Source organism: Capsicum annuum, chromosome 8, assembly GCF_002878395.1.
Source record: "Capsicum annuum cultivar UCD-10X-F1 chromosome 8, UCD10Xv1.1, whole genome shotgun sequence".
In the NCBI taxonomy this organism is placed as follows: Eukaryota; Viridiplantae; Streptophyta; class Magnoliopsida; order Solanales; family Solanaceae; genus Capsicum; species Capsicum annuum.
In genome coordinates, this window is record NC_061118.1 from 172,736,320 (window position 1) to 172,808,408 (window position 72,089).

The 72,089-nt window shown below is 32.3% G+C and overlaps 5 protein-coding genes and 1 pseudogene across 5 annotated transcripts; 1 reads left to right on the forward strand and 5 right to left on the reverse strand.

The window, feature by feature from the left end:
- Positions 1-6,803: 6,803 nt before the first annotated feature.
- On the reverse strand, positions 6,804-17,044 carry LOC124886721 (annotated as a pseudogene).
- Positions 17,045-21,213: 4,169 nt separating this feature from the next.
- On the reverse strand, positions 21,214-23,753 carry LOC107880045 (acetylserotonin O-methyltransferase-like). Its single transcript, XM_016726964.2, has 3 exons — positions 23,283-23,753; positions 21,936-22,288; positions 21,214-21,648 (listed from the first exon to the last, which is right to left on the reverse strand). Exons 1-3 carry the CDS (start codon positions 23,716-23,718, stop codon positions 21,346-21,348), a joined length of 1,092 nt encoding a protein of 363 aa, XP_016582450.1. The 5' UTR covers positions 23,719-23,753; the 3' UTR covers positions 21,214-21,345.
- A 641-nt stretch (positions 23,754-24,394) lies between these two features.
- Positions 24,395-26,552, reverse strand: LOC107880046 (acetylserotonin O-methyltransferase-like). Its single transcript, XM_016726965.2, has 3 exons — positions 26,003-26,552; positions 25,006-25,358; positions 24,395-24,864 (listed from the first exon to the last, which is right to left on the reverse strand). Exons 1-3 carry the CDS (start codon positions 26,424-26,426, stop codon positions 24,562-24,564), a joined length of 1,080 nt encoding a protein of 359 aa, XP_016582451.2. The 5' UTR covers positions 26,427-26,552; the 3' UTR covers positions 24,395-24,561.
- A 1,389-nt stretch (positions 26,553-27,941) lies between these two features.
- Positions 27,942-40,157, reverse strand: LOC107840602 (transcriptional elongation regulator MINIYO). Its single transcript, XM_016684514.2, has 10 exons — positions 39,668-40,157; positions 36,048-37,029; positions 35,266-35,384; positions 34,986-35,170; positions 33,597-33,702; positions 33,260-33,517; positions 32,928-33,116; positions 30,621-32,825; positions 29,407-29,616; positions 27,942-28,269 (listed from the first exon to the last, which is right to left on the reverse strand). Exons 1-10 carry the CDS (start codon positions 39,857-39,859, stop codon positions 28,063-28,065), a joined length of 4,653 nt encoding a protein of 1,550 aa, XP_016540000.2. The 5' UTR covers positions 39,860-40,157; the 3' UTR covers positions 27,942-28,062.
- Positions 40,158-59,427: 19,270 nt separating this feature from the next.
- LOC107840604 (F-box protein SKIP23) lies at positions 59,428-62,089 on the forward strand. Its single transcript, XM_016684516.2, has 2 exons — positions 59,428-60,882; positions 61,730-62,089. The coding sequence occupies exons 1-2, from the start codon at positions 59,671-59,673 to the stop codon at positions 61,754-61,756; spliced, it is 1,239 nt and encodes a 412-aa protein (XP_016540002.2). The 5' UTR covers positions 59,428-59,670; the 3' UTR covers positions 61,757-62,089.
- A 1,681-nt stretch (positions 62,090-63,770) lies between these two features.
- LOC107840603 (rop guanine nucleotide exchange factor 1) lies at positions 63,771-67,698 on the reverse strand. The gene is made up of 5 exons (XM_016684515.2): positions 67,145-67,698; positions 66,837-66,953; positions 66,178-66,716; positions 64,973-65,326; positions 63,771-64,576 (listed from the first exon to the last, which is right to left on the reverse strand). The coding sequence occupies exons 1-5, from the start codon at positions 67,443-67,445 to the stop codon at positions 64,151-64,153; spliced, it is 1,737 nt and encodes a 578-aa protein (XP_016540001.1). The 5' UTR covers positions 67,446-67,698; the 3' UTR covers positions 63,771-64,150.
- Between the last annotated feature and the right edge of the window lie 4,391 nt (positions 67,699-72,089).

Below are 72,089 nucleotides of genomic sequence, written 5' to 3' on the forward strand. Positions count from 1 at the left end.
TTTTTCTTTATTCTATATGTACATTTGGGAGCGTATTTGAGGTCCTATGATTTTACTTCATTTTTATCCAAATCAGAGAAGCGACATAACAGGTGCATTACGTATCTTCGTCTCGCAACCTAGTGCCTCCTTCCTTCCTTTCAAGTTTTACTCTTCTTCCGTAGACACTTATTATTATTATTATTATTATTATTATTATTATTATTATTATTATTATTTTGTTTTGTTTAATATTTCGCAAAGTATTATTTAAAAGTTATGTTTTATATGTTCTTATGTGAATTCTTAAATTTGATAGTGAATTTAATTGTTTCCTTCTTGCCCCTTGATTTTATATTTAGCATAATCAGCAGGTTTAGTGTTTAACTTATATCATTCAAAGTTTTAAAATTTGGTAGGTTAAAAGATACTTTTTTTTTATGATAATTGGCTGAGTTTATTTGGACCCTTTTACGCTTTAATATAAAATGGTGACCTTATCTTTAGAATCAAAATTAATTTCAGGTAATTAGTAACATCGAATTAATAAAATATAGGTTTCTTTTGCGGTAAGCAAGTTTGTTATCTCTAGACTCAAAAACCGGCTTTAATTATTTTAGATATGCTAAATCAACTCATCCCCTTTCTCATTAATTTCAAATAAATGATAAGTATTTTTTTAATTTGATTTCATGAGACCTTTTCATAAGATGTCAATGACGATATAAAGATATTTTCTTTAAACATGAGTTCTTCTCAAAAAAAATAAAAAATATATATATTTATATATATATAATAAAAAATAAAAATAGATTTTTTCGAGACATTATATATCTAAACAATTATATATTTTATCTATTCATTTAGTGTATGATAAATAATAATCTTACTTAATCCTATTTATTATTTTAAAAAAAAAATCTAAAAAAAAGGGGCAAAAGAGTATTTTTTGAGAATAAAAGAATGTGCAGTGTTAAACATAATTTACTTTTTTAATTATAAATTGAAATCTTTTTTAGAAAAATGAATGTAAACAACTTTTTGACAAAAATAAGGTTAGATCAGTTTTAAGATATCTTATAAAATGGTACTTAGATAATTTTAAAAAATAGGTTTTATGACGAGGTTTAATGTTATTCTTATTAGCATATATTATTTTACAAAAGACAATTTTTTTTTTACGCCTATATTCCTTTTCTTAATTCAATAATTGATTTTCTTATCAAATCTAAGTTTGGCCGGTTAATTATAGTTAACGGATCATTTAGGGTACCTAATTCCTTTCCTTTAGGATAATTAGAATCCTTACCTAGAATTTTAGGTTGCGTAGACCTTAAAATGAAGTCTTTAATGGCTTTAATCACGTAGGTTATAATAGGTGTCCTAATTCACCGTAGAACTAATTAGGTGGCGACTTACTTAACTTTATTTAGAAGTTTTTCAATATGTTGTACCTCGATTTGACCCGTGTTAAAATGGGGTATAACATCAATTGTTAAACATACAAAATAATATAAGTTTTTGAAGAATCCCACTTTCCAACTTATAATACCACAAAAAAATAATATCTAGGAAAAAAAAAGATTGAAAATGAATTATGAAGTAAATTAGAGGAATTGAGAATATTTCTACTGTACTTGTTAAGGAGTTTCTCCATTGTTGAAGAGAAACTTGAGAAATAGCATAACGATTGTTTGTGTGGACTGAGTATCAAAAAGATCGATGATTCTAGAGTCAAGAGAAATAATATATTTATTAGTGTGAAATTACTACTTTACCCTTAATTGTTCCTTTGCTTCACATTTCTATATAGTTGTAATTTCACCAACGACCAAATTGAAATACAATGACAATATCATATTTAATTAACTTGATTATGCTCCCTCTATTTAAAAAAGAATGACCTACTTTTCTTTTTAGTCCGTTTAAAAAAGACTGATCTCTTTTTATTTTTAGCAACTTTTTACTTTTAACTTTTCATGTGACATGCTTAAGACCACAGGATTAAAGTATTTTTTATTTAAGACTACAAGATTTAAAAGTCTTTTTTATTTTTTTAAATTTCATGTCAAGTCAAATCAGGTCATTCTTTTTTAAACGGAGGAAGTATCATTTATACATGTGACATATTTTTATCATTAGTATCATTGAAAAAGGCGGCAAGCTATTTGACATGTTGATACAACACCAACTTTAGATTTGACATTCTGATATTTCAAAAGCATTTAGCAAAAGTAAGGCCTAAAGAATAGACAAAAAGTAGCCTGCGGCTGAATTTAAGAGTTAGAAAAATATTAGTCAATCATCACTAATTAGCTAATTAAATTAGGTTATTGGCACTAATTAGACCATTAAAAAAAGACGTTGATACTTTTGAGGAAGGAAAATATTTTTTTTTCCTCAATTAATCCTCTAAGAGATTTGCAGCTAATTTTAAGGAAAGAAAATATTTTTCAACTCTTAATTAATCCATTAAAAAAAACTGTGGCTACTTTTAACTTTTAAGCAATGAATTTTTTTTTATTTGTTAACTAATCTATTAAAAATGGCTGCATGCTAAATCGACTTGTAGACATAACATCAACGTTAAATTGGCATTTCACAAAAACATTTAGCAAAAGTAATGCGTGAAAAAATTGTGCTATAAATTGGCTGTTTGGTTCAAAGTGTCGCTGCAGTAATGATATTTGCAATAAAATGTCATTGTTTTTAGAATGTCTTTAAAATAACGACATTTGATATATGTTTAATTTGTTATGATTTTATTGCAAAAATGACCTTTAAAAAGTGATATTTAATGAAAATATCACTAAAATAATGACATTTGATACAATGTCCAATTATATCATGACATTTGTTGCAAAATATTGTTGTTTATAATGACATTTGGCGAAAATATTATTAAAATATACCATCATCAGTGGCTAATTATCGATATTTACACCTATTGTTGAAAATCTAAATATGTCAAAATTGTTTATCACTCTTTATAGTCGAATGTCCAGATTCCCCCGTATTATATGATTTAAATTAAATTTATATTATGTTAAAAATGTGTCTCATTTTTTTCCTCATTATCCAAATGACTCATTTTTGTTCTTATGGCTAACGAAAGTTGCCGGTCGTTACAATATCCGAAGTGAAAAATTTAAAACTTTTTTTGCTACTTTAGAGAAGTAGAAGAATCCCAAAAAAAATTATTGAACCTCACCTTCAATAACTATCAATTGAAGCTCATATATATATATATATGTTAAAAAAAATAATCATAAATTTTCACCGAAATTTACCTATATATTGCAAAGTAAATGTTGTAAAATTAACTGAATTTGTCCTCATAATTTTGATGAGGCAAATCCAAAGAGTGTGAGTGCATCCGTTTGACATCGGTAATGCCAAAAAATCTGACCTTTTATGTCAAAAGAAGCTCCCATTTTTAGCCTATTTTATTTTTGGATAATGTTAGTAGAATATGATTTAATTGAGATATTTTTAAATACTTGAAGTAATAAACTTTTGTTATATGATTATATATACGTCTAAACTTCTAAATCAAACGAACTATTACTATCGATTACCGTATTGAAAAATATCAAAATCAAATTTTAAAACATCGAACCATTTAATAATATAATAGTTTAAAAAATCAACAAACAAATGTACCAAATTAAAATTACAAAAACGTATAATATCATACTATACATACCCACCCTTAGGGCTTGTTTGGTACAAGGGATAGAGGATAATGATCATGGAATAAATGCATGATTATTTTATTTTGTATTTCATTATAAATTTCAGTTAATCTGAAAACTTTTTATGTTAGCATTTATCCCCCCCCCCCCCCCCCCCCCAGTGATGAGAGAGTTCTCTCATATATATGATGAAATATCTTATCCTATAAAATATCACAATTCATAAAATAACTTTGATTATTCCATCCCGATACCAAATTAACCCTTAAATTGATAGGTAGCTTAGGGCTATGGCAAGTTGATATTTTGTTCCGGCTTCTTTCCTGCCCAATCCTATAGTAATAAATCGGGGTGGGCATATTTTAGTTTTGAACGGAAAAAGACTACCAAGCTGATTTTTTTTTTTTTTTAAATATAAATCACGTTTAAGTTATTTGCTTTGTTTGGCCGGTTTCAGTTTAGTTTTCGATTATTGAATATTTAAATTCGATTAATCAAAAAATTGAATCTAATAGCAAGTCAAATTTTAGGCTATACTTATAAAACGATTCAGAAACTCACAACTCATACGTAATAAGTGAAATGGGACCAAATATTAAATATCCAACCCAATCAGTGAATTCTTATAAAGTTTTGCATGAATGGTCTTTATTTTAAGGTGATCTTTAATTTTTATTCTTAAATATAATAATTTTTATTCTTGTTGCTCATTTAATATAATTTTTTTGACTAAAGTATTCATATATGATCTATTCGAACCTCTGCATAAGTTTAGAGAACTTTGATCTCTCTCGACATAAATTTTATAGGAGTTAGGCTATATTGCGGTACAAGTTATATATATTTCTATGATCTAATTTTGCTAAGTGTAAGTTTAAAGAACTTTTATCTTGCTCGACAAAAGTTCTGTAACAATTAAATTATGTATTTTACAGTATAATTTGTGAGTTTTGAAATTGAAGTTTGTCTCTATCAACATAAGTTTGGCATAAACTAAAGTATGCCTCTTAAATTTCATATAGTCTAAATTATATTTTTTTTACGAATTTAAATCCAATAAAATTAAATAACATGATCAAATAAGAGGTTAGTCTGTAGCTACGTACTTTTAAAAATCAACACACTTAGTATATATAATGTTATAACAATGCCACCTAAAGAATACGATTGGATGGATGAGATTTTTTGGCTCCTAATATATATCAAATTTAATGTTGGTATTGCGATTAGTTCTATACCATATTTAATTGATGGCAATATATATACTTAATCGAACATTATATAAATTTAATACAAACATAACTTCGAGAAATATTTTTAGGAGCAAAAATATCTCACCCATCCAATCGCATTCTTTGCATCGGCATTGTCATAATGTTAACATATACTAAGAGTGAGCTTGATTTTTAGAAGTACGTAGCTATAGATTAAACTCTTATTCGATCATGTTATTTACTTTTCTTGGATTTAAATTCATAAAATGATATAATTTAGACTAAATGAAATTTAAGAGGCATACTTAGTTTCTACGGAACTTATATTGATAGAGATAAAACTTCAATTTCAAAACTCATAAGTTATACTATAAAATACATAATTTAATTGCTAGAAAATTTTTGCCGAGCAAAATAAAAATTCTCTGAAATTATACTTAGCAAAATTAAGTCATAGAAATATTTATAACTTGTGCCGCACTCTAGCTTAACTCCTATAAAATTTATGCCTACCAAGATCAAAGTTTTCTAAACTTAAGCCGAACGAATTAGGTTTGGATAATAGATCATAGGGGATATTAAGTCAACAAATTTTCATTAAATGATGAGCAACAAGAATAAAAATTAATCCTAAGATTATACTTTCTGGATTAACTTATACCATAAAGGAGAATGGTATAAAATAATATCATGTTGAATTAAATATTTATTTTAAACTATAATTTTGAAATAATTTTATCTAAGTATCAAATAGTGGTTTGGGTCAGATACTAGTTCATAATATAGCTAAATCCTCTCTTTTTTGTTTACATAGGTGAGTGTGTTTTGATTCTGATTTCTCAATTTGGATATATAGTAAATGATGCACAAGCATCTTATGAGCATGTAAAGTTGCCTATTATGAAGTAATATAATAATTAAAACCTTTTTATTTTTAAAAGAAGAAAATATTTTCTCATTACTGTCTTCCACTCTCTTTAGATTTTGGGAATGAATGAAAAAACTCATGTAGACTCCAGTTTATATCCAAGCAAATGAATGAAGTAAATACCAATAAATCGATGGTTACTCATACTTTTCATGATTACCTACTCATGAAATCAAACTATGTCATATCATATATTTTAAAATACAATAAAAACAAACCTAATGCTCTTAGTTAGCAATGATATCACACTATATCATGATATCATCATCCAAACCAAGTATGGAAAATAGCGACCTGATTGCATATCATTAATGAATCACAAGCAAATTACTTCATTAGTCTTCTCGTTATAATCTGGTTGTGAAATGTTGAAAAATGTTCTAAATTAATAAAACGTTATCCAATTATCTCAATACAACACATTAGTTTTTATTCTCAAAAATCTTATCGGTAGATGATAACTTTAGTAGTTTAGTCAAAAAGTATAAAATGTCAAACAAAGTTTTGTTTTCTTTAACTGAAAACTTTTAAGTTACCGTTGGGGTCTTTCGAAATGGCATGGAAAAGTGAGGAATTATAAGCCAACTGACAATGTTGATGCTGCTTTAATTATTTGTGGTAGAAAATAATTAGAGTCTAAATTGTCTTAAATATAAATATTAAATATTTAGAGACTTACCTATGATAAGTCTTAAGAATGTCTACTAGCGTAAAATAGTCATTTCACCGACAGTGAATGATATTAGTTAATCTCTTATAGATTTATTTATTTAAAGATTACATGAATCTTTATAGAATTATTATTCAAATGAAAATTAGAATTTAAAATGCTCAAGGTAATTGTGAAAATTATAGGTTTTCGTGAGCTACAAAAAATACAAAGTTCTTACTTGGAAAGACGATAATACATGGTACATTTAACTTTGGTTCGACAAAGATTAGTAGTGAATGGATATATAATGATGAAGTGAATACCATATTCTCCATCTAGATAACCATATCCTTGTCATATGGTGAAACAAGACTCTGTAAATATAAAATTGCTTGATACCAACCATCATTTTGATTCTTGAAGGTTTGACATGTTTTCTTTTCAATATTGTACCTAACCAATTGATATCCCTCATTATCAACTATGAGCTCCCCTTTTTTGGTGAAACAAATTGGATCAACAAATCTAATATGATATCCAAGAAAAATGATTTATAACCTCTTTGGGATTGCTTATTTCCTAAAATAAGTATTTATTTTGAGAAAAAAATATTTCTTTTAAAAAAAAAAGGTGTTTGGTAAACTTGAAAAAATGCGTTTAAAAATAACTAGAAGCAGTTTTTCTGCTTCTGGGAAGAAGCAGAAAATTTCTGTTTTTCAAAATAAGCAGAAGCAGAAAATTATTTTTTTATGACAAAATATCCCTATCACACACACACACATATATATACACACACACGCACACACACCCCTTATTAGTTAATTAACATATCTTACAAGTTTGATTAATGTTTGATTTTTAAAAATTTATATTTTATATTTACGTCATAATTCTTTATGATTTTTATTTTTATTTTCACTCATTTTCTTTAAATAAATTTGAAAATATCATTGATGATGATGACTAAAGAATATATAAATTATTTTATTAGTATTAATGATATCAATTGACAGATGAATCACGTTACAAGATTGTATTTTGATATCACATATAAATTTTTTCTCAAATATTTAATTTTAAATAAATAATTAATGAAAAGTGACATATTTGTTAAAATATATAGTGTGTATACACACACACACACACACATATATATATATATGAATATGATTACTGCTTGTTCGTAGTAAATTTTGACATCGTAAAAATATATTAAAAAAGACTTTAATTATTGTGCTAATGAAGGCATCATCACAGAGATCGAAGAAGCAGACCAGCCTTTTGGTATACCTTCAGAAATACAATACTGATGTTCTACAAGTATGGAGACATTACGTAATAAAATTAGGCATGAAATTGTTGAGAATTTTTGTGATTTATGAAGGTCTAATTATTTTTGTCGTTAATTTTTTCATATATAGTTATTTAATTTATGAAATAATTTCTGTATTTATTTTTGTTTGATGTTTTAAGTAATATTTAAATTATTTAAGTAATATATCACCATTTAATTTTTTTAATGTATTTATGTATATAAATATTGATTGAAAATTTTAGAATACGTACTTTTTAATTAAATTTAAAAAATAATTAAAAATATTATTATAGATATTTAAAATAATTTTTCTCTATAATTTGATTTTAGTAATAAAAGTTTATTTATAGATGTCCTTTTTGGTCATTTGTCTCAAAAAAACACTTCTTAAGAAAAATATTCAAACACAATTTGATTATCAAAAGCACTTTTCAAATAAATTTACTAAACACAAACTGATTTTTTTTATAAACACTTTTCTGAAAAATCATTTTATAAAAGTACTTCTTATAAACACTTTTCTGAAAAATCATTTTATAAAAGTACTTCTTAAATAAGCAGTTTTATAACAGCAATTTCAAACGGGATCTTAGTCCATGATGAGATAACACCATACTCATCATCTAAACTTCACAATAAAGTCCATTACCTTTGTTAAGCAAAGATAAACATCCTTGTAAAACTCCAATATTATGAAAATTGACATTTTTATCATCTTCCAGCATAGGCTGGCTGTGTCATTAATTGAATCATAACCAAAACCATTGAAAATAGGACAATCATCAGGAAAATTACAAGCCAAACTTGGTAAGTCCCTAGACACTCTAGTAGAGGGGTTCCATAGAGAAATTTTATTAGTGTCACATAATAACAAACAAATCAATCCATTACAAGAACCAATAATGTCAACATTATTGGCTTCAAGCTCTCCATCCATGGATGGATACCGCAAATCTACAATGGTGTTGTTATCGTCATCATCGACATGATCTTCAAGTGACGATGCAATGGAGATTCATTGTTCAAGGATTGAAATGGTGACATAGTTAAAATCCTAAAATGGTTTGTTGAACAGGGTCACAAATTGCTTGAGAAAGATGAAGTTTGATAAATTCTTCATTTGAAATTAAAGATAGCCAAGATTTGGACACACATTTGAATTGCAAGAGATGTTTAACAGGTAATCTTGAAATGATGTTTGAAATAACATCTGAAGAAGATTTAGGATTGACCTCTTAATTGGTGAACTCATCTCTAGGTATTTCTTTGCATTTTTAGTATGTAAAATGAATAAACTTATACCAATCTCTCTCTATATATAAAAGAGACATTGGAGGATGCTTACGTGTGGCACCTTGGCCTCTATTTGTATTTTTCTTTTTTTTCCTTTTTTTGAAAATTTCTCTCATATATTTTATATTTATGTGTTATATAAAAAGTCTCTCAAAAATGCTTAATCAATTTCCATAAATCTAAATCGTATTTATTCAATTGATTAACTTTCATTAATTTAACATAATTGTAGAGTGGTTACAAATCTCTTCACATTTTCGTTTCTTCTCATATTCTCATTATAAAGTTTACATGTTTTCATCATTTTTCATTTTTGTAAAACATCAAAGAGTGACAATAAGGAAGAGTAATAGCAATCTATTTATATTATTCATTTCATATGTTGTTTTCACAATATCATTTTGAGAATGCTTCTAAACATATTTGCATATTATTTATATCAAACTTAGATTTGTTCATTGTTTAAGTATGAGTAGTTTTATTTTTTTTTCTAATTGACTTATTTTGTTGTTATTTTTTTGGATTATTCAGGTCTTCAATTTGAAAGAGCATGATAATCTGACGCCCGTTAAAGTTGCCTCAATTTGAATGTAGATTAATGGACAAATTTAAAAGAACATGTATCATATACTCTCATGGATGTGGTATTTGAAATATAGACAAAGTAATGTGATATATGCTTATAAACTTATCCAAATAGACTTTCATAATATAATTTTTATGTTGGTATGTACCACAATTTTTTTTTATTCTTGATAGGTATAATAGTTTCATTCTTTCTCCATGTTGATACTGATTGGTAATCTGAATTTATCATACGTAACATTATAATAAGTGTACTCTGCAACATGTTGTTACCTGTTGTTGTCTCTTCAATTATCAACCAATATATAACAATTTGCTAATTGTAGAGTTTATCTATTTGTTTTTTCTTAAATTTATGTTTGAAACATAAACTAAGGTAATGTGGTATCTCTCTAACAAGTTTTTCTTCTAATAATTTTCATATATTAATTTTGTTAAAAAAATAAATGAAGAGTAATATTGATTACGAAGTATCAATATTTATGTCAAAAAATATCATCCTCATTATTTTTTTTCTTTATCCATTTACATAATGTTTCATTTTTGTATCAATTGAATTTTGCTACTCTTTCTGAAATATATAAAGTATTTGATTGACATTTAAATACAATCATTGGATTGGAATGCATGTCTTCTTTTTTTTTGCGCGTACCGATTTTCAATTTAAAGTCCTATGGGTGTTTATGGTGTGAAAACAAGAGTGGAATTGAACTTAATTTTGCATATGGTGAATGATTGAATGGAATATATTAAAGTAGTGTAAACAAATAAGAATGACGTGATATCTTTTTTTTTATCAGAAACTTTATTTATGTTTTTTTGAAATTTTTCTTATTTTTCATTTATTTTATTGTAAAAAGACATTTTTGTAACTCACACCACTTGATCTTCATAACTTCCAAACTTTTTATGTTTATAGACTCTCAATTATTTAATATGCAAGTTAATGACACCTTAAAATTACATCAATATGATATTACTTAATTTCATTTATGTCTAGCAAAATTTTCTTATGTGAAGTGTCATACAACAACAACAATAACATATCCAATATATTTCAACCAAATGAAATCCGAAGAGAATAAGTATACACAATTCATATCAGTGCCTTTAAAAACTCCAGTAAAGGTTTTAACCATAAATACAAAAATTCAAAATTAAAAAAATTACAAGTTGCATGTTATGAAAAACAGTTTACGATGAAAAATTATTTATTGACACAAGTAATAATCCTTATAAGAGAACAAGTTGAAATTGAAGATTTTATACTAGACACAAAAATATAGTAAAAAGAAAAAAAGATAAAATATTTTAAAAAAGGCAACCAATAAACCAACAAATTTCAATAAAAAGTTTTATATGTGTAATTTATTAATTTAATTAATATTTAATAATAACAATAATACTTTTATGTATCCATCGTGACTAAGTGTAGGAAAAATTATTTATCTATTTACTAATTTTTTATGATCGCATGAAACGCGATTATATTCACTAGTATTATTAAAATAAATTTTGAATTGACGAAATTTTATTATTATTTTTGTGTGTGTATTGATTAATTGCAACTCTTAAAATTCATCACTTATTGTTAGTATATCCGTGGATCACCATTACATTTTGTGTTTTCCAAGATAGAATAAGTTTATCATTACTTTTTGGTGGCAGTCAAAGCAGTTTTAAACTTTTAGGCATCGTTTGGTTTGAAAATTGTTATTCCGAAATAATTAACATTGGGATTAGTTATCTCGGAATTATTCGATGTGGGATAAGTTATCTTGGGTTGGATTAATCCCTCCAACTAAACAAAGAAAAATATGTTTTTTTTATTTTATTCCGAGATAATTAGTTATCCCGGAATAACAATTTTCAAACCAAATGCAGCCTCCCATTAATTACCAACGGCGAACACTTATGCGTGATGACACAAGTTGTCACGCTGCCCGTCAGCGTGAATGAGCTCCAAAAGATTTTTCTTGGGCGATTGCACTCCAAAAGTGTAATCGTCCTTGCACCAAATATTCGAATTTTTCACTATTGTCCAAACTTGATTTCAACAACCAAACTCATTAAATACTCTCTAACACAAATCAAATATGCAAAACACTCTTAAAACATGTTTCAGACCTGTTAGAATCATTAAATCATCAATACATGATTATCATGATCAACTGTTGACCGTGGTCAACTCAATATTTCCAATTGTACTAGAAATCAAACCAATAGCCAAAATCACTGAGCATCTCGGGATTTATATAAAACCTTTGACCAAATAGTAAATCACCCTCAGACTAAATAAAACTATCAATACATATACTCCCTCCATCCCATTTTACTCGTCCCAAATTGGGATGACACATCTATTAAAAAAAATAAAAAATAACATGGTTAATTTATCATAATACCCTTATTAAATGATGTTTACATTTTAATTTAAAGAAAAAGTAATTAATACAAAAGGTAAAATATGGGAAAAAAATTTGTGTTGTCTTGATAAGTAAAAAAAAACAAGTAAAATGGAACACCAGATTAGGAAATTTAGGACGGGTAAAATGGGATGGAGAGAGTATTTGAACTTTTACCCAAAATATTGACTTAGATCAAACTTCACATTTATATTCCAAACATTCAGACGTAGAATTTCTTCTTCAAAACACATTTTGTAACCTCATGAATCGTGTCACCCGTTCCCACAAGCCATAAATAACATAGAAAGCTATGAAGATGGTAAAACTTGGAAGAAAGAGTCTACAACACAAAACGACCTTGCCAGTCATTACAAATGTGTCAAGATACAAGTTTTGATATTACTAGTTTAGCTGCACGTGTCTCGCACGTGTAAGTTTTGATTATTTAAAATTAAATGATTTTATCTATCACGAAGTCTTTTAATGAAATACAAAAAGTTTAAAACAAATATTTTATCGTAAGCACATATATATATGAGAAAAATAATTACGTTGTTAGATTCAAACATACAAGAATATCAAACCTAGAAATCAAAATTCACAAACAAAACAGATGTAATAATGCATGGTGTGTTAAACTTAAAATCACTCTCTAAGCTAAAGAAAAAATAATAAGTCACGACAACCAATAGAAAAGGCAAAACAACTCAAAAAAGAGAGAGAGAATAGCATACTAACCTAGCTGATGACAATTACAATGGTTGGAGAAAACACAAAATACAAGCGTGGGACAGGACAATATATATTAATATAAAAATATGATGAAAATTAAACCTAGTCCTAATTTAAGAAAAAAAAAACTTACGATATTTTAAAGTCCTAATCCATTACCATATTTTAAAATCCTAATCCATATATTCTAGGATTCAAAATTACATATATAATTAAATAATAATTGGAGACAAAAAAGTGAAAAGATGATTTTATCTATTGTAAAATGTTTTAATGAAGGGCAAAAAGTTCAAATCACTTTTCTAAGGGCCTTTACACTTTTAATATATTATAGATTATAGATTAGTAGCAAATGATTAAAAAAAAAAAGATAATCCAGTGCTCTAATTATTTGTATATTTGTAGAATGATATACTCATGTCTTATCTCCAACATTATAACAATCCTTTATTTTTCAATACATGACATCAACCACAATGACGAAAATATGATAATCCTTGATCAGCAGAAGTAGCAGTAGCAAGCGGGACCAAGCCAATCCATGTGACAAGCTCCATGAATAGCATGCTCCCAATTAATGCATTGGTCGTTGCATCCATCTGTATCAAAGCAAGGCCCCGACTATGTCACATTCGACTTTTCATGACCACTATTTGATCTTGGATTCCTTGATTTTGCTACTTGCATATCTACATACAAAAGAAAGTAACAACTCAAAAAGTAGCATTAATCCTTCAAATTAAAGATGTGCTCCTTATGTGTTACTTTATGTGACCCTGTTCTCCTTAGTAAGCTGTTTTAAATAGGCTGACCTTGTTTTCAAGAATTTCATTGAATGAAGAGCACAACGAACAAGAGTTAATCTTGTTTTATTTTAGATAACAATACTTATAGCACTTGATAGTTTGCGTATAATAAAACACTATTAGTCAAACTAGTTTAGGGTAGGTGAATGCGCGCATACTTCGCTTCAATTAATTCAATCTATAAAATCACTATGATTTCTTAGAGAAAATAGGTCTTCATTAATAAATATATACTATGATTCTATTAAATACAAAAGATACTTAAATAGAAAAATTAATATATTCATACAAAATAATATAAAAGCATTAAAATCCACTTGAATTAAATTAAATTATGAAAAACTACCAAGGCTATAGAATGACAAAAAGAAAATGCTTAAAAAACTTTCCCGATATGACATATGAACCACCTAAAATTTTTGAGAAGTACCAATATGAACACTTTATTATGTGTTCAGGTGCTCGATTGAAATAAATCATAATTCGAGTGTTTAAATAAAATTTATCAACAAATTTAATTATTTGTTAGCCTATTTTCATTAATATATCATACTATTGTATTTAACTTGTGAAAGATAGCTTACTTACTACTTAAATTCCAAATAAGTCCTGTGCTTACCTTTTAAGGCTTTAGTTAAAAAGTCGTTTATAAGGAAATTACCTAATAATCAAATTATTGTTATAAATAATATTATCTATAGAATTATATAATCAATAATAAAAAAAGAGAAACAATAGCATAGATGAGCCTACCTTTGTAAATCGCCAATAACTTAATAATATAAGTAAATTTGTTTATAGTTATACAAAGGTCTCTTGTTTCGTTTTGTGCTTCTGTTGTGAATTTTAAAAAGAATCATGGTGATGTTTATGAGAACTATGAACTCAAATTATGAGCATATTATTGCGAATAATACAACATAGGTTCATGCGGATCCTAAGAAAATGTTGGAAAAATTAATACAATATTGATATTGGAATTGAATTAGTAGTAGTAAGAGAATAGTCACAAATGATGTGTTGTGGCAAGCCACTGCCTTGAAAGCGATTTCGGCCCGACTCCAGTGCAAATCCTTCTAGCCAGTCGCTCCCCAAGGTTCCAAACTACTTCCAAACATGTGCACTCGTGGCTGAAAGTTTGGAGGTTGCTCAAAGCTATTGCCCAGAAGTAGAAAACTTAGGAGGAGAATATTTTTCTTTTCTTTTACTTTGTTGGTGGTATTTTTGTTCTCAAATAGTATGGTTTATATAGGTGAAGAACAAATGATGTTACAAGAGTAATTAATGGTGAATTGAATGTTTTAACTCCTCACCAAATGAATTCATCCGCTCAAGGAATGAATTAACTCATCAAATGAATTCTTACGTTCAATGAGAATTGAAAACACGCAGTTACAAAAGAATTAAGAAGTTACTTTATTTTTCTCACAATGTATCTTGTAAATGGTTTTTGATAACAATGTATTTATACTCCTCTTTTTGGATAAGCTTAAAGAAGCTTTAGACTTTGACTTTGCATTCTAACTATTAAAAATGCTTTCAATCCCCCACAAATGCAAAGACAAAAGAATAGAAACACTTTTGGGCAAATAAAAGGAACATGTACTTAAGTATCAATATCTTTCGATTTGAATTGACACGTAGTGATATGAGGCAATGACAAATATCCAAAAAGTGAAGTACTCTTGAACTAGATGGACATAAGTTGAGACCCCCACAACACATACCATATTCTTGATTTTAAGCAACCTCCGCGATACTACAAAGTGCTTTTATGGTCATGCACACAAACCTTGGGTTCATGAGTGCTCTAGAAAGACAACCCAAGTCTTTCATAAAAAGGTGACCAACCTTTTACACTCACATAGGTGATCCATCAAGTCTATCTCATAGACCACCTCAAGGCTATGGATCATTAAAAGCAAAAATAAGCTCAACGTTATAATACACTACCTCACGCCATAGGGATAGGATATGTAGTGTTTATTGACGGCCTATATGGCTTCGTTTGACCACAAATGGGTATCCACCATATTACCTCAATCCATGAGCTTTAGCCCCATCCTCTTCAACGATTCAATGACCATTTTTCTTGTCAAACCCTTGATCATAAGATCCGCCAAATTTCTTTCGGATCTTACATATTCCAAGAAAATAACACATGTTTCAACAATTGTTTAACTGCACCATGTCTGATACAAATATGTCTATTTTTATCATTGTATACACTATTTTTAGCAATCCTAATTGCCGCCTGTGAGTCACAATGTAAAGAGACTGGTGACATTTGTCTTCCCCATAAAGGCACATCTGTCAAAAGATTTCTCAGCGACTCAGCTTCTTGCCCTGCCAACTCGAGAGCAATGAATTCAGATTCCATAACAGAACGTGCTATACAAGTCTGCTTTGAAGACTTTCATGAAATAGCACCTGCACCAAAATAAACACATGGCCACTGGTAGAGCTAACTTCATCATTGTCAGTCACCCAATTTGCATCACAAAAACCTTCTAAAACAGCAGAAAATTTATTAAAATGCAAACACCAATCCATAGTACCTCTCAAGTACCTTAACAAGCGATGAAGAGCATGTCAATGTTCATTACTGGGATTATGAGTATATCTACTCAATCTACTAACAGCTTAAGCTATATCAGGCCGAGTATAGGTCATGAGAAACATTACACTCCCAATTATTTTAGTATATTCAGTTTGAAAAACACTGAAATCTTTATTCCTTTTTAAGTATATGCTAGGATTATAAGGAGTTCTCACTGAAACTACATCAAAACAAATAAACCTTTTCAACATTTTCTCAATATAATGAGACTGACACAAGGAGAAACCATCAACATTTCTTTTGATTTTTATTTCTAAAATCACATCAGCTACTCCAAGGTCTTTCATTTTAAATTTAGAAAATAAAAATTTTTTAGTCTCATTTACAACATTCACATTAGGGCCAAAGATTAACATGTCATCCACATATAAACATATAATCACACAGTCTGATCCTATTATTTTAGAATAAACACAGGTATAGATGAATTAAAAATAAATCCATTATCTATTAATGTGAAATCAAATTTCTCATACCACTGCTTAGGTGCCTGCTTAAGTCCATATAAGGACTTTCTTAATTTGCATACTTTATCCTCTTGTCCTGAGACCACAAAATCCTCAGGTTGAGTCATATAGATCTCTTCCTCTAAATCACCATTTAAAAATGCAGTTTTGACATCCATTTGGTGTACCACTAAATTGTGAATAGCAGCTAGAGCAATAAGAGTTCTAATGGACGCTATTTTAGTCACAGGAGAATAAGTATCAAAATAATCAACACCTTTCTTTTGGTTAAAGCCCCTAATCAAAAGTCTAGCCTTATATTTGTCAATTGTACCATCAGGCCCCTCTTCTGAACGAAACTGCGTCGCCATCCGCTACCACAACGACACCAACAGTCATCAACGATGGGTTCTCGAGAACCCATCCTAGGTTTGTGTTCATATTTTTTAAAATCTCAAAAATCTTTTACTTGATTAATTTGACATATTTTTATGACTTGAAGTTAATTTGAGCAAGCATTTTTGATAAATTTTGCGAGACGCTTAATGTGATTACTAATTCCAACCTGTGTTTGAAATTGTTATGTGAGGGTTACGTCTTGACTTAGTCAGTGTTCTTGATGAAGCATTTGATTGTATATTGGGTAAAAAAGTTAGTATTATTTTGTGTTACTTGTGAAAAAACTATGGGGATAAGTGAAAAGGTTGAAAATTGAAAGTGAATCTTCTAAATTCGTATAAAATATAAAGCAAGAAAATAGGGTTTCTAATTATTTGAATCTTGCCATATGTACAACTTGGTCTTTTATACTATGATATAAAGATAAGGTATATCACATTTTCCGTCGGATTCTTGTTGTTGTTAATGTACTTGTGACTGTCTTGTTGTTGTTATAGTGTTGTTTTTGTCTTGTGTTGATAATCTTGTTTGGATTGTTGACTGGAAAATAGGTGTTAAACACCTCACTACATTGTGTTCTTGTTATTGTGTGTGAATCCGAGAGTGTTCATCCATAGGGTCCTCGGTTCTCTTGAACTTGTGGACTGTTTTGGATGTATGTTTTGGTGTGTTCTTGGTCGCTGGTCGTTCTTGTATCAAAATGTGTAGTACTGACTTGAAAATGGTTGAGTTTAGTTACTTGAAAGTGGATACATATAGAAGTGTAGTTATTTGAAAATGGTTAAGTATAGTGACTTGAAAATGTGAATTAGTTAATTGAAAATAGTTAAGTGTAGTGACTTGAAATGCTAGTACATGACTTGAAAATGGTTAGGTGTAGTTACTTGAAAATGGTTAAGTGTAGGAAATTTAAAGGGGATTTTGTGAAAGTGGTTTGGTTGGTGACTTAGTCACTTGAAAATGGTTAAGTGTAGGGACTTTAAAGGGATTTTTTTTTAAGGTACTTGAAACGTGGACTTGCATTTTGAATTTAGTTAAGTGTGGTCACTTGAGAAGTGAATAAGTACTTGAAAATGTTTAAGTGTAGGTAGTTGAAATGTGGACTTGGGTTTTGAATTTAGTTAAGTGTGGTCACTTGAAAAGTGAGTTAGTGACTTGAAAATGCATAAGTGTAGGTACTTGAAATGTGGACTTGTGTTTCTAATTTAGTTAAGTTTGGTCACTTGTGAAGTGAATTAGTGACTTCGAATGTTTAGATGTAGTTACTTGAATTATGAACTTGTGTTTTGAATATAGTTAAGTGTGGTCACTTGAGAAGTGCATTAGTGAGTCGAAAATGTTTAAGTGTAGTTACTTGAAAATTTTTAATAGTGAATTAATGTTTAGAAGGTGATGTGGTTGGTGACTTTATTAGTTGAAAATGCTTAAGTTTTGGTTTCTTTAAAAGTGAACTTTTGTTTAGAAGGTGATGTTGAGGGTGACTTTATTTGTTGAAAATGATTAAGTGTCGATGACTTTAATAGTGAATTAGTTTCGTTGGTGTCTTTGTTAGTTGAAAAAGCTTAAGTTTTGGTGACTTTAATAGTGAACTAGTGTTTAGAAGGTGATGTTGTTGGTGACTTTATTTGTTGAAAATGCTTAAATTTTGGTGACTTTAATAGTGAATTAGTGTTTAGGAGGTGATGTGGTTGGTGACTTTATTAGTTGAAAATGCTTAAGTGCCGGTGACTTTAATAGTGAATTAGTGTTTAGGAGGTGATATGGTTGGTGACTTTATTAGTTGAAAATGCTTAATTGCCGGTGACTTTAATAGTGAATTAGTTTTGTTGGCGCCTTTGTTAGTTGAAAAACCTTAAGTTTTGGTGACTTTAATAGTGAATTAGTGTTTAGGAGGTGATGTGGTTGGTGACTTTATTAGTTGAAAATGCTTAAGTGCCGGTGACTTTAATAGTGCATTAGTTTCGTTGGTGCCTTTGTTAGTTAAAAAACCTTAAGTTTTGGTGACTTTAATAGTGAACTAGTGTTTAGAAGGTGATGTTGTTGGTGACTTTATTTGTTGAAAATGCTTAAATTTTGGTGACTTTAATAGTGAATTAGTGTTTAGGAGGTGATGTGGTTGGTGACTATTATTAGTTAAAAATGCTCAAGTTTTGGTGACTTTAATAGTGAATGTGTTTAGGGGGTGATGTGGTTGGTGACTTTATTAGTTGAAAATGCTTAAGTGCCAGTGACTTTAAAAGTGAACTTTTTTTAATCAATTTTGCTAGAATTAAAAATCCAATAAATTAAAAATCCATCCTTTACTTTTTTGCATGTGCGTAGTTCTCGATTTTTAAGCATAGTATAAATATGTATATATTTTGTCAATGCGTGCAAATACATTTATGTAGTTGAACTACTTTATTTAACTTTATTTTATCATAACATTCAGAGATTGTGGTGTAATTGAAGCTGGATATGTGGGGAGTACTTGAGCGAAGGAATACCAATTTCTTCAGCAGATGTTGATGTAGCTACGAATCGATTAAGATATGCATCTCTTTTATGAAAATACGGTGTGGTCAAGTCAAAGAAATATTATGTTAGAGATAACAATGATCCTCCAAGACCAAGGCCTAGTTTTGTTCCATCACTTGCTGAATTATGGATTTGTTAGTTTAGAATAGTTCAGAAATTAACTGATGTTTTGAAAATTTTGATTGAAACTTTATTTTTAAAATGAATGATAAAGACATGTTATGTATGTTTATGCTCAAGTTATATGTTTTGATTTCGGGATAAATTGAATTAAATGTCTTATAAATTTCATGCTTAAGACTGCTGTATATTGTTGTTGTTGAATGTTGTATTTGAGATTTGCAATTTTATTTTAAAAAAAAAAATTCAGAAAAACCGACCATAAGTGGTCGATTTTTCGATTTTTATTTATTAATTTTTTAAAAGCCGACCACATGTGGTCGGTTTTTTTTTTCCTATCTAAAGTTAATTTTTTAATTTTAATAATAATATAATAAATTTTAAATATATATATATATATATTTTTAAAAAGACCGACCACTTGTCGTCTTTTTTTTTAAAAGATACCACTACTTTTTCGATCACTTTTTTTGGTCGGTTTTGTGGTCAAAAATTTGAAAAAACCAACTACTTGTGGTCGGTTTTCGTGGTTAGTTTTTTCCTTTTGTTTTAGTAGTGTCTTGTCTCAGTTTCAGACAGTTGTTAGATTTTCATGTAGTAGAGATTTCGCAGATTGAGTCAGATGTTATTTAGATGTTGATTTACAGTTTTCATACTTATGTTGAATTCAGAACTGACCATGTTTTCGTAGCTGATTATGTTTCCGCGATCTTCTTTTATTATTTGAATGTTGTGCATGATTAACAGATAGAGAAGAGCGTTTCGGGCCTTCATGGTTCGGGATATCCGTCACGGCCAGACCCTAGTTCGGGTGGTGACATCCCTCCATTTTATTTTAGTTGACCTTCTTTTTAAAAATATTTGTTTTAATTTATTTGTTCAAGTTGTAAAATCAAGACTATTTTACACATATTTTTTTCATTCTATCCTTGATAGTATTAAATATAATCACATTTTTCAAAATTGTGAAAGGAACAATTTTATATTTTCAATACTAACTTTAAATATGAAACTTTACTTTTTCTTCTCTTTTCAAGAGTAGATTTATGCATGCATGAATTGAAATAATTGCACCAAGTTTTCATGCTTAATTGATTATTGAATTTTACAATGCCACGAAGGGTAAAATTGTAAAATATACTTTTAATTATTGAGTTTCTTAATGGGTGTGTCAAAGCTAAAAGGACCATCTAATTCAAACCGGAGGGAGTATAAAGTCACTTACACAATTCTACAATAACTAGTCTATTAAGATAGCTAAAACTTCAACTTGCAATAATTAATTCAGTGGAAAAAAAAATTGGCAATTGGTTTAAGTGGAAAATTTGTCGAGTCGATATTAGTTTATAAAGATTCTTTAGGTATTTGAACCATATACTAATGATTAATTATTGTAATGTAGTTACTGTCAACTTGACTAGGTCCCATTGTGATATATACGGATCCAATGGAGTAATATTCACTAATCGACTATAAGAGTCCACTCCGAAATAAAATTTCATTCGAAGTGTAATACAACATCCAAAATACAAATTAAATTGTCCCATATTCATCCGAACAATGTTCCCAAAACAGATCAAACAAACTCAAAATAACAATACAAGCAACGAAAACAAGTCATCAGAGATGATTCAACTCAAGGATAAGCCAAAATAATACATTCAATAGCAGGAATATTCACAATAGAGTGCCTACTGAATCCAGCTTCACTCAGAATATGAGCCCATTCCTTTGCACTTCTCTCTTTTCCATTACTTGTGTGAGACATCATTACCATATCCATCATAAAACCAACATCCTTGAGGCTTTTATCATTGCCTATTTTTTCCTCAAGAACTGTCTCCACAATTATCACCTTCCCTGTATCTTTTGAAATAGCTTTTATGCAATTTTTCAAGATTCGAATGCATTCTTCATCACCCCAGTCATGTAAAACCGCCTGATATTCACAAGAAATAAAAAAACAATGTTAGCCAGATATACATGCCTTAGTTTGACAGAAAATGTGTTATATTTGAAAAGAAGCATTTAGCAATCTCAAATTGAGGGTGATCACTTTATGATTATTGATTGATTTTGACATTATTGTTTGAATATTTATCAAACACATAAATGAGTTAATTAAACTGTACTTATGAACCAATTTAATCAAATTACAAACTTATCAAACATCATCTTATTTTATATTTTTAAGTGAATAGAAGATAAATAATTTATCCAACTTACCATGAAGAAAGCAGCATGAGCATTGGGAACAGAATCAAACATATCCCCTTCAACATGTACAACACCATCATAATGAGGAGCAACAGAGACAACATGAGGCAGATCAAAGTTAATCCCTTTGATCCAAGGGAATGCCTTCACCAACATACCAAGAGTTGTTCCATTACCTCCTCCAACATCTACCAATGACTCTATCCCTTTAAATATCTCGGCATAATTATCGATAATGACACGCGTCGTCATCCGGGCGTGGCAAGCCATACCGTCGTTGATTAGCTTGTTATGCTCCGAATTGTTTTTTGCATACTCCCACGCATCCTTTCCATGAACAGCATTGAATGGTGAGGTATTTTCTGTCGAGAAACAATATAATTAAATAATTTATGTGCATTTTTAGTGATGAATCCTTTGAATGAGATATACAATTTAATAATATGGTACCAAAATCTTGAGAGTAAATATAAAATCAGTGCTCCTAGGTTCAAATTTCATTGTCATTCACTTTAACACGAGTACTATTAGAACAATAAAAGAATACAGTACCTATAGTCCAAGATTCTAATCTCACTGCGATTAAGAAGTAGAAAAAGATATATTCATGATAATGATATATGATTACGTGCAGAGGCGGAGCTAGCCTCCTTTTGGGGGTTCGACCGAACCCCTTCGATGGAAAAATATACTATTTAGACATGATTAAAATTATTTTTTATATGGTTATAGTAGGTGTGAAAACCCTTCAACTAAATTTTCTTTGAATATTGAACCCTCTCAGTTGAAATCCTCCTCACTCCGCCTCTGATTTACGTGTGCTTAACACTTTAAACTTTTCTGTGAAACCGCCAAATTTAATAAGATCAAAGGTGGCAAAATCTATAATTTTTTATTAATCAGATATAAATTAAACATTTTGACTTATGACCCCTCTCTAACTTAATCAAAGGAATGAATATGAAATGACCAATCAAATTATTGAGTTAAGGCGGATTAAATAGTGTTATTAGTCCAAATACAACTCAAACCCAAATTTATTATGAAAAAGTAATTTCATTTACTCTATTTCTTAAATAATGTAAAAAATTCAAAGTAAATAAGTGAACTAAGAGAAAATGTAATTAAATTTTGATCAAGTTTATTTAACTTAATTGAACCACCAAAGCATGTGTAGCAGTGGATGAGGTTGCTCCTCTCTCGGATTCGAGACTGGGTATGAAAAAATCCCGCTACCCCGAATGGGCCCTACCGGTGCGAATCATGCGGGTACAGGATATGGAAAAAGAGAAAAACTTAATCGAATCTATTTACCACCCATAGGCCCTAAATAAGATGATGACAAGGTACACTTACCCTTATCTAAAAGGCGGGCAGTGAGGTAGTGCCATGGTGCAAGCATAAATGGACTGTTTTGAAGTAAGAGAAGATGAGCCATGCTATTTTCTCCATCTCTCCTCAGCAGACGAGAAATAGGTGTTTGCACATAACCCAAAACATCACCACCATCTCCAACTGATGACACCTCTTTAAATATTCCCCTGTTAGTCAAGAACCTCAGAATTCGATATAGGGAAGAAGCACAACACCCAAATGCAGTGGACAATTGGTTTAACGAAACAGGTTGTTGTTTATGGGTTTCTAAATAATCAGAAATTCCCAATTCAACAGCACATTTAACTACAGCCGTTTCAGTGAAACCAAATATGCAATTCCATAGATATTCTTGAGCTTGAGACTCTTCCTCTCTTTCATGGATTAATTTTGCAACTCCACTTGTTTCTTCCGCCATGCATATAATACTGTATGTGTGTTGGAAAAATTATTTCAAAAGAATAAGAATTGAATAAATGACTTTTATGATCTTTTTTTTTTCTGAAAGATCGAATTAAATTTTGACACATATTTGGCAAGTGTCAAAGCATGAAATGAGGTGGCAAAACAAAGAATGAAACTTGTCACTTGTCCTATTAATCATGGTTTGAACTTATTAATATCGTACGAGTGCACCTATATATACATACGGTATCGATCAGTTTTCAATCGATTACAGTAATAATTTATTATCAGTGTTAAAGACGAAATTCAAAGAGAAATTTGGGAGGATGGTTTCATTAAGTATGAGTTACTTTAATTTGCAAATATTTTGCATCCTTCATCATGAAAAAGCAGAATATATTCTCAAGGTTATATGAATGTATTGTAATTTTTGTTTCATTACGAGATAACTCATAATAACCTTGTTCTTTTTTCGTGACATGCTTGTTAGTATGTATTTTGATTGCTATCATAGTAGGATTTCTTTGACTTTTTATGAAATTTTGAGTTTGAATCTTGAAATGAAAAAATATCTAATATAAAAATATTTTTCTTATAATAAAAATATGCGATTTCAATAAGTATCAGATCTTATATTAAATATTCAAATAGAAAAAGCTATTTCAAATAATTAAATTAGACAAATAATATGATAGATACAATAATATTCGAAAACCATAACATACCCAATACAATACATAGGTAAGGACACACAACAATATTTAAATTACAAAATAATTATCCCACATTAATCCAAACAGTGATCCCAAAACTAAATCCAAATAACAATAAAATCAATCATACGAAAAGATCTAACTCAAGGATAAGCGAAAATAACACATTCAATAGCAGGAATTTGCACAATAGAGTGCCTACTGAATCCAGCTTCCGTGAGAATATGAGCCCATTCTTTTGCACTTCTCTCTTTTCCATTACTTGTGTGAGCCATCATTATCATATCCAACATTAAACCAACATCCTTGAGGCTTTTTTCTTTGCCTATTTTTCCTTCAAGAACAGCCTCCACAATTATCACTTTTCCTGTGTCTTTTGGAATAGCTTCTATGCAGTTTTTCAAGATTTGAATGCATTCCTCATCACCCCAGTCATGTAAAACCGACTGATATTCACAAGAAAAAAAACAAAGGAAAACGAAATAGAAATAAAGAACTTCCTTACTTAATTAGGTATATAAAGAAACTTACCAAACGTCATCTTATTGTACTATACATCTTTAGTGAACATGAGATAAACAACTTACCATGAGGAAAGCAGCATGAGCATTGGGAACAGAATCAAACATATCCCCTTCAACATGCACAACACCATGACAATGAGGAGCAACAGAGACAACATGAGGGAGATCGAAGTTAATCCCTTTGATCCAAGGGAATGCCTTCACCAACATACCAAGAGTTGTTCCATTACCTCCTCCAACATCCACCAATGACTCTATCCCTTTGAATATCTCCGCGCAATTATCGATAACAGCAGGCATTGTCACCCGCGCATGGCACGCCAGTGCGTCGTTGATCAGCTTGCTGTGCTCTGGATTGGTTTTTGCATACTCCCATACATCCTTTCCATGAGCCGCACTAAATGCTGCAGTATTTTCTGTCGAAATATGATATAATAATAATTAAAAGTATGTGTATCTTTTATAATGGATCAGAGATAATTATACAATTTAATAGGATATCAAAATCTTTAAAAATAAGTATAGAATCAGTGCTTTTAGGTATTCAATTCTCATTGTCATTCACTTTAACACGAGTATTAGAACCATAAAAACGAATATAGTACCAAAAGTCCTAGATTCTAATCTTACTGCCATTAAATAGAAGAAAATATTTGTAATATTTTGATGATATCATACGTGATTAGTGTCTCACTTTTAACTCTTTAAACTTTTCTATTAAACTACCAAATTAGATTAGATTGGAGGAAGAAAAATCAATTATTTTCTATTAATGAGATGGGGATTATGAAAATGTGATTTGAACTTATATTAACAAGTTAAGAAACACAAACTTGCCTACTTTTCTTTTTCTTCCAAATTTAAAAAGCAAAATATAAAAAGATGTGTTTGGATTATGTTAGAGAGAGCTCTAATTTGTTATGTGAACCCAACTTATTTGATCCAAGCAAACTTTAGGCAGATTAAATTTCGATTTAGCCAAATTGACTTAATCCCGCCCATTTACCTCCCACAACCCTTCAATAAGATAAGATGATCACATGATTCAACGTATTCATACCCTTAGCCAAAACGCGGGCACTGAGGTAGTGCCATGGTGCAAGCATAACTGGGCTACTTTCAAGTAAGACAAGAGCAGCCATGCTATTTTCTCCATCTCTTCTAAGCAGACGCGAAACATGTGTTTGCACATAACCTGTTTCGCCATTTTCAGTGGACACCTCTTTGAATATTCCCCTGTTAGTCAAGAACCTCAGAATTCGATACAACGAAGAAGCAGAGCAGCCAAGTACATTGGACAGTTTGTTTAAGGAAACAGGTTGTTGATGTGTTTCCAAGAAATCAGGAATTCCCAATTCAATAGCACATTTAACAACAGCCATTTCAGTGAAACCAAATATGCAATTCCATATATCCTCTTGAGCTTGAGATTCTTCCTCTCCTTTGTGGATTAACCTTACAACTCCATTTGTTTCTTGCCCCATGTAACAACTGCTGTAAGAAATTAAAGCTAGAAGATTTTGCTATTCAGTGGTGTAAGCTAATTAAGTGATTCAGCCTTTTTATAGTTACATACTACAACTAATCCATGTCTGATGATGTTACTCTCTTTAACATAATTAAGAAATAAAATTGTGTTATACATCTGATAATTTAAGTTTTTAAATTAGGAACACGTGAAAATGTGTTTTAGAGTCACTTCTGAACCAACGGACATTTGATTCAGAATTGGGCCTCCACGTAAAAGGACGTGTCGAAGACGATTAAAAACACAAAATGTTGTTTCTCTAATATATAGATGAAATGGTCACACACTTAAATAGTTGTCAGCTGGCGACTAGCTCTTAGATGTGTCTTTGAAGGTAAAAAAAAATGTTTCCTAACAAAAGTGACACCATTTCCAAAATCAAATCCTAGACCTTAATTTGATCAAGGACGTATTGTTTATTTTGGATTAATAATGAGTTTAATCTCTGCACACTGATATAGCAACTAATAAATCTTTTATCTTTTACGGTTAAATTTTGAGATGCAATGATATGTAACTCGATCATATAGCAAACTTAATCTGATAACGTAAAAAATAAAGCAACCAAACACTGTATAATCAGTTAAATTAAATTGTAAGCTTAGAATTCATTCACACCAATATAGTATTGAAATTCTTAATTCAGTGTTTGTGTGTATTGCATCTTCCAAGTAACTTCTTGTCCAATATCTCAGCAACCTCAATGACTACTCACCCAGAAAATTGGCCCAACCTCAGTTAACATGTTTTTTCATTTTCCTAACCTGTCGAACGTGAAAATGAAAAACTGAATACCAACTAACGAGAATTGTTTGGCCATATACTATATTGGGAAAGATTGCAAAAGATCTAAGTTGGTGCAACTTGAAAATCAATTGATGGAGACACCTATAATCAAGAATCACGACGTACTTGGAGAATCTAGAATATATCATTATCTGAAATCAAGTTAACTCAAATAAACCAATCAACTAAGATTAATTTACCTAAATCAGTTACACGAGACTATCAGTATTCACTGAAAAATGACATTTCATTAGAATACATAATCAAGATTATTTTATTTTCATTTGGTACATTTCAATTTTCCATTATAAAATTCTCGATAGAAAAAATATATTGCTTGCTTTAATAAAGTACAGTAAGTTTTTTCAAATTCCATCACTACATTATAGGGATGTCAATGAGCGCACAACTAATTTTTTTAAAACATACCAGTGTAAGGAATCGAAAAATCTGTCAAATTGCTATATTGTACTGTCAAATACAAATTTTATAGCAATTCGATCAGTTTAGTTTACACACTCCCGTGAAGAGTAGCAACTAAATATACAGATAAAAATGCCCAGAAGGAAGCATTAAAAAAAAATCATATATTCATCTAGGGAACTTTCTCAACCTAGACTTTTCCAAAGGCTTAAATGCACCTCAAGGCTCAAACAAGCCTTCAGCAACAGAGTGAGACAAGTTATGTGCAGAAAACTTTCTTTTGTAAAGTAATAAATTAACGAAGATGTACAAGAGTTAATCTCCTACCATCAAATGAGTTCATATATACATCTCTGGTGTAAGATTTTAGCAAGTAGAAGAGTTTAGGTGTCCACATGTTGTTTCCTAATAGTGATCACAAAGCTGAGCTTCTCAACCTCACCCAACAATGAGGAATTTCCTTCACAAGCTTCTTTCAAAACCTGTAATCTATTTACCACATCGCAACTTTGAAGGGGCATATCATCCTTCAGGAATGGCTCGGATCTGGTATCCGGCCTTTGGTACTCGATTAAGTTAATAAAAAGGACCTGCAATTGGGTAAAACAAGTGTTAATGAGAAATCATAGAACCAGAAACAGCACTTCTAGACTTTATATCTGTGATACTGTCATTTGTTTTACTAAAGCTACCAAGAACAAGAAATGCAGAATTTCAGAATCATCTGCTCTACTTCATTGTTGATGTGCACGCCAACAAATTTCTGAACGAGCAAATTGAATCAGCAAAAGGGAGCATTGTTAAATGTGAAAAGACATAACTAGTAGGTAAGAATGTATCCAATACTAGTAGGTAGGAGCGTGTTGTCTTGCTGTCCATCGTAGTATTAATTTTGTTTCTTGTTCGATTTTTGTTATTATCAATTGTTTCATGTAGTTTAATTATAGTAGTATTTTGTTGCTGTATTGTTCTGCTACTATATGTTGTTTTTAGTACCGTCTGTTGTTTCTTTTATTTTCAGTACTTTTTCTAGACATCTTGAGCCGAGGGTCTATTGGAAACAGCCGCTCTACCTCTACCTCTGAGGTAAAGGTGAATTCTCTACCCTCCCCAAACCCCACTTTGTGGAACTATACTGGGTATGTTGTTGTTGCTGTACGTACACTTATAGACAAAGCTCACCGAAGCATGAGCATTAGTGAATAATGACGCAAAATCAAGAAAAAAAATACAGAAGAACTGAAATTAAGTTTATATGGAGAAAAACCATATCAATTGAGTTGAGAACCCATTTTAAATTCTGAATCAAATATAGAGAGCATTTACATTTTTAAAAGAAAGGAATAAGTTAGCTTAATTTTGATTTCTAATTTACATTTCCTAATTATAATGTATGTGTTCATAATGTCTTCTTAATGATTAGTCATATACTTTTTACCGGCTATATCTATACGCTAGCGACATCCTCTTCAAGATGGAGGCCATAAGCCTTAGAAATTGACCTAATTTGTAAATATTAAAAAAAAAAAACAAATCATTGGTTGGCCGGAATTTGCTAAGGCACACGCCTTAGAGCCTTGACATATTCACTAATGCACTATGTAAGCAAGTGCAAAGCAGACATTCTGCTCTGTGCATTGCTTCAGGCCTCAAATCACAGTTCGAGATGAGCCGTTTACAACAAAATAAGGGATTAGCAAAGCAGTTAAAGTTACAAATTTGCATACCTCATGTTGCTTCTTACGTAAGTAGTCTCGTAGCAGAGATTTGACGAGCTTGTTTCGCAAAGGAAGCATGTTTTCAGAGCAAGTCTGGAAAATAAAAGATGATAGATGGTGCAAGGCCAAAGTGAATGAAGCAGATCCTCTGCGTGCTGCTTTGTCTAGAGCTCCTGAAACCCATGATTTACAGTAAGCTTCCAACATCCTCTCATCATCCTGCATCAAAGTAATAATTATCCATAAGTAAGCAAAGCATAATCGATTCTTTGTTTACAGCAGAAACTTTGTAAGAGCTTTCCTCAACTCGACTTGGCCTTCTATAAAAATTAGACAACACAATCAATCTATTGATTCACTATTTTCAAAACTACATCTAGTAATGCCATAGTTATCATCATATTTCCAATATCTTTCCCTTTTACCTTCTAACCTTTTGTTGCCATACTGTCTTGCTCACAGGCGTCAGTGCCTTGCGCAAGGCAGGATACTGAACAAGATCAATTACTATCTCGATTTATATATGACATCCTGAACATACAAAGTTATTTTTATACATAACATACAAGTTACTTTTGTAACTGATACATGGCCAGAAGCAACCGCTCCCCCGAAACGGCATTTTTCCTTTTCCCTGTGTCTCTCTTTCCTATTTCCTTTTTGTTTCGGGATATAAAGTGCAAGGAGGGAGGCAGAGCGCAAAGAAGTCTGGAGTATTTTTTTTCCTCCCAATTTCCAAATAGAACATGAAACAAACAACATGAAGTATATCACATTTTACTAAGTCGTTATAGCTGCACAGTAAGCACACTCATAGACAATGACAGATCTAGATCACTGTCAAACTTAAGCTTTCTCAAGTGAGTTTTCAAAACCATCAGTAAGTTACTCAGAGCGTCTATTTAGGACCAACACATATCAAACTTGCATTAGGATGGTATTGGATATCCCATTGTTTCGGGATCAAAACAAAATCATATTAATATCCTTAAACAGCAAACAAATTTTCCTGTATGGGATGCCTTGCCAGAATCCTGGTTTATCCAACAGTCAAGATAAAACTCTAGATTACTTGGAAGGTATTGTGTAATGAACAAACATCCAGAGAACAGAAAAGGAATTCATAGAGCTTTGATTACATGAAAGGACAACTTAATAATTATGTGATTTTCAAGTGTTAAATGTATTTGGCTATTTGCTGATAATGTTTAAGCAAGCAATACCTCAACAGGTTCAAGATATCCACAAGTTGCAGCAACACACTTATCCAAAGGAGGCAAAAGCTCAAGAGCACAAGCATTAGACAGTGCATTCCATGCAGCAAGCCTTATAGGAGCTTCAACAAATCGATGCAGATAGACTCCTACTTGACGACCAAATATCATGTCACCATAAGAAACAGCAGCAAATTGCTCAACTAGATTGTCAATGAATGTGGAGTAGTTCTCATGTATGTCCGTCTTAAATTTCAGGTTCTTTGCAACAACTTTTTCTTCCCTATCAAGAAGCTGTCCATAGACATTTTGCAAAGCTTTGTAGAGATCCCTGCTATTTTCCTCTTCAAAAATGCCCATTCCAGAAAGTAAAGCTGCAGACAACGCGTGCAATTTCCATACTATAGGCACATTTCGGACTGGTGTTTGCAACTCAGCAGGAAGGAATGTGGACATTAGTTCAACCCCCAAGAGAAAGAAGAGTCCACCTTTTGCAACTTTAAGAAAATCCAGTGAATCATGACTGGCAGAACAAAGCACTGAGAGTGGACTGAGAAACCAATGCAAGGGAAGAGGCAATCTTTGGTGAGCCCACTCAGACACCAAACATGTAGTTTCTTGGCTGGCGGGTTTTAATTCAGAAATTTCCTCAGGAATGGGGTCCAATAGAACACTGTTTTTTTTAGAATTCTTATGGGATACTTGCTCATTTCCAGCAGCAGATTTACGCTTCTGTTTCGCAGACAACCATTTCTTCTTGAAGTGAGAAGCTAAGACATCACTCAACAGTAAATAGTCCTCTTCTTGATACACCCACCCGAAAGACTGAAAACCCAGATTAAGATTAAGAAATTGGCGGATGCTGAAATCAATGTACTTTAGAGTGGGAACTTGAAACAAGAAATCAAGCAGCTTATCTACTGCAGAACTATCCGTTGGCCCCAGCAATAAACACGCACCCATGACAGAATTTATTTTTTGTATTAAAGAGTTCATCCCTTCAGTTGTAAACTGATCTTTGACAGATACAATGGGAAAAACATCAAGCAAGTAAATGAACAATCGTGCAGCTACTTGAGCTGATAAAATATGTTTTGACCAAAATCCCCCACCAGGGGCACCCCAGCCTACACCAATTCCTGGTGCTGGACCACCTCTACCAAACGTCTCAATTGATTGCATATGACGCCATTCAGAACCATTTGATTCCATTAAACTTGTCATCAAAGTTCTTAACTCAGGCAGAGAGGAGTGGAGAATCCCAGCAGCAAGAGTTTTCTCCTCTCCTGTAAGACTCTGGTATTGCAATGGATTCCGAGGTTCATTGTGAGCTACTGAGATCAGTTTATCAACACACCAAGCAACTCGCAACAATCCCTGGATGCAACTATTGGATGCTATTGATGTTTCTTGTTGGGTTTTTTTTCTCAAATAACACAAACACTCAAGGAACGAACTGCTTCCAGCAGCACCATCATGGCTTGCACTACTTACGCTTGAAAAACTCATAAGTCCATTTTTCAAAATTGCTAGTCCAATCTTAGGGACAAAGTCTGGCAGCCATGGAAGAGTCAAATCGCGCAACTCTGCATTATCTTCTGGGATTACAGCTTCAAGCACCGCAGAAAGCATGTCCATAATTGAAGATATCAACCACAGCAAGGGCGAAACAGCTGAATCCTGCATATCACCATTTAATTTCTCCTCATTTTGCCCCTCAAATAGACGAGATAGGATTGGCATCTCCTTTATCCTAATAGACTCTAGGGCGGAATCAATCATAGGACCAACCTGCGCCCAGCACCAGTTCTCTGCTTCTTCTGTAGTATCCCCATCCAAATGTTGCATGTGGGAATAAAAAGTTGGCAGTCTTCTAGTTAAAGCACCGAGTACAAGGTATGCTTCCTTGGCTATGGTGGTATATTCGCTGAGGACACTCTTCTCAATCAGCTTCCCAAATGCAGGAACGTTCAGCCAAATGCATAAGGCAGGAAATAGATCGGCAAAGTATGACACACAATATCCATGTTGCACGCAGACTCTCCACAACCGTAACTGTTCAACCAGAAGCGCTGATGAAAGCTTACAAGCCTCTTTTCCAGACTTTACCCATTGGTCAAAAGAGGTATAACTATACAAGTTCCATATCATCTTTTGAACTATTCCAGTCTTGATAAATTCTAGGCAGTTCTTCTTGTCAAATCGAGCCAAAATCTGTCACATTAAAGAACAATATTTAAACGTTGGAATGAACTTAAAATTTGAATAGATTTATTTCAGGCACAAATGTTTCAAGCATGGATTCTTAATGCTTACTTTCAGGAGTGTAACTGACTTGATCATTGAGGTGCTAATCTCCATTTGCGCTTTCCTAGTGAATATGTTGATGATCGTTTGAACCAACTGTTGACACTTCACAATTGCAGTTGCGCATGTTGGTGAATGCCTAGCTATCGCAATTAATATGGAAATCAGGCGTTCTTCCAAAGCTGCTGAAGGCTGAGTCTGGCATTTTAAAAAAAAAAAAAAAAAAAAGATAGCATGTCATGCTACAGTAAACAACCCGCAGTCAGCATTAATGGACAAGTTGCTCCCACAATCACAAGCTAGAATAAGAAAGAAGCATGGGTCCATCAGAAGAGACATACCTCCAAGAGATATTGTATCCTTTGAAGGATCCCCATCCTAATCAATCCTGCAGCTATATCTTGACCAGCAACGACAACATCATCCTGAATAGTGTGTTCACTTTCGTCCTTGTCCAGATAATCACGGGCTAAAAGAAGTATATTGGAAGGTTTTGCATTATATTTCCAGAAACCGCCATGGAAAAAACCATCTTCGATCTCTGGTCGACTTCTAAAGACAGGAGCAGTAGGTGCCTCCCTCTGAAGAGTTGGTATCCTCTGATAAGAACATAGAGGTCAAGAATAAACTATCACCCAATGCACAGTTCAAAGAGGCAATAAAGTTCACAAGTCTTACCTCCACAATTTCAAAAAGCTCCTCATTGATCTCGAAGGTAAGAGCACACAGAATGGCTCTAGCACAAGCCAGAACTACGGAATTGTGGTTGTCATCCAGATACATCCTACAGGTAAAAAAATGCATTTTCATCAAACACTTCCTTTGGGTAAAGAAAGAATGCAACAGCTGTTGTCTCAGAGAAAATTGATCTTGTTCCATGCGTAGCAAAGTTCTATTTCCAGGAATCCTAATTTAACATGTGAGATATTGAAGTATATTATTTTCCGATAGAAATGCTGTCATGAAACTAGTCGTAGTCGATATCCTTGAACTAAAATGTGAAAATTACAAATAAGGCATACGCAATCAACTTCATTTCCTTGAAACAAACCACAATCATTCAGGTTTCATATTTTATTATGAGACAAAACTGAAGAGGTACACATGTAGTTTAGTCTATGAACCCAAGGTTTTTACCCAACACCAACTACTAAGCTGAGTAGTGAGATCAGAAAGAATCTCAAATTCTTGTGAAGTAATAAGTCCATGAGTCCGTGACATTGGAACTTTCAACCATGAACCATGGACTTCTCAGAACGCTAAGCAGAGCACTAACAATCGGCTGATCAGTCGACCACGGACCACCCAATCATTTTAGAAGGGGCTATGCCTAACAAGGGGCATCCAGGGAAAAAAAAGATTTTAAAGGGTTAGTTTGGTTCTGAGATTCTACAAGGTACACTAAAATTAAAAAAAAAAAAAAGAGGGGTGGGATGGGGAGAGGAATCTATGTGCTGCAGAAATTGAGATACTCTACAAGGAGGTTCACCAAAAACAAAAACTGTGAGAGATAATTCAGTTACTTGCAAGCTCTGCAATCAACTTTACACTTAATAGTTTTAACCCAACCATCCTACTTTTCTCAGAAGTTGTTCACAATTTCCACCTATTACCCACGATATTCTCTTATAGTCGTTTTTCAAATAATTTTGAGAAGTTAACAAAATCAATTACCCAGAGGCTGTTTACTTTCACCTGGGAAAAAGGACTAACACTTCGTTTGATGCTTTTGTCTTCTTAAACAGGTAAGACCTTGCCCTTTCACCACAACAGCCTCCCCCACTCCCATTCCAAGTGGAGGCTCAAAAGAAAAAGGTGAAAGGAAATCTAAAAGCAAGGAAGATTACGGACAGATGGAGAAAAAATGCATATTGGTTATGCATGGACAACATAAATGCAATATCACCGATGTCTATAACCCAAAAAAAGAAATTACATAGAAAACAGGTAATATTTATTTCACCGAAATGAACAGACATGGCACTATCTCATAGACAAGCCATCATTTAGCATATCACAAGGAAGAGAAGGCCAAGAAGAACAAAGAGGAACCACTTAAAGCTACACCTCAATAATAGAGCAAGCTCAGGTTCTGGGCCTAGGGTAAAAGCCCAAATGGCCTCCCAGTCGGTAAATCCATCTCTGTCCTGAGATCTTAAGATACACCCCAGCTGATTCTGCTGAATATTGTGTATTGCTCTATCAAGCACAGATGCAATAAGATGGAAAGAAAATGTACGTTGTGCAGGTACCTGTAGGCAATGAGCTCAAATACTTAAAACACATAATTAGACACAAAAAGGCATGATATTGAACATCCGAAGGATTCAAAATTCAATATACTAACCATACTTCTTGCCAGAGCAACTGCTTCTTTGATGGTGTAACCAGCCGCGCCAGGATCACCTTCAGTTCGTAGATAGTCACGCTCAGAAAGATTTTGCTCAGCATAAGTTGATATATAACCTGAAACAAAACGGGGCATACCCATCAATATCTTTCATGGGTTGAGGCATTCCTAACAATAAGATTCAGAAAATGCCAAATCAGGTGAGACACAACGTAGACATACATAACAACAAGAGAGGCACTCTACAAATCTGTAGGAAGTTGATTGAGAGCAGCACCTATTTAGAATAATCAGATATTATGTCGGCTTATCAACCCACTCGATGACCAGACTGCTAAATGGATATGAGAAGATGAGAATGGGAGCAGTGATCAGGAAGGAAAAAACTTGCCTATCTACAGAGAGACAAAAGAGAAGTTACTGGAGCTGGGAAATATAACAGGGCACTCTTGAGCAAGAAACCTTGATGTTTTGATGAGGCCAGAGGGAAGTTGTGGCCTCATGACTAAGCAGTTAGGAGCTTTGGTAGGTCCATTAAAGCTAAGGCAGCTATGCAGAGCTTTACATATAAGAGAAGTAAACAAACCAAGTTCCTTAGCAGAATCAGTTATGCAAGGAAGACAATATCAAAAGATCGTTGGGCATGGCATATCATTAAATTTATTTCTTCCTCAGATGAATCATACACTAGAAAGAAAAGATTTTTTAAAAAAAGGAGCCTGCAGTACTGGAAAGTATGAGCTTTGAAGGTAGAAACTAATTTAGCCATTTAGGCTTACCACTCTTCGGAACATCAAATTCACTCTTCACAATACTGCCATCCAAAGAAAATCTTATTTCTCGGACACTCTCAACTCTTTTACTCCAATCATCCCATACACTGGTGCTTGCACTCAACTTTGGAGTATCATCTTTTACACTTTTCAGTGTGCCTTGTGAGGTTGCATTCTTCATCTGATACAGCAAACTACCCTTTTCGCCTCTGTAATGAGAACCAGATTTACTAAATTTTCCTCTTTTCAACTTCTCTTGGCCTTTCCTCTTCAATGCTGCCAAAACTGCTGGACTAAGTTTTGCCATTAATTCAGCTTGCGCTTCAGCGATTTCATCATCTGACATTCTCGCTAATTGAGCTTGATTCTCAGCATCAATTTGACTCTCGAGACTGCTGGCATTCTGCATTCCTTCCACTTCTTGGGAGTCGAAGCTAGTATCAGTTTTGTTTGCAGAAATGTCATGTTTCTGAGCGTTAGGATGCATATCCCCAATTATTTCTTCCTCGTGTTCAGTGATTCCATTTCGACATCTGTGCTCTGCTAACACAGAACGATTAGCTCTCTGTTCCATGCCTTCCTGATCGATGTCCATGTCCTCCTCTTGCTCTTGAACCATATGCTGATCCTCCATGCTGACATCCTGAGATTTTGCACCATCTTCTACAGACAAAATAGCACTCTTTCCATATTTATCTGGAGTACATTCATCTGAGTTGCTTTTATTTCGAGATACTTCTGCAACAAACTTTGGCTCTTTTGATGTTGACTTAAACTTGCGCGCACTTTCTTCCCTCTTGTATGGTACAGAACTATTATCACTAGCCACTATCTCTCGCCACCTACTAAAATCCAACCCTTTATTCTCTTTTCTTTCCACGGGCTTAGCAAAGGCTCCAATCTGGTCCATTCCAGTGAAATCTTCCTCTTTATCTTCACCATCGTGATCATTGTTACCACAAACATCTTCAACCTTTGGGGTCCAATGCTATACAAATATGCAGAGAGATGCACATGTTAGTTCAAGTAACAGAACTACACCCAGATAATCAAAAAGGTTCGTGGTGCCTTCTTCACATATGACTATCAAAAAGTAGTTTTGAACGTGTTCATCAAGAGCCTATCCCAACTTCACACGGACTAAAACAAAAGAAGGTTACTTTTATACTATAATGTGCCAAAACAAAGCATATTCCTCAACAACAACAACAACAACGAACCCAGTATATTCCCACAAAAGTGGGGTCTGGGGAAGGTAAAATGTACGCAGTCCATACCGCTACCTCCAAAGAAGTAGAGAGGCTGTTTCCGATAGACCCCCGGCTCAAGATAGAGAATAGTAAACAGGAGAGTAATGAAACATGAAGCATGATGGATGACATAACATAAAAGGAATAAGACATAATAAAATAGAAATCAGAGAATACGAAAATAAGGTAGATAAGCGCAATATAAGATAAGAGGTAAGCCATAGGACCTCTAGAATACGACCCCCACCTAGCAGTAACATACACACATAGACCAGAGACACCTGCCACACCCAGAACCTCCTGACTAGGGGCTCCTACCTATGGACACAGTCCTAGGATTACTAACCCCGCTATACAAAGCACACAAACCAGAGACACCCGCCACATCCGCCACACAAAGCATATTCCTCATAGCCCGAAAAAAAAATACATACGAGGTACTCCATTTGGAAACATGTTTTACGATTGTTAGTACATTCACTTTAGGTCTAGCTTTCGATGAGTCTACTAGATATTTTTATGCCAGCAGATAAAGTTCTAATATTTTTTTTTGGCTTAGCTGTTGTTGTTGCTGCTGCTACTCCCCCAGTTACAACATATTTGTCACACTTTCGGTTTTGGAGAGTCAAACGATATGAACTTTGATCAACAATTTAAGATTGTTTTTTCATCATATTAATATGACAAAATTATTGATCTTGAGGACTTGCACATGGTGTTTATTAATCTTGAGAAGGCATATGACAGAGTTCCCATGGAGATTCTGTGGAGGTGCTTGGAGGCTAGAGGGGTGCCTATGGCGTACACTAGGTCGATTCAGGACATGTATGATGGCGCGAAGACTCGTGTGAGGACGGTAGGTGGGGATTCGAAGAATTTTCCGGTTTTGATAGGGTTACACCATGGATCGACTCTTAGTCCTTTTTTATTTGCCTTGGTGATGGATGTTTTGACGCGGTGTATTCAAGGAGAAGTGCCTTGGTGTATGTTATTTGCTGATGATGTGTCACTAATTGACGAGACTCGGGAGGAGTTAATGATAAGTTGGAGATTTGGAGACAGACCCTTGAGTCTAAAGGATTTCGATTGAGCAAGACCAAGATGGAGTACTTGGAGTGTAAGTTTAGTGATGTGTTGCATGAGGCTGGCGTGGTGGTGAAACTAGACTCTCAGGCCATTCAGAAAAGGGAGAGTTCAAGTATCTGGGGTGCTATGATTCAGAGCAATGGTGAGATTGACGAGGATGTCACGCACTGTATTGGGGCAGGGTGGTTGAAATGGAGGCTCGCTTCAGGAGTTTTATATGATAAGAAGGCGCCCCGAAGCTTAAAGGCAAGTTCTACGGAGTGGCAGTCCGATCGACTATGTTGTATGGAGCAGAGTGTTGGCCAGTTAAGAACTCCCACATCCAAAAGTTGAAGGTGACGATGAGGATGTTGCGATGGATGTGTAGCCATACCAGGAAAGATAGGATAAGGAATGAGATTTATTCGGAAGAAAGTGGGAGTGGCTTCGATGGCGGACAAGATGCGAGGTTACGTTGGTTCGGGCACGTGATGAGGAGGGGCTCTGAAGCTTCAGTGCGGAGGTGTGATACACTGGCTATGGATGGTTTTAATGTAGAGGTAAGCCAAAGAAATATTGGAGGAAGGTGATTAGACATGATATGGAGTAGTTACAGCTTACGGAGGACATGACCCTCGATAGGAAGGTATGGAGGACGCGGATTAGGGTAGAGGGTTAGGGGGTGGGAGTGCGTCGGTAATAGTAGGGGAGTGTTTTTTATTTGTGTGTGAAGTTTCTTGTATGTGATGTCGAGTGATGTCTATGGTTTCGGATAGTTGTTTTTTAGTATTATCTTGTGGCCGTAGCATTATCTTGTGGCTAGTGGTGTTAGTTTATTTTGCATATTGTACTTGTTTATATACATTATGTTTTGTGTTTGTTATACTGCTATCGGTCCTAAGCCGGGGGGTCTACCGGAAACCGCCTCTCTACTTGACCTGAGATAGTGGTATGGTCTGCGTACACTCTACTCTCCTCAGACCCCACTATGTGGGAGGGTATGTTGTTGTTGTTGATATGACAAATTGCATTTACTAGTACTTGCCGTTCAGTGTTTGGATACCTAAATGTTACTATTGTAAAATATTGAATTAATCTAATTAGTCAAATTGACTCTCGAAGAAGCTGAAGGTGACAACTATTTGGGAACGGAGGGAGTACTAAATAGAAATCACTGAAACTCAAAGGAGAAAGATTCAGCAACGTTTGTAGTAATGACAATAAAGATCAATTTTTCACAGAAAGTGGGAACTCAAATAAAACTTGTCAATTAAAATAGGCACAGATCATTAGCAAAGAAGAGAGGCTTACTGGACCATGAGAGCGGTGACGGGCGACGGGAAAAGGAAGAACAGTAGGGCGAGGCTGAGAGCAAGTAGTAGGTCGTTCAAATTGTTGTTCTGAAAACCCCTTTTCAACTATGCCACCCACCAGGTGAGAAGCATCATCTTCATTAGTGACAGTTCCAAAAATCTTTTGAGCGGTCGGCTTCTTTGGGTCCATGTTCTTCACTGATACACTATATCCAAGTTTGAGGGAGGAGGAGGGGTTTTTGCAGGTATATTGGGGTTTAACTTTAAGCAAGAAAGAGACGATCTTGCAATTGAGTAGTTAGAGAAAAAAGAAAAACTGCTAACATATGTTAATAAAAGTATATTGAAGGGGTATATATAAAGTAATAAGCACAATAATATTATCATTGATTACAGTTTTAATTAGCAGATGTTTAGTTTATTTGACTAAAAATAATACTCCATATAAATCTATCTAGCCGAAAAGGGTCCAAAAATGTGCTTAAATTATGTGAAAATGGAGGAACATTAGCATTTTAATATTTTTGTTTTTAATTAAAGACCAAGGGGCCACTTTATTAATCAAAACAAATGTATACACAATGGGCCCAAAGTGCCAAAAGTCGAAGAGAAAAAATACATATGTTAGCATATCTAAGTACTAAATTACAAAAAATAGCAATTCTTTTTCCTAATTACCTTGTGTAGCATTTGTAGCATTATTTTAAGTGGAGGGACCACAATTATCGCATCTTAAAAGCAGGTTCCATTATTTACGCTTAAAACTTTCTCTTTCCTTTAATTGTTTTATACTTTACCATTTTTCATGCTTCTTATCAGATTTTCTCTTTCAAAAATTTTCTTTCTTAACGTCTTTTCCACGATTATTGTTCCACAATTTCAGGTAAATAATTAATTCAGTTATTGCTTGTTATCAATTTCTCAATATATTTTTTTTTTAAATTTTGCACTGTAAATAATTTCTCCATTTCATCTTTAAGGTTTTGATTTTTGTAGTTGTTAACAGAGAATCAAGGTCATCGAATTTGCTGAATTTTGTTTTGTTTGTTTTTCAGTTAAATTTGATATTTTATGAGTTGATATAGTTGAAAAAATTAAATTTTGGATGAGAATTGGAACTGGGTTTTGTTTTGTTGCGATAAATAGAAGATAATCGGAGTTGTATGAATATTGTAGATGATTTTGGGTTGATTTGTTGTTGTTGTTGGTTGAATTTTTTCAAAGATAGCTGATATTTTGAAGAAAAAAGTGGTTGAAAAAAGTTTCTTCTCCAAAAGGCGAACTAATTAAAAAAATATGAGAAGAAAAGAAAAGCAAAAGAAATTGAAAAGTCAAACAATGTTGATGACGATGTTGAGAACTCTTTGTGCTAGTGAATCTGAAGAAGACATGGAGAAAGAGGTATTTTTTCGTTGTATATGTATTTTTATTTACTCTTATATATTTAGGGATTTCTGTAGAGCTTTATCAATTGGGGTAATATGTATTTTTTCAGTGAGTTAATATGTATTTTATGTTTCTCCTGATATGTATTTAGGAATTGCAGTGAGGTGATTTGTTCTGTTAAAAATACATATGCATGTTATATGTATTTTTTGATGTGTTGGTTGTATTTTGTTGATTTATACAGTTTAAGGTGTAGTTTTAATGTGTTTTGTTGTTTTTTTACAGTTTTACAAGATTTTTTTTTTTGTTAAATTTGAGAAACATCATTGGGTTCTCGCAATTTTATCATTCTCCGAGAGGTGCATATTCTTATATAATTCATATGAATTCTCTGGTCACTATGCAGTTGTTCTGGCTGAGATACAAAAATTAGCTGAGATTATCCCATTGTGTCCCAAGTTTGTAATTTCTACGAAAAGAAAGGTATTGATCTTCATAATCATCCAATATACAAAGATTAAAACTTGTCAGATCTTTTTGATGTGTTATTTGCAGATGAATTGGTTCAACAATCAAGTTAAAGTTTGTAAGTACTTTAATATACATTTACCAATATTGTTTGTAGAAATTAAATTTTATTATTCATTTTTTTTGTAGGGACTGTGGTCTGTATATGATAACATACGCAGAGTGTCTTTCTTATGGTAAAAGAGTTCCTTTGATTGAGTTCAACCCCAACACACTTCGTACATATTATGCTGCACTATTGTGGGACTATATATGACATGAGAAAACAAGAAGCAAATGCTCATAGCGATGTCGAAGCACCCTTGAGGCCTGGCAGGCAAAGCCGAATAACTAGTGTCACTGAAGTTTTAGAAATATGATGATTGTTAAATTTATTACATTGGATAGTCGACAAACTGGTGTATGGATGTTATTTTTTTTTTGTACAAACTTATTTCATGTTTTGAAGTGTTTAAACATTACTTGTTTTGAAGTGAATGAAAGTAATTCATTTCTGTTGTATAAGTTGAATATGTTTTCAACAATTTTATACTATGTGTTTTATTCCAGTGTTCAATAATATTGGTTGCAGTGCGATTGACCTTTGAAATACATATGCAGTCTTGAAATTTTCAATGCAAATACATATGCACTTACCTTCATATATATTCTAATTTGTGTTCATTTACTTTCAAAATACAAATGAGATGAATTCAACTTTAAGTTTGTGAATTGAATGAAAGAAATTCATTTAAGTATTTTATGCCGTTTTAGTTTTTTGCTGTGAGATTTAGAGATCAAAAATATATATACAGTGTTCAGATTTTGCATTAAATAAATACATATGCAGAATATATCATATGTATTTATCCTTTGTTCAATAGTTTCAAAATAAATATGAGGTGATTCAAACTAACTAATTTAGAAAAATGCATGAAATTAATTTATTTTAAAATTTTATTAAAATCATATGAAACTGCATTAAAAATACATATGTAATATACATCATATTTATTTTAATTTTTCTTCATTCTAAAGCTAACATTCATATGAGGTTAACCAAAGTTACTAAATTTGTACTAAAAATACATATACAGCGTTCAAAATACATATGATATGTAGATTCAAAATACATAAGCAGCGTTCAGATTTTGCATTATATACAAATACAACATTTATATTAAACAGTGCTTAGATCGCAAATGCTAAGTAAATATTTAGAAACATAAAAATGAGTTCATTATTATAAAAAGTGCAGAAGAAAGTATTAAAAAATAATACAGAAGAAAAAATGTATCATTTATGATATTTCCTACAAGAATATCTGTTGTGACCCTTAGCCCCACATTCAGTGCATGAGTTGATGTTCTTCTTTCCGAACATATCTCGACCCGATTTTTCATGATCCTTCTTTGCAGGAGGTCTTCCAGGAGGGCGTTTGTACTTTGGTGGCAGTACAATTGTTATAGACGTCTCATTCATCTGGGAGCATACCTAATTTATATTTTGATATGGGTCAATAGAATTTCATCACATTCAACAACTAAATTCGATCATTCATTGATCTAGGATTTCAGAAAATAATTGCATAAAATTCAAATAGAAATTTGTTTAAATTATGTTCATAATTGAAATTCTACAAAGCTTCACAATTTGTTCAAAAAATACATTAAAATAAAATTTGTTTAAAGTAAAATACAAACACAACAAAAGTTTTCAACCAAATACAGAAACTACTGAATCGAACAGAAGTAAAACACGTATAACATATATTTTCACATATACAGTTATATTCTGAAATTCCAACAAACAAACTAAAAATACATATGCAGTGTTAACACTAAGCATAGCAAAAATACATATGCAGTTTTAACATTAAACACAAAAAAATACATCTGGGGGCATACCTAATTTGTATTTTGATATGTGTCAATAGAATTTCATCACATTCAACAGCTGAATTCGATCATTCATTGATCTAGGATTTTAGAAAACAATTGAATAAAATTCAAATCAAAATTTCTTTAAATTATGTTTATAATCGAAATTCTAGAAAGCTTCACAATCTGTTCAATTGTTAAACCGATCAAAATAACAACAAACGATCATCAAATAAATAGTCGAACAGTGAATTTTTAATACCTGAAACAACTTCTAAACTGAAATTTGGCAACAAATAGTTGAATTTTGAAGGTTTTGTTATATATGTTGAATTTACTCCTTCATTGCTTATAACTCGAAATTCGTTTAGAAATTATTCATACAAAATTTAACGGCGACAACAAAAAATTAGATAGGAGCATCAGTAAATAAATCTACGATGCATCACAAATTGAGTAATTGAAAAAAACGATCGGCAAAAATAAAATATACTCAAAAAAATACGGTAATACCTGAAACAACACTTAAGCACTAATTCGTAGAAGATAATTGAATTCCAAAGTGTTATCGAGAACAAGGTAATGTTGATAGTTGAACTTTACGAATTTTTTTTGAACGTCAACAAGTACAATTGAATTTGATTGTTCAATTACAGCGAATTTGAAGCTTCAACAAAAATTTGAATTGATTTTTTTTTTAAGGATCATGCATTTAGCGACTGGAAAATTGAATTGAATTTTTTAATTTTTTTTTTTTTGAAGAATCACGCATATAGCGAGTGGATAATACAATTTCTTTTTGTTTAATTTGAATAGGGTTGTTGAAAGGTAACGGAAAAAGGGTGATTAGTGAGCTTTTAATGAGATTGTAATCTTTAATTGTTAATTTATGGAATTATTACCATATTTAGATCAGATAATTAATGCAGTAAAAACAATTGTATTGGTATTTTTATAGCAACACTTTACAAAAATACATATCAAAAGTTGCTATAATATGCAGTTATGAAAGTGTTGCTATGAATCTCATAATTAAAGGGTTAAGTGTGTTATTTCTGAATTTTGCCCAAAACAGAATAATGCGAAGAAAAAGGAAATAAGTGCCTAATTAAATAAGAAAAAAATACATAGAGTAGCATACCTAAGTATTAAATTATAAAAAATAGCAATAGTTATGTCAAATTACACTGTGTAGCATCTGTAGCATTATTTTAATGTGGTCCCCTACTTTTGTCACCTAAGAGAAGTAACCGTACATATTTTCCCCTTTTCACGCCACTATTTTTCTCTTTCCTTATTTTGAAATATTTGTTCCATTTTTTCGCCATTAACAATCTCTTCCCGCTTCAATTTTATTTCCTTTTGCACGATTTTAGCACCATCGATAAAAATTATCTTCCTCTATTTCAAGTAACTCTTAATTCAGTTATTGCATGTTAGCGGTTTCTTTTTTTTTTTCTACTGTAATGCATCTCAAAATCAGATTTTGAGGTTTTTTTGTTTTAATGGCTAAACAAACATCAAAATCACGAACAAATAATGGTATACGGAATATTAATTTGGTGTATGATTATGGACCATCCTTTAGTCTTGGGTTAACTCAAGGAGATGTAATTAAAGTTGTTTCAAATCCTTTACAGTAGAAGAAATCTGGGAGATCGAAGGAGATTAGGTCGAAGTTTCGCAACGACCCGGTGAAGATGATAGAAGTTTTAAAAAAAAACGTTGAAGAAAACTCCTTTTCCAAAGGAACAAAAAATTAAAAGATACGAGAAGAAAAAGAAAGCTAAAGAAATTGAAGAATTGTGTAAGGTTGATAATGATGTTCATAACTCTTTTGCTGGTGATTCTGAAGAAGATAGTGAGGAAGAGGTGTTTTTTTATTGTAAATGTATTTTTTATTTTTACTATTGAGTGTTAAGTGTTGTTTTGCTCTAAGTAAAGACGTAATCAAAGTTGAAAGTTATATGTATTTTTTTGAAGTTGTTAATATGTATTTTATGTTCTGATGATATTAGGAGGGCAAAATTCAGTAGAAAGCTTATTTGTGAAGATGATAGCATAATTGTGAAAATATACTGTTATATTAACTACTCATGAAGAATCTTTTGGCTATATGTATTTTTAGTATAATTGATATATATTTTTCAGTATTGGTTGTATTTTTGGTCTGATCAAAATACATATGCATGTTATATATAGTGAGTAAGACGTTTCCTATTTTTTTTTGTTGTAAATGTATTTTTTATTATTGAATGTTAAGTGTTGTTTTTCTCTAAGTAAAGATGTTATCAAAGTTAAAAGTTATCTGTATTTTTTTTCAAGTTGTTACTATGTATTTTATGTTCTGATGATATCAGGAGGGCAGAATTCAGTAGAAAGCTTATTTGTGAAGATAATAGTATAATTGTGAAAATATATTGTTATATTAACTATTCATCAAGAGTCTTTTGGATATATGTATTTTTAGTATAATTGATATGTATTTTTCAGTATTAGTTGCATTTTTGGTCTTCTCCAAATACATATGCGTATTATATATGTTTTTTTGCTGATTTGATTTTTTTTTTTTTACAGTTTAAGAAGTTGTAGTTTTATTTTGTATAGGTGATGCGTGACGAAATATTCATTGTCAAAAAACTTTCAAGATTTGCACCATATATGTGCTCGTACAGTGATAATGATATTGATGGAAGCATACGCTCCATATTAAAGAAGTAACAATATAAAAAGTTTTGTGACAATACCAATTTTGGATATTTCATGAAGAAGAAGCACTGTGCAGTTCAAGCACAGTTGTGCAGATGTGTTATGACGCTTAAGGTTAAGGGTAGTTCTTCTTCTGGAATAGTTATTCGGGCTAATGACATCTTTCTTAATTTTACTCCTAGAAAATTTACCATTGTTACTGGATTGAATTGTGTGTCTAATAGGTACGACTTTGTTTTTGACGAGGGCGTACCAAACAAGATTATTGAGAAGTATTTCAATGGTGCAAAATTTATACAGAAAAGACAACTGTTTTTGGCATTCACGGAGAAAGTTTGGGGGGAGAACAATGACAAAGATGCTGAGAAGTTTGCTATTTTGTATTTCCTGCATTCTTTTGTGTTATATAATGTTGATACTGTGGTTATATCCGGACTACATTTTGATTTGGTAGATAGTAGAAGATATAAGGATTTTTCATGGGGTACTTTATCATTTGACGATCTTGCGAGAAGTTTGAACAACAGGTTAAAAGCTGGTGGTAAATTTTATTTGATTCAGGGAATGCCACTGACTATTCAAGTGTGACTTTATGAGTGTTGTTCAAATGTCCCACGAAATATTGCATCGAAGGTTGATAATCGGATTCTCCGATCATTAAATTGGAAGACAAATGCACCTCGACCATATTTTGAGTATTTGATGGATGCTATGTTCAATGGCGATGGCAAGGTTTGTTGTTAATAAATACATATATATTAATATGTTTTTTATAGTATACATATATACATTTTCATCTACAATTTTTTAACAGATTCTGCAACATATATCTATATTTCTAGGTTGTAGTTAAGAACATAGAGCCAACTAAAATGGAATTGGTACAGTTTCAAACACCACAGAAGGATGTAATTGAAGATGAACGTTCAATTGATTCGAATGATGACTTCCAGGATCCACCACCAAAACAGATCAATGAACGTTAAAAAAAATAAAAGGTTGATTCATCAACCCAAAAGAGGACACCAGTTCCTCGCGCTGCAAAGGCTGGAATGAAAACACCAGTTTTTAAGCCAATTCAAATACGACAGGCAACTTCTTCAAAAACGAAGAAATTGAAGCCAACAGCAAGGGCTATTTTTTCTCTGGTACAGTCAAAACAGAGAGTCCTGTAGATGTAGAAGCCGTGTCAAAGCCTGATAGTCCTGTAAAGAAAGAAGCCTTTATTTCTAAGAATGTTTTTGATGTATTTCGCGATGAGATAAGTTATTTGTCAAATACTAGTTTTACATTAAAAAAATTATTTTTAATGATTTTGTATGAAAACAAGTTCGTCAAGAGTTTAAAAGAATTTGTAGATTAGTGAAAAAAGAAGTTCAAACTGATGCTCAAAGCAATTGAATAAAGCAATGTGAAATTTTTATTATTACATATGCAGAGTATTCAAAAATACATATGCGGTGTATTTAAAAATAAAAATGTATTTATGATATTTTTATTATAAGAACATGTATTCTTAGGTTGATTGCAAATATTATAATTTGTAAAATAGTTTGTTTTTAGTTTTGTATATTATTATATATTTTGTGAATGATGTTGTATAGCAATATATATTTTAAGTGGGTTGGTATATATATATTCGGTGAACTCAAGTGTTAATAGTTTATTGAACTTATATTTGCAGCAACAATATGACGATAAAGATTCTGAACTCCAACATATGGATTATGCTGGTGCTGAAACATCACCACAACGATACAATCCGAATGTTGATCAGGATTTGGGTAAAAATCAGGATGGTACAAAGGTAAATAATAACTAACATATGTTTTTTCATTTGAGTGCACATATGTAATTTTGTTTGTTTAGCAGTTATATGTTATTTTATATAGAGACTTATATAAACATACACAATTGAATTTTTGTTTGATGTTGTTTTAATTTTTTTTACTTGTTTGCAAGGGGTGCACTGATTTGCATCCAAATAAAATAAACGTTGAAATTGATTCTCAACTTTTAATCCCTGATGAGATTCTCCAAAGTATAAATTTGAATTATATACATTTTGAGAAGATTATTCATCATGATGGTCAAGTATTTATAATAATTTAAACTTTAAGTTTATGTGATGTAACAATCCTAACAATCCAGAGAATAATTATCTATGTTTTCATTTCTTTTGCAGATCAACGATGATAAAATGGATGAAACAAATTTGACTGATTCACAGTTTACAATTCCAGATGAGTTGTTACCAAGTCTAAATGCCTATCGGAGAGAAAGCATCACCACACCTCCATCGACAACCTGCAAAGAACCTACTGATGAACCTTTGAATGATAAAAGGTCTGAGTCTATTGTTGAAGATCATTGTCAAGTATATATAATGAACAATTTTTGTGTTTATGTGGGTTATTTTGAATAGAACAAACTAAATGAAAAACAAAGATAACGTTGGATTGGGTTCAAAATCAGAGCTGCATGTAGAGGTTGATCTTGTTACGAAAGAGTAAATTATGACACCTCCTAAAATACAAGAACTAACCACTGATGAAAAAAGGGATGAACCAGTTTGGCCTGATTCCCAAAACACAATCCTTGATGAGTTGCTTCCTAAGTCTGAATGTCTACAGTAGTAAAAGCACCATTGTTCATCCCTCTGCTAATTGTGAACTTCAAATTCTCGTTCAAAAGTTAAGGATTAGGCGACCATTCAAATTCAAGGAGTTACCATAACGATTAAGTTTGGTTCAGCAGCCGGTAAGTACACTAAGTTATATATATAGTTTTCAATGTAATATGTTATGCAAATACATTTTTATTAATTACGTTTTTGTATTTTGTAACTATATAGGGAGCTCAGCAGGACACATACGTATATTCTCCCAGAAACATCCATTTGTTTATCACCCGATTGATGGGATAGTGGATACGAAGATTGTCAAGAAGTTCACAGATTGAATTTCTGTCGACCTTCTAAAAGGTCATGCAAAAAGGTATTTCTTTTGAACTGTTTCAAATTTTTTTAAAAAATTCCATTATGTTTTCATAATTTAACATGTACTGATAAAAATAAATAGGAAGGGAAATGTTAATCATTACAAAATGGGCAAATCAACCATTCCAGTGATGCATTTTGGAGTTGAGACAGTTGAAGATAAAAACTGGTTCTTCTCAATGGGGTTCCCTGACCATTCATGAACAGGCTCGGTTAGTATATTATTTTGACAATTATTCCTTTGCAGTTGTAACACTACTTAAAATACATATTATATTACATGTAAATACATATACAGGTACACATATGTATTTTTACTATGCTTTTTATTATTTTACCAATGATGTGTTAAAAATACATTTATAAATTATTAATATACATATGAATTTCTACCAAATCACATACTGTTCAATATTTATTTTTCTTGCATTGTCTGTATATAAGTGTAGTTTACAAATGTAGTTATACATACGTAATTTGTGATCATTAAATTATAAAATGCATATGTATTTTACTGAATTCACTCATGCTAATTTAGTATACAAATTGATTGAATGTTTTAAGATTTCTGGTGTTAATTACTGCAGCAAATTGATGTTTGCTTCTACTACTTGAGGAAGAAGTCAAAGTATAACCCCAAAAGATCTTATAAATTCAGCATAGTAGATTGCAACTTTATGAACATAATTAAGTTTGTTCATGATGTTTATTCTGTGGATGATCCAAACCTTAATGTGGGAGGATAGGAGGCTCATCTTAATGAATACTTCAATGGGTTCTGTATGCATGCTGTTGTGCCATGACATACAGTGTAAGACATTTATATTTCAGTCAATATAAAGGAAAAACATTATTGGGTGCCAGCAGTTTTATCCTTCTCAGAGAGGTGCATATTCTTATATGATTCATATGAATCATCTAGTCATTATCTGACTGTTCTTGCTGAGATTGAGAAATTAACTGAGATTATATCTCTGTGTCTCCAAGCATATGATTTCTACGATAAGAAAGGAGTTGATCTTCAAAATCATCCAAGATACAAAGACAAAGACTCCTCAGATATGTTTGATGTGTTATTTGAAAAGAATTTGCCTCAACAACTGAGTGGAAGCTTGTAAGTATTTTAATATACATATACCAAAATTATATGTTTGTACACAATATATTTTAGTTATTGATCAATTTTTTTTCTTGTTGTAGGGATTGTGGTCTCTATATGGTTACATATGCAGAGTGTCTTTTTTATGGTCACAAAGTTCTTTCGAATGAGTTCGACCCCAACGCACTCCGTACAAGATATACTGCACTTTTATAGGAATATGGGATCCGAAAATAAAAAACAAATGCTCATAGTGACGTCGAAGCACCCTTGAGGCCTGCAAGGCAAAGTAGAATAACTAGTGTCACTGAAGTTTTTGATGTATGATGGTTGATGGATTAATTACTTTGTATAGTTCAGAAACTGATTTATGGATGTAGGTTCTAATTATACAAATTATTTTTTATGTTTAGAAGTGGTTCTAATTGTAGGTTATGATAATACGTATTTTGAACTAAATGAAATTAATTCAGTTTTGAAGTGGGTCTAATTTTGAATTGAATTAAAGATTAATTTGAGTACTTTATGCAGTTTTACCTTTTCCTGTGAGATTTAGTTGAAAAATTCATATGCAGTGTTCATATTATGCTTAAAAATACATATGCAGTATACAACAAATGTATTTAGTCTAAAAATACATATGTAGTGTTAAGATTAAGCATTTCAAAAATACATCTTCAGCATAACTAATATGTATTTTAATATGTGTTCATTTATTATCAATATAAACGACTATTTGAATTAAAGATAAATTTGAGATTTACTTACAAAATACATATGCAGTGTTCATATCTTGTTTAAAAATACATATGCACTATACATAAATTGTATTTAGCCTAAAAAAGTGTTAAGATTAAGGATTTTAAAAATACATTTGCAGCATACCTAATATGTATTTTAATGTGTTCATTTATTATCAATATAAATGAGTATTTGAATTAAAGATAAATTTGAGTATTTCATGCAGATTTACTTTTTATTGGTAGATTTAGTTACAAAATACATATTCAGTGTTCTTATTTTGCTTAAAGTTACATATGCATTACACATCAGATGTATTTAGCCTAAAAATACATATGCAATGTTAAGATTAAACATTTCATCTATATATATGCAGAATATGTCATATGTATTTAAATCTTTGATCATTTAAGACCTAAATACATGTTTGGTCAATCAATTTACTAACTTTACCCTAAACTACATATACAATGTTAAAAATACATATGAAATGTAGCTTCAAAATACATATGCAATGTTCAGTTTTTCCAACATATACATATGCAGTATTCAGATCTAACTGTGTTCACTTATCAAATGATACTTTAATGTATTAACCCCCAAAAAACAGTTCATTATTACAAAAATAAAAAAGAAAGTTTTAAGAAATAATACGGAAGAACAAATGTATTATTTGTGATATTTCCTACAAAGAACGCCTATTGTGATCCTTAGCCCCACAACCACTGAATGAATTGATGTTCTTTTTTTCAAACATATTCCGGCCCGATCTTTCACGATCCTTCTTTGCAGGTCTTTCTATAGGTCTTTTGAATTTCGAAGGCAGTACTATTTCACTAAGTACGCTCTCTGAAATTATCCAGTCATCTTCAACACAATTTTTGGTTTATACAAATCACAACAGTATGACCCCTTCTAAAAATTCTTGTTGTCCAACACCGCACAAGCATGTGCACATGGTATCTCATTGAGTTGAAATGCATTACATGAGCACTTTCTTTTCTTGAGGCAAACGATGAAGTGTTTTTATTTGTCGTGTACCATATAAACATATTCTGTGGCTGGTACAATCTGATATAAAAAAAAAAAAGGTTAAATGCACTACCATAAAAAGATGCATCCATATTCTATGATATGTTTTAACCACACCAACATTTTACAATAAAAATACATATGCAATAAAAACACATATACAGAGTACATCATTTTTTTAGAGTATCTAAATACATATGTAGTGTTAAGAATTTTTAATACACAAAAATACATATGCAGAATACATAATATGTTTTTAAATGTTCATATTGTTTATGTTGTATATCTTTTCATTAATTTACAACTGAATGAAAGGTATTTTCTTACTTATGTTTTCATAATTATAAATTCCACAAATCTAAAAGGTCATACCGTCATACGAGTACACAAAGCCTTGTTCTCTTTGAGTACGTCATTAAACTTTTAAATGAGTGTTGTGAAAGTATATGAAGCCTCCTGTCTATTTTCGCAGTTTCAGTTTGCAAACAGCAATCAAACTTCCTCAAGAATATCATACATTGACAGTTCTCTAGCTGATACAAGTACTCCATTTATTGACTCCGCAATATTTGAAGTCACAGTCCATACTCGATGAATTGTTGCATAGGACCTAGACCATTTTTCGTAACCAGTCAATTCCAAATATTTCTTCACCCTAATATCAATTGCCTCAACTTTTTTCATTAACATGTGGAATTCGGACTTTGAATATGCTTTGGCCATTGTATAAAAGATCTCTGATAATGCATCGTGTGACTTTCTGTAAAGTTTTTTCATATTTCCCCATGGATGCCGCATACATGCATAATGTAGAACATCTTTGTACACATCACCAACAGCCTTTATGATGCTTGAATTCCGATCAGATACAACACACATGTTTTATCTTTTCCCGTACGCTTCCTTTAGATTCTCAAAGAACCAAGTCCAAGATGCATCATTTTTAGAATCAAGCACACCATAAGTCAAAGGGAATATATGACTTGTATATATAAAAAAATTACGCAGTCAGATATAAATACATATAGTAACAACATATGTAATTATTAAAAACACAGGTCAATAAAATTATATATTTTATCAAAGAAATGGTATCAATTATATATAATAAATGTAGACGCACATCACTATCAAACATAATCAATTTGACATGTTTCATTCATGAAATTTTGAAAATATATGTAATTTTATACAGATATGTATATATCAAGTAGAGATGTGTATTTTCAAGTTATATGCAAAAATACATATAAAAATACAATCAGTTAGACAATGTAATTATAAAATGATACTAACCTGCTCCATCTATCGCACATGCTGTTACAAATGCCCCAGTATAAATTTCTCTCAGATGACTAACATCAACAACTACGACTGGTCTACAATGATCTAATCCTTTAATGAATGCATGTAGAGCGATAAATACATACAAGAACTCATTCTCATCCGTCTTCTTCATTCTTATATGTGACTCAGGATAGGTAGTATTCAATACATATAAGTATGGTGGTAATTTACCATAAGATGTTGATGGTTTACCCCTCAACTCTTCTAACACTCTTTCTTTGGCCCTCCAACATAAAATGTATGTCAAATCCATACCAAACTCTTCCTTCATATCATTTTTTATTTCTGTCGCACTGTATTTTCGTTTGTGGATTTTGAATTTTTGTTAACCATACCACCTATCAACATACTAGTAGAATGTACCTTTGGATAAATTTTGTCCTTCACCGGGCAAGTATATTGAGGTATGAATTCTCTTATTCTAAATATTTCAGAATCTCCCATGCCTGATGCACGCATTAAAAATTCGCAGTTCCTTCATTTGCAAAAAAATGTATAACTGCATCCAACATAATTTAATACATTCAAAATACATATCCAAAGTCATTTTAAATAAGATCAAAGTGATATAGAATGTACGTACGAGTTCTTACTAGACCTTTTACTTCGGTTTGAAATTTCTCCCGTATTGTATAATCCTTCATCACTAACTTCAAATTTTTTTTTGTCAAATAAACCTGGTCTTCCTCAATATGCTTGTGATGTGGGTCTAAGATAATGACCTCAACAGTATCCATCTTAAATACATCTAATGCCGGTGTATCTTCAAAAACCACCAAAGCTCCTTCATTAGATGTATTTATCACCTTTTGCAAGTTGTTACATTCCGCTCTTCTACCAGCAATACACACAGATGAACTTGCAAAGCTGCTCTTTATATATTTCTCCAATATGCTTATATATAAAGGAAGATGATTCATGTCTTATATTTTTTTTTTTGTAATATAAACACCTTCAAACCCATATCATTATGTATTTGTATTTGACCTGTATTACCATTGATTTGATATTCCACTAGAGTACGTTTGCTGGTTAAGTTTACACTTAAGTAAGATGCAAAAACATCATGCAGCTCAATGAATGATGTTGTTGTGCTCAATAATATAGCATCAATGACGTAATCTTCGTAGTTTTTTCGTACGTCCACCTACCAGAGTGCTTCACAAGAACTGGTATGCTTCCCATTTCTAAGTGATTAAATCAAAAATAAACAAATATACATATTTGTCAGATGTAAATTGTTACAACATACACTTTTTCAGTTTTAATCGCAAACAAAGTTACACAACCAACATCTAAAATAAAAAAATATATTCACACAACATTTGTTTAAAGTAAAATACAAATACAACAAAAGTTTTCAGCCATAGAAATATTTCAGAAATTTATGTTGAAGGTTACATACAATCAAATTTAAAATCACCAGAATCCCACACAATCAAAATATTTGTTTATCACTTTATAAAACCCAACAACAACACTAAAAAATACATTTACAAAACTTTTGTTACATAAAACTTAGAACCAAATTAAATTATTTCAAGTTACATACAATGACAGTATCTGTTCAACATCAAATACAACCAGATACAGAACCTCCAGATTCGAACACAACTGAACATATATAAAACATCTTTTCATATATGTTGTTATACTCTCAAATTCCGACAATCAAAAATACAAAAAAATAGAATTTCATCAGCTTGAAAACCTGAATTCGATCATTACTTTTTCTTCGAGTTTAAAAAACACTAGAATAAACTTTAAAATCTAGATTTGTTTACAATATATTCATAATCCATTATATAGCAACGTGAAAAATTTGTACAAAGCATCACAATTTGATCAACTGAAAAAAATATTGAAATAACAAAAAACGATCTATAAAAAAAATATATTAAAAAAATAATTTAATACCTGAAACAACAATTAAGCAGAAATTTACAACAGATACTTGAATTTCGAAGTTCATCGTTGAACTTAACGAAACTGATTGTTCAAACTGATATTGAACACCAACAAATACAATTGAATTTTTGATTGTTCAATTAGAGAGAAATTGAAGATTCAACTTAATTTGAATTGATTTTTTTAAAGGATCACGTGTTATGAAAGGAAGAAAACTATTTTTTGAATTTGAATAGATTTGTTAGTATATAACGAAAAAGGCGTGATTGAAGAGCTTTTAATGGGAAGAAAATCTTTATCAGTTAAATTTATGGAATTATTACCATATTTAAATCAGTTAATAAAGGGCAGTAAAAACAATTGTATGTATTTTTATAACAACAGTTTGCAAAAATACAAAATACAACTTGCTATATTATGTGAATATGAAAGTGTTGCTATGAAACTCATAATTAAGGGGATAAGTATGCTATTTCTGAATTTTGCCCATTAAATAATTAGGAAAGTAAAAATATCTGCAGATAATTCTAACAGACGATACATCCAAGCTTAAAAATCCATTGTCGGAGAAACACATCCAAGCTTGAATTCGCACAGGAGACGATGAATATATTAGCATTTTAATTGTTGGTTGCCTGAATTTTTATATTTCGACGAGGATTTAATACTCCACTTTGTAATTTTTACATTATTCAAGCAGCCACGCACCTATGACTTTAATACTTTCTTTTTCCCCTTAACAATTAGTTTGCCTAAGCTTACAAAATTAATAGTAACACAACTACGTTGCACGATTCTTTTTCCAACTTTATATTCAAACTCGTGCAACAAATATGCACACAAAAACAACCTTACAAAATCAACCAACTCTGGCTTGTGACTGGCTTGCCTGTGCATATATATTAGCCAGAGCTCCAATCACATGTCGGACACCTGACAGACACATATCTATTCTGAAAATAGTTGACACCCCCAATTGCTAGGCCAAATTTAAATTCAAATGTGAATTTAAAATACAAGTTCATACAATGCTACTGACTAAGCCAAAACAGTGAAATTAAGGAACTGCCCAATTGTCACTCGCATATACAAGGCACATATGTTCATCCTTCAAATCCGGTGCAAAATGCCCACTTTAACACCGGGCTTGTTGATTTGCCCACATGCTTACCTCGTATGCAAGTCCTGCCTAACACAGCTTGTCCTTGGTGTCCATTTTCCTTATTCGCCCTCCTTGTCCAACACATAGCCCACGAACATAACTTATCCATGGATCATGCCATATCATAGTCTTGCCTTGCTTTAACCAGTCCAACCCTTGTCATGTTTCAGCTACACATTTCCTGGCATGCCTTAGCCATGCCACTATCAATGTTTTGGTATGCCCTATTGACACGTGACATATCGACTGACCTCAAGTAAACTTGATCTCAACAGAAGTCATGTCTCTAGCCACGCCTGAACCGCCCAAACTATGAAGCTGAGGGTCTAACATAATCCCTCTTCCCTATTTACCCTCCCCTACCCCAAAATTACTGAATCAAAATAGGAAAAAAAAAACCGTATATAGCAATTATTATATAGGAAATTAAAGCATAGCTTTCATTTTTTCAAGTTGTATCAAATCTTATAAAAAAATAAAAAATAAAAATATTTTTTTCTTTTAAAAAAAAATATAAAAAGTAATTTTTGAAAAGGAAAATAAAGATTTAATACAACTAATATGCAATAATCCTTCCTTAAATATAGTTATCCTTAATTATTAATATCAATCCACCCCAAATTCCTCTAACCATTTTTCTTTTCTCCTATTTTATGTTTTCATTAAGAGTTTCCATCTTCATACACTACCTTCTTTTTATACAACATTTAGTTGTTCCAGTCACAAATTCGTATCACCTAAATTTATGCACTACCTTCTTTATGAATTTTGATTGCAACGAGGAACCACTACAAACACTCAACAGCGGCTACCAATCGCCAAATTAAGACCTTTCAACTGGTAAAGATCCTTCACATAAGCATGGTTATTGCTCCCTTAGGGACTGTTCCATAAATTGGTATTACCTAAATTTAATATCGCAATCCATAAATATCAATTTATATATCTATTTCATACAAATGTGACATGTAAGAAAATATTTTATAAACTGATTCCATTCAATTTATAATCTTAAGTATATTTTCTTACAGCTCGTTTGGATAAGATTAAAAAATAATTTTTTAGCTTAAGTGATTAAAAGCTTAAAATAAGTGCTTATAAATTAAGCGGGTAATTGTTTGGATAGAAGTACTAAAACTGAAAAAAAGTTGTTGATGCGTTTGGTAAACAAGTGATGTTAAACACTTTTTTGTTGTTAAAATGACTTAAATGTCCTTAAAGTTGTTAACACCATAAATAAGGTGAATTATTTATAATTTTTAATTTTAAAATAAAATTTTTGAACAAACCTCCGATTAATGATGGATTCAATGAAAACAAAGAAGAAAGATGAAGAGGAAATTGGAGGGAAGAGATGAAGCGAATCGGCATAGAGAAAAAGAAAAAAAATTATATATTTAAGAGCTACAAGTTTAGGTATTGTTGGAATTGAAGGAAAATATAAAGGATAAAAAGGTAAATATTTTGGTCAAACCTAAAAGAATTTTAATCTAAAAAGTAAAAAGTTGGGGTACCCAGCTTCTCACTTTTTAATTCTTTTAATCAGTTTTTAGCTTTTTTTAAGCACTTTTTAGTTTTACCAAACACCTTAAAAAGCTAAAAAAAAAATAAAAGTTGGTTTGAGCAGATTTTAATCCTATCCAAACGGGCTCTTAATTGAATATCACACTCACATTATACTCATTCCATATAAATATAACATGTAAAAAACTATTTTATAAACCTTGAATGTAATATTAATAATATACAGGTTTCATACATGAAATAATTCAAAAAAGACAAGTTTGTATATTTATTTCATACACTACAACAAACCTAGTATATTCCCACCTAGTGGGGTCTGGGGGGGGGGTAAGATGTACGCAGTCCATACCTCTACCTCTAAAGAAGTAGAAAGGCTGTTTTCGATAGACCCCCGGCTTAAGGCACGAGATACCACACAAACACATAGTAAAGCACAGCACAAGATTACATAACATAAATATGACACCCATAAGTAATATAAAACAGAGAAAAGCACACAAATTCGTTATTATTTATTTATTTCATACACTAAAATAAATAATAACGTATAATATTTGGTGAAAATTGATTTTTATACCAATTTCTGCTATTATTATACTTATTTCATACTGATTTTATACAGAATTTATACACGAAACAGTTTAATAAGTATATACAAGATAATTTTCACTATATTATTCTTATGAAAGATTACGATCTATATTTAAATCCTTATTTATATTGTTACCAACACAAACTGATTGTTCAATATTTTTTCTCTAATATCAATTGACATATATTTTATTGTTATATAAAATGAGTATTTAATAAAGAAATTGGTAATACTCCTTATATCATATTATTTTTAAAGAATAAAAGGAAAAATAGAAGAAAGAGAATTTCTAATGAAGAAGACCAAATCGTTGGTTGAATAATGATCCACAATGGAACAAATCGTTGGTTGAATATTTTAGGACTTTTACGCGAAGAAGTAGAATTTAATTTTGGTTTAGACATGATTCACAATGGAGAATGAAAAGAATAAATATATCAATTTTATGTTTTTTGAAAAGAAGATGAATATTATCTTAAACTCACTATTTTTCAATGAAGAAGATGAATATTATATGAAATCCATTTTTTTTTCAATCTTGTATTTTCAAGGAAAGAATATGAATATTATATGAGTAAGTTAATGGAATCAAATTTTTCAATAAATTTTTCAGAGGTTGAGTATTAGAATGGAGAAAGAAAATATATAATTACCATAATTATCAATACATAATTTAAAGAGAATATTGATTACAACCCTATAAATATGAGATTGATTTTAAATTATATAATTAAAAACGAATTTTGAAAATATGATTAAAATAATATATCTTTTAACAAGTTGCTATAACTTGTAATTAAATTGTTATTAATGTAATTATCTAAAGGCCAGTGTTGCTAAAATTTGTTATTTTAGATGTGTAGGGGATAATTTTCTCATCAAAATATCCTCCATCCAAAAATATCTTGGCCCGAAAGCTGCACCCCTTTGACCCATATCGCGGCCCGTGGCTGGTCGAAAAGAGTTTAGCAGGCCCAAAACAACCTTGTACCTGTTGTTTTGATTATGTTAAGTGTGTCAGCCATTTCCTGGAAGCATCTCCTCTCCCGTGGGGACCAGTATTAGACGACACAGTTAAAAATCTCTGTATCAGTCATCGCCATTGGAGGGAGGATCATGGATTCTACCGTAATGGCCGAATGGTCTCAGCTCCCCAGAGAACTGGTAGAGCTCATTTCCAAACACCTTCCAACCGAAGCCGATTTCCTCCGTTTCCGTTCCGTTTGCTCTTCATGGCGTTCCTCCCTTCCCTCTAAACCCTACCCTTCTTCCCTTTCCCGTTTTCCCATTCTCCCTAATGACGGTATCGCCGAGAATAGCTGGGGTTTTAAACTCTCCAAATCTCCCATTTTCCTTCTCCGTTCTCCTACGTCCTCCGACAACCATGGATGGATCATCAAACTCGATCGCCGCGAAACTCCCCAAAGGATGCGCTTGCTCAACCCTCTTTCAAGATCCCATTTCAAACCAGTTCCTGCGAATTTCCCAAAGAATTTGGATTCCTCGCAATACCCACTTCTTGAATTGTGCCAGGAGTACACTCTTCAGTTCATAAAGTATCGGCCTAGGGCTAATTCAATTGCGGATGCTGGGAATCTGTACATGGAAAAAGTTGCTGTGCGTCTGGAGGTAAATGGGTTTGTGTTATTGACGATCCATGTTTCTGGGAAATTGGTGATGTTTAGATCTGGTGATACGAAGTGGTCCATTGTTGATGAGTCGTCTTTGCCCTACGATGATGTTATTATGAAAGATGGAATCTTTTATGCTGTTGATAATACTGGGAGGGGTGTGCTTGTTAAATTGAGCTGTGGGTCACCTCCAGAATTAGAAGTTGTTGCGAATTCTGTGTTTGGGGGAGATAAGAAGTTTCTTGTGGAGTCTTGTGGGGATTTGTTAATGGTTGACAAGTATCTGAGTATTGGACCTGAAGATGATTTTGGATACAATGAGAATGTTGAGTTTTATGAGGAATTTGATTGCTTCATGAGCGAAAGAACGGTAAGGTTCAAAGTTTATAAGCTGGATGGAGAAATGCAGAGGTGGGTTGAGGTCAATAGTTTGGAAGATAGGATGTTGTTTGTGGGGGATAATTGTACGTTTTCTGCTTTGGTCTCCCAGCTTGGTTCTGGGTGTAAAGGAAACTGTATACTCTTCTCGGATCAGTTTTTCTGCAGCGAGAATGATAATGTAGGATTCTGGAAGGATCACGGCATTGGTGTGTTTAGTTTGGAAAATGGCAGCATTGGTCCAATAAGTAGTTACCAGGGCTATGCTGAGTTGCTTTGGCCTCCTCCTCCTTGGATTCGTTCTCCTCAGACCATTGATGTAAGGGATTTTCTTGTTATTGTTTCTGTTAATTTGATGGTTTATGCTATAAGATTGTGCGTTTGGTTACGTGAATGTGATAGTTTAATGTTTATTCCACGTCTTGATGCTGGTTCCCGTGGGGCAAAAAGAGGCCTTTTTTTGCTCTCCGTTGTGCCCTGGTTCTGTATATATGTCCTCTCCGATATATCTGTTTATCACCATGTTATCTATGTTCAGACTAGTGTTTGGACCCATTGCTTGTCGATGATACTCTTGCAATTAAACTATTGAAATAGTTAAAGATGGATAAACTAGCTATTAACCTTTCTGTGATGGCTGATTATTGATAATTGAATCACTGACAATCACTAGCTAATGCCCTAGCTCCTCGATGAATAATATTTTTGAGCTAGGAGTATATGTTAGTGTACCAGAACCACTCTGCCTTGATAACTATTTCATGTTTCCAACTTCAACTTGAAATGTTATTTGCATGTAAGTGAGGGTCTTACAATTTGGTGTGCTATTTCAACTTCAACTTGAAATAGAGAATGTAAAGCTTGGAATACTGGTTTGAGGTTCACTCACAAAGCTTCAACTGTTATCTCCAAGTGAAATTTATGTCTAAACACAACTTCCAAATACCCTTTTTAAGCTTCAACTTTGAATGCTCCTTTTAACTTCAATCAAATATTGTTGAAAAGCCTATTGTTTTGGCAACTCCTCAAAAAGATGAGATCTTGGGGGGTTACCTTCTGTTTCCACAGCCCACAGCAACTATCCTGCTTTTTTGTTTTCTCCATCTTTTGTGTTTTTTTTCTCCATAATCTTATCTATTTTTACTTACATTTGCTGTTTCATACAGGCCGAGCTGACTGAGCTGAAAATCTAACTCTCTTGGAACTTAATGGGGATAAAAAGAAACATGCTAGCCAGAGCTGATGATATGTTGAACTTCTAAACTGTACATATGGTTTTCTTTGGAAATTGACATTTATTTCAAGGTTTAACCGCATAGCAACGTGCTTATGATGCACTAACTTGCACAAATAAATGAATAAGTTAAATTATTTTCATATAGGTATTATGGTAAAGAAACAAGGATCTTCATGTGCCTTTAACTCAATGGTGGTTCACATCAATTTCACCTTCTTATATTAAGTACTTTTCAGCTAACTGTCAGCATATACTTATCATTGAATGGAGTATTGTGCAATTCTGCTGATTTTGGAGATTTATGTTTGTTCCATCTAATCATATGATTGTGTCACACTTATATAATTGCTATTTTGCTCGGACTCCTTATATTTCAAAAATCTAGATGGGTGCCTGTCGGCTGTTGGATTCCATTCTCCCAAAGTAGTGTATTTTTGGAGAATCTGACACGTGAGAAGCAACATTATCCAGAGAGTCCAAGTATCAAAGTTTAATGGCACACGACTTTAAAAAACAGAAGGAAAATTTACTCCTATATAAACTGCAAGCATTTCCTCTTGTAGGAGTTGAGCATCCTAATTGCTGTTTAGGAATGGGCTTGTAGGGTTTTCCTTAGTATAACATTGTTAAGAGTACTTTTGGCTTCTACTTCAAAGAACCACTCAAGAATGAGTACTCAGAAGATTCCTTGACCAACTCGTGTCTTCCAGATGAAATTGTCTTCGACATCTTAAACTACGTGCTCCTTAAGCATCTGAAGAGATTCAAATTGGTTAATCGGAAGCTTTGGAATGCCCTACTTCTTCACCCTGATTTCATGGACATCACATTCCGCATTCTCTGTTGTGGATGATAAGCCACCCTTTATTGGACCAATATATTGATATCCCCAGTGCATCAATTTGTTGGACCACCCACTAGTTTGTGCATCGGTGTGTACTTAATTTGATCCCTCTATCCAAGCCGTTAAGTTGCTCTCTGTTGATGGAATCATCATCAATCAATCGGTTATGAAATTTGTCAAGTTGGGTTTGTCGGAAATACGTAATGCTAGGTATCCTGAGTTGCTGAACAATGACAGGAATAGGAATATAAGAAGGCTGGAAGAGAACTCAGGTTTTCTCAAGGGAGTTGCCTAGTGCATTTGGTTTGTTGAAACTGCAGACGTCCAAGATGATGTTGATATTTTGGATATGGAGAATGGCAGCTCTATTGGCCATACTTCCCCAAAAGGGTTTCTCTTGAGCACTACTAATAATCTTTAGATTGGAATGGTCAACTCTCATTTGCTGAAATTGTAAAGGATTAGATGCATATTTGGTTCTACAAGATTACAAAAACTACAATCACAGGCTCATGCCATCATTCTTGCTACGGGTTAATTATATTACAGATAGTCGTTTGTGCTAGTCTATTTTGTTTTTTGTCTGAGAAAGAAGTCAGTCTATTTTGTTCTTTGTTTGAAAAAGAAGGTAAACAGGACATCTCTGTAAATATTTAACCACTCTACTGCCAAGCGACATGATAGCCCTGGCTGGTTTTGAATGTGGAGCTTTCAGCACATTTCATCTTCACTGCTGCAAACTTTACTATGATCAAATGAGATGAGATTGGACACCATTGTCCATCATTAAGATCATGAAATTTTTATTTAAACTGCCTATGCTTCAAACCTGCAGCGAGCATAAACTGGTTAATGTTGATATCAAGTACTTGATAGATGCCTTAGAGCGGTAACTAAATATGATCAGCATACTTGTTGGTAGGATATGCCAGGCTAATATATACTTGAACAAGGCTTTTTAATTCAAGCGACATATAAAATGCTAGCTCACGCACAAATCGTACAAAGGTGTGACACTATCATGTTAAAAATGTTTTTTCCATATTCCATGAGGGCTTGGTGTAGGACACTAAACAGAGAAGGTTATAGAAGTAGGACAACCATTGCTGGAAGTACACCTCACAGCTGAGTAAAGATGATGAATTGAGGATGAAAATAACTAAGATAGTTGACAAGTACTAAAACACCAACTTCTCAGTCGGCGAGTTGCAGAATGCAAATATTATAGACGGAAATATAAGAGCTATCACCATTAAGATGCAATCACTTTGCTACATCTAATGGCTTGTCAAGCAGCAATTTCTTCTTTTCTATACCATAAGAAAGCTGCAACTTTGCACATGCCAGGCGAAAACTGTGCAACTACGTTAATACTATCCTTCTCAATGTAACAACGGATGAAGATTAGGTTGAGAGTTTTGAACAGCCGCACTATCCTAAAAGAAATATACATGATAAAGAACATAACTGAGATCAAAGCGCTCTTGACTAGTCATCCGTTAATTCTTAGTCCCGTTCAGGAGCATCCTTAGAAGGTCTTCTCGCACTAAGATTCCCTGCATATGACCACAATTTATCCAAATCATTTGGCGTCACTTTCTCCAGTTTAGCTGCTGGTGGTACCTTAGAACCAGCCTTAGAAGGAGAAACTGCATTCCCTGGGCTACCAATCAGGGGAGATAAGCAAAAGGTTGGTGTAGCAAATGGAGAGGTGAATGGGGAATGCTTTACAGAGAAGGGGCTTGGTGACATCCGCTTTTGGACTGGAAGACCACCCAAACCTCCCCTATTGAAAAGGGATATGGACTCTGCTGCGGCACATTGTTTTGTTGCATCATCCACGTACAGTACATCATCAATCCTCGCCATGATATTAAATGCCAAACTCTCCATGACCCTTGAGTAGCTCTCGAGAATTGACTGCCCAACATCCTGAAGTAGGACAAATTAAAGTCAGTCGTGTCCCTGTGTATCCAGTTGTTATTGCATAATGAAAGTGAACTAAAGATTCATTTCCTCCCTTCCAACACTATTTTATCCACCGCTTGCCATCAGAAACACTTCATAATATCAATATTCAGCGTATAGAAACAGAACCATGAATGAAGTTCCATAACAGTACAATAAAGGCATTCTACAGTTCACACCTTGAGACCATGTAAGACCAGAACTTCCACTGTCTATCCCATTGCATAGAATTTATTATATCATTATTAAGCAAGAAATATCTCATAATATTTCTTCTCTTATCAAAATAAATATTGCGCACCATGTCCCCTATCAGCTCTACTTTGCCATTTACTCTTCATGTAAGTTAGTATCACCTACCTTGTTAAACTGTATTTTGTTCATGTCTAGTGCAGTTTGAGGAAGACCAGGGAATCGAAGCCTGAGACTATGCAAGAGTGTTTCTGCTCGTTCTGCCAGATATTGATTCTTATCACCATCTGCAACAAGGCCCTTGACCTTACCTCCCCATGATTTGTGTTTAGAATTTCTTTTATGTGGATGCTTCTTCAGGTCCTTGAGTCTCCAAACATGCACAGCAGCCTCAATTCTATTTGCAACTTCCAGAGTATGGTGCTCTGATGACAAGTCCAGGCAATCAAGAAGACATTCAGGTGAGAAATTGTCAGCAGTGATGTAGCGATAGATGATATCACCTAAACACGCTTTTCCACTCTGCAATAAAATTTAAGAAACAATTAGAGAAATGAACAGTTACAATTGGCAAGTAAGCAATCATTTCTTTTCATCAAACAAATAAGCTATATAGGTTATATTAGTTAAAAAAACTGTGAATGCAGCTAAAAAAGCAGATTTTCGGAAATTAAATTTTAGACTTTCTTTTTATCTAATAAGGAAACTTCGCTTTGTTTCCTTTTACTGGATTTTCTTTTCTAAAGCATAAGCGTTGAGCTACAACCTAAGTTGCTAGGACTCAGGTGTGGATCCACAAGATTCTGAAGGATCCAAAGGTCGGACCCTTCAGAATCTAAATTTTAAGATTCGGGGGTACAGAACGAGGTACGGACTTGGGTGAGTGGATTCGGCTAAAATAATTCAAATATCTAAAAGTACAGTTATATGCCAAAATGATGAGACATTTATGTTAAAAACTTACAAGGTCTTATGAGGAAATAATATTGATCAAGAGGAGAATTCCAGAAGGTGTTATACCGAAATGGACTGACAGAAATTTCTATGTAAGGTACTCAAATTTCATCAAGTTTACCTTCATCTTTTTGGATTACTGAAATCATTGTATTTGTCACAAGTTTTTCCATTGACTTTGGTCAGAGTATCCAAAATCGGTCGATCAATACTTTGTCTCATTATGTGTAAGTGATCTAAATAACGAATACAGAACCAATAACCATTGGTGCAATGAAGAAGGCAAGGGAAACATATGAAATCAAGATACAGTATTATTTAAAGCAACTGTCATAGGCTGTGGATGCCAGCTCTTTTCTTTCGGATGAAAAATTGCCACTAAATTTAACTTTATGTAAGCAATTAAACAGGATGCAAACCTTGGGCAAAGTTTCGATATAGGCATTTGGAGTCTCCATCTCAGCAAGCACATTACTGTTGATTGCCAAGGCTGCCTTCAGTATCTGGTTTGTGCAATCCCTACACTGTTGCAATCTCTTTCTAGCTTCTTCTGACAACCCTTTTGGGGGGACTTTTGGGCAAGGCAGCCACCATTTCTCTTCCTGCCGAACTGAAGGCCTACCAAACCCTATTCCGGAAGGATAGGAGTCACAGCCCTCTCCATCAGCTAACACTATCCCTCGATCCACATACCAAAACTCCATATCACGAAATCCATCAAGAATGCTAATCAACATGGCATCAAGTTTCTTCAGAGCAGGCAAGTTCAAATATAAATCAGAACGTGGTCGCGCTGCCATTACTTCATACGTGCCTCCTCCAGGGAACTGTTGAATGGAAGGCACAAGCTCCACAATAGAGTCACTAACACACAACAGCCACTCCATCTCCCGACACCACATCCCCTTCTTTTGCAGGGCCAGTGGCTCCAACCTCCATAGTTCCCCAAATATAGTAGCTACAATAATCATACAAGAAAACCCAATTTCAATGCAAAATCAGATGTGCAATTTTTCCTGTTCTTATAATTTACTCCTCGAGTTCAAAGAGGAGTGGGGGAAGAGCAAGTTACACTAACCAGACAGATTTGTGATAGCATTTGAGATTGCAAGTGCTGTACAAACCCCTTTACCCCCTCCAGACATGTCCTCACCAAGAAGCAACTTGGCGAATCTCTCTTTCATCAGATCAATTTCTAAATCAAACACAACCTAAAAGTCAAAAAACGATAACCCACATTCTACGGAAACAAGAGTAAAGGTAAACAAAAAGCAGTAGATGTCCAAAAATATCAACAGATGTACAGCGACAAATCTAGTCAATGATACAAGTTTCACCACCAGATAAGCATATATAGCTAAACTAAAAGAAGAGAAATGGACAAACCAGATAAATCTGGCTGCTGTTTCTGGTACTTGTCATTGCGGAGCAGCACATCTTTTTCGCCAATCACTGGAAACATGAATGGAGGTACCATTGATGCCTTGAACTCCGATTTGGAAGTAAATCTCCGACAAGCAAGCGGCGAAGAAGCCATAGAACTGGAAGCACCTTCAGCATCATAACGCCGACAAGAGAAACTACTAGAAGAAGAGCTTTCAGACTCACTCACATCAGCACTCAAACTGTAGCTTCCACATCTCTCACTCTGCTGATCTGAACCTTCTTCAGATGACACACTCCCCATGCTAAACCCAAAACACCCACAAAAAACTGTACTGTAAGTAGTAACTAGCAAGATCCTAGATGCAGAACAGCTTCATCTAGACCAAAATGATTGTAATTAACATTAAAATAAATGGGAGATGAGGAGGAAATGGTGGAGAATGTAAAGGGAGAAAGAAGATAAAAGCAAAGCAAAGGGTTCACACAGAGACACAGTACGTTTCCTCTCTCTAGATAAAAGGACACTGTGACAAAAAAGAGTGGGGCGTGGATATAGTACAGTAGGATGAGACGGCGTTATAAAGCGAGGATGTCCGTTTGGGGTCAAAAAAACAAAAAACAAAAAGAACGGCGTTAGTTGACGACAAAAAGGTACCCTACTATGGTATTTTGGTAACTAACATCCGACACGGTCCTTTTCTTTGTTGCATTTGCCGTTGCCCACCCTCCTCATCTGCTTGCAATTCTTGATGACTTGTAGACAATTTAACAAACGGATGTGTAACACATTTATTAATTTGATTTTTAATTTTACTTTTTTTTTTTTTTCAAGAAAAAAAAAAAAAAAAAAAAAATCATATTTTATTCTTTGCATTAATTACTATTTTCTTCAAATTAAAATATAGATAACATTTATAAGGGTATTATGATAAACTTGTCATGTTATTAATTATTTTTGTTAATCAATTTATCATCTCAATTTAAGACGGAGGGAGTACATTTATTCTTTTGATAACTTGTGGAAAACACCATGTATTATATGAAAATATACTATCGAATTTTGGTGAAAATTTTTGCTGCGAATTTTCTCACTTATAATCATAGTTAATGTTACCTTCATTTCATTTTACTTGTCACAATTTGACTTGATATATTAGCTGGAAATTTTTTTTAATAATATGGCTACTTTACATAGTACATATTTACATTTTAATTTGAAAAAAAAAAAAATTAATACTATGGGTTTTTAAAAGAAAAAAGAAATTATCTTTTTTCGATACGTCAAAAATGACAAATAAAAGTAGAAATACAATTGGAAAATTTATGATAAATAAAATAAAAAGGATAGAGTACTATATTTTTCTTGCCTTTTTAAGTTTTTTTATTGGAGGACCATATTAGATTCATGGGACTGTTTGAAATTGTTGCTTAGCTTTTCTTCTCGATCGACTTGAAATAATTTAGTTTGAATCTTGCTTCTTTCTTTTCTTGATGTGCCTTTCATTTTGACTTGAAGGGACTGGGTTCAAATCTGAATTCTTTCGATATCATAAATGCAAAGTGGGGTTCATAGTCATCCAAACGCTAACAAATTTTGTAAATTAAAGTTATTTAATTTATCTTTATACATTGGTACGCTAGTTACGCGTACTCAATTAAATTATCCCACGGAGTGGGACTTCATGACATACTTTAACTAACATACATGTGCTCTTGGTGAATGGTGATTGCCCCTGTTATCTGCAAACCCTGAGATCGCCTCCAACCACAATAATATCGTTTGCTTGGTTACTTTCATTATAATTTTAAAACTTCAAAATTAAATTACTTGGTTTGATAAGTTTATAGTATTATCGAACCATGGCTTAAAATCGCACTAAATCCAAATTACATATTCCCATCCGCCCACAAGTCCAAAAGATGAGACTGGTTCGTATGCTCTGCCTTTCTTGTTGAATTAATGTAGTAAATAATTAAAGCGCTCCTTCCTAGGCTTTGGAACTTGCATCCTTTTTCTCTTCCTTTTTGTAGTATACCAGTTTCTCCAAATTTCTTTTCTTTTTCTTCCAATGCAGAGATACTTTCATTCACGAGAAAGTTACTTCTTTTTTTGTTTTTAAAGGCCAGAAAGAGATTTTATTCTCTTTGAAAATTATGTTTGCTGAAATGAGAGGAAATTGGCAGTAAGAAAATTGCTTTATTTGATTTAACATTCCAGTTTAAGCTTTAGACGTGATAACAATGAAGCTATCGACAGAGACGTAAATTGGAATAATATATATCTCGGGGTCTGAGTCTGAAATTATAGATTTTTCCAACGTCATGTGTGATATTTGAGTTTGACTGGAGGAAAATAGGATGAATCAATAATTATTCGCTGAATTAATGGAATTTTGATCTGCCAGCCATTAATGGGAACTCATATAGGCATATGATTGGAACTGTGCATAATTTGCTACTCAAATTGGAAGAAATATAAGGCAGCAGAGAAGAGCTGTGTTTGCACGTGAAGGAGCATTTTGTGGCAGAATAGGTTGGCTCATAGGATTGCAATTGGCGTGATGGACCCTTCTTTGTCCAGCGTGCTAGTGGGAAAGTCATCTCCCAATTTCCCCTGCACCCCCTTTCAGTACTAGTATTTTTAATCACTAAATTCTGCTTCCTCTCCGTTCAGCCGGGTCTATCGGAAATAGCATTGTTATTTCTTTAGAGGTAGCGGTATAGACGGCATATATCTTACTCTCTCCAAATTCCACTTTATGAAAATACACTGAGTTTGTTGTTGTTGTATCTCCTTCCTCTTGAATAAAATGGGAAAAACTACACTATACATAAATTCATAATTAATACAACAGTAGATTTATAAGACATAATTAATTGAATTAATTAAATAAAATAAACTCACAATAGATATTTTTTTAAAAGTTGTGTAAAATCAACAAAAGTCAAGTAAAATGAAATGGAAAAAGTAAAATAATACTAACATCTTATTGTAATTTCATAAGTAAGGTTTTAAAAAGATAATGTGTACTCATTCATTTGAAGAGGAAATAATATAATACTCCACTTCCTCCTTCCAAATTTACTTGTTCAAGTTACTACTAAAAATTACTCCCTTCATTTCATTTTAGTTGATCCTCTTTTTTAAAAATATTTATTTCAATTTAGTTGTTACTTTGATAAAATCAAGAAGATTTTATTATGTTCTTTCAATACTATCTTTGATATTAAATAGCTAAATAAAATGCATTTACTCAAATTTATATTTTCAAAACATAATTAATAATGGTCTAATTTAATAAAATAAATTTTTAATTAATATTTTTCTTAATGTAAACTAATATGAAACGGATGTAGTAATTGTCAACCAATACATATTCACAATTCCCAAGACCATGGATATTCTACCCATTTGACAATACTAATGAAATATTTAATACTTTTTCCGCTCAAAACTATTTGTCTTAAATTTTTTTATTTGATTTCTCATTTTAGTTATCTTTTTTTCATTAATTTTTTTCATGTGTTTATCCTTTAAATTAATTATTTTTTCTTCAAATTATAATATAAACATCATTTAATATAAGTACTATGATAAATTAGCCATATTATTAATTATTTTTCTTAATTAATGTGTCATCTAAATCTGGGATAAATAATTTAGGACGGAGGGAGTAGATATTTTGCCCATTTTATCATTAGTTATTAATTATAGTCATTATTCAATACATTTTTTGAAGCATTTAATTAATTATATTTAAATGGTAATATAATTAAAATACCCCTATCATTTACTCCTGTTTTTAAATCTGTGTCAAATTAATAGTAGACAATTATTGATGGACGGAGGAAGTAACTATAGTTATTATTCAATCCATTTTTAAAGCATTTAAAACACTGAATTGTATTATATTCAAAGTGTGACATAGTAAAATTATTTCTATTACTTACTCCTATTATTTGTTAAGAGGTCTGCAAAGACAATTAAAAATAAGTAAAGATAAACTGTGGGAGTATTAAATAAGTGAATACACATATAATTGTTTAATTTAGAGCTTTAATTTATATAGATAGTTCGGGACGAATACAATAAATGCTATGCATGCATCGAATCCGCTAATAGCGAGCGTTACTTATCTGTATTTGAACGTCATCATTTCAATAGTATGTATACATACACTGATCTAGTTGTTGCAATGCAAGTCCTCATTCCTTTGTTTAGTCAAACGATATTCATTCAAATTAAACTTATCGTAGTTCTAATAAATGCGTACAATATCTCAAAGTCATTTCTCAATAAAGAGGAAATTATTTATCAATTCAAACCTACCCAAATTATGGGTAATTAGAGAGAGGTTGGAATGGATCGACAAAGACCACATTCAACACATGTGAGACATACGTACTAGAAAATGGATAATAATCAGCTTAACGAAATGGTTTCTTACGTAAATTAAAGATGAGAACTGATAACTTATAGTTAAAATAATCATTATGATTAGTACCACCAAGATTTTTTTTTTAATGATCAATCCTATATCAAAGCCTTAACCCATAATTTAAAAGGACCAAACGAATACTGTTAAATAGAGTATGTGAAGGGCAAAAAAAGAACAAGCCTTGCGTTACTAGCTGGGGCTATGCGAGAACAGTAACGTTAAAGGATCTAATGATGACGCTTTAATATTAATAAATGAATTTAATGTCATCTTTTACCAAAATCAAAGGTCACCATAGGCTTGTAGTTGTTGAATTTGAGGGGTCTCGTGCTATTTTGGGAGTGCAATCAATAATTCGGGGCAAGAGTTAATTAGTAGGAAATTACAAAAGCTGCTCTCTTTTTTTGGTTATTTATTTTACACGTATATCAAAAAATTATAAATAAAAAAATAATAATTTTATTAATTCATCTCTTAAAATTTTATAAACAAGTGTGAAATTTTTT

Coding starts and splice junctions, on each gene's coding strand:
- LOC107880045 (XM_016726964.2), bottom strand. CDS start 23,718: ATGGCGGAAGAAACAAGTGGAGTTGCAAAATTAATCCATGAAAGAGAG. Junction 22,289..23,282: donor TGCCCGCCTTTTAGATAAGG/GTAAGTGTACCT, acceptor GTTTCTCGACAG/AAAATACCTCACCATTCAAT. Junction 21,649..21,935: donor CTCATGCTGCTTTCTTCATG/GTAAGTTGGATA, acceptor TGTGAATATCAG/GCGGTTTTACATGACTGGGG.
- LOC107840602 (XM_016684514.2), bottom strand. CDS start 39,859: ATGGACCCAAAGAAGCCGACCGCTCAAAAGATTTTTGGAACTGTCACT. Junction 33,518..33,596: donor AGCTTTTTGAAATTGTGGAG/GTAAGACTTGTG, acceptor TGTTCTTATCAG/AGGATACCAACTCTTCAGAG. Junction 32,826..32,927: donor AGTCAGTTACACTCCTGAAA/GTAAGCATTAAG, acceptor TTAATGTGACAG/ATTTTGGCTCGATTTGACAA.
- LOC107880046 (XM_016726965.2), bottom strand. CDS start 26,426: ATGGGGCAAGAAACAAATGGAGTTGTAAGGTTAATCCACAAAGGAGAG. Junction 25,359..26,002: donor TGCCCGCGTTTTGGCTAAGG/GTATGAATACGT, acceptor ATATTTCGACAG/AAAATACTGCAGCATTTAGT. Junction 24,865..25,005: donor CTCATGCTGCTTTCCTCATG/GTAAGTTGTTTA, acceptor TGTGAATATCAG/TCGGTTTTACATGACTGGGG.
- LOC107840603 (XM_016684515.2), bottom strand. CDS start 67,445: ATGGGGAGTGTGTCATCTGAAGAAGGTTCAGATCAGCAGAGTGAGAGA. Junction 66,717..66,836: donor TGCTATCACAAATCTGTCTG/GTTAGTGTAACT, acceptor TGATTATTGTAG/CTACTATATTTGGGGAACTA. Junction 65,327..66,177: donor ATATCGAAACTTTGCCCAAG/GTTTGCATCCTG, acceptor ATTTTATTGCAG/AGTGGAAAAGCGTGTTTAGG.
- LOC107840604 (XM_016684516.2), top strand. CDS start 59,671: ATGGATTCTACCGTAATGGCCGAATGGTCTCAGCTCCCCAGAGAACTG. Junction 60,883..61,729: donor GTTCTCCTCAGACCATTGAT/GTAAGGGATTTT, acceptor TGTTTCATACAG/GCCGAGCTGACTGAGCTGAA.